Below are 72,089 nucleotides of genomic sequence, written 5' to 3'. Positions count from 1 at the left end.
CATTTTGTGTTTCACGTCAGAATAATGTTTAAAATAAAATATTCAGTACAAGCCAAATCGAGGTCAAAGGTTCAGGTTGCGTGCATTTAATTATAAATAGTTGAAACAAAAAGTATTTGAACTTTTGTCAGCAGTTCAACATCTAGAAAAACCAGACAGACAATTATAAGACAATGTGAACCTCGGAAATGTTTCTGTTACTCCGAATTTTAAATGCGTCCGGTCGAATTCAACAAGCTGTTGCGAAAGCGAGAGGAAATGGTGATTGGAAAGCGGAAGCGGGCGGGAGGTTGTGTGAAATGAGTACTGTAACTTTGCCCAACTTTCTTTTAAATTGTTTTATTTTCCAAGTCAATATTATATTTTACTAATACATTTTTTTCTAACGCAATGGCGAGGAAAAGAAAGAAAGCGTTGACAGACTAGGCAAAGAAAAATCTGCCATTCAGTGTCGCACTCTGACACAGCATTTTTTTTTCAAACATCGGCCATTTTGTTTCACCGTGAAAACCGTTTTAAATTATTAGATTTCTTATCAGAGACACTTGAAGGATTAGCTTTTTTGTAAACTGTCAGCGTGTACAGTGGGGCAGTAATGTTTGTCAGAGGATTATCCCTCGTTGTTCGTTTGCGTAACAATGGAGACCCGAACGTTCCTGGAGTGGGGACTCAAATGCCAGCAGTTTTCTTCATTTTTCACGCTCGAGCTTGAAATTATTCATTATCTGACACTCTTTATGAGTTCTATGATATCCGTGGTTAATATGTTTGGCCATTTTTAGTGTATATATATAATAATGCAGCAAATCTACAATGTTTTATTAACCAAAACTGTTTTTCGCGTTTTTCTCGAGTTGAAGTTTTGACTGAGTACGACTCATTGGGACCGCCGCCAAATCAAGTGCGTTCGGACTAGGACATTCAAACTCGCAGTTATCGTTCAAAAGATAATGATTTTGCGAAATATGTCTGGGTTTTTTAATAAAATGCTTTGTCACAGAATAATAGTCTGTTAAAGGTGCTAAGTATGAAATAATACGGATTCTCATTACGTTGAGACCAGCGATAGTTCCTTTGTAGCTTGGCGCTGAGCATTGTTAAAGCAAGCAGGCACTGTTAACACAACACTAAGGACGGTTTCACCCAGATATCCCTCCGCTATCTCTTTCATTTTGCCAAGCACCATAGCGATGATTTCTTCTGCTGTCAATATTTTTGACACGTTGCCAATTGACACCTCGATTTGAGGTTTGTCGTTTTATTATCACCTATGGCAGACGTGTGACAACACAATATAAACGCATGATATACAAGTTGTTTCAGTAAATAGCATAATTAATAAATCCAGATCGCATGAGGTCATACAACCAACCAAAAAACATGTTGAACAGCCAATGAGTTGTGGTCCGTCACTTATAAACTATCTTGAAGTGATTTGTGTTGCGCAGTTAGTTGTCAATTCTATCACTTTGGTTTCAACAGAACAGATTCCATAACTATAAACAACTATGTGGATAATACATGTACTGCAATAATGCCAAGCTGTTTTCATTGAACAAATTGAAATAACGCGTTCTACGCTAAGTTGTGTTGTGGCTTATTGTTATCGAAGAAACGAAACGAAACGGGATGACACGCATAATACAATTACAAATGTACTCTGAAATCATTCACTAATTAAAATCTCGTTATTTTCATCAAATATTTCATGTAGTTATATACAGGACTGAAAGTTGAATATACTAGCCAAGTTAACCGATACTTGTAAATATTGTACAAGTAAGACCCTTGATTCGCTGATTACAGATTTCTGACTAACTGTAATTAGCGAAACGAACCATTTACTAATTAAAATATTGTTATTTTATAAATTTTGTACGTATAAAACCCGTTTTATCGTATTACAGTTTATTTGTTATTATGTTTGTCACCCCGTCCAATCAATCTCCTCACATCAAATACACTGTTTTCAGATTTTATTTTTTATTATGATTTTATATTTTATAATTTATTATTAAATTTTGGAAGTGAATAGATTTATTATCGTAGATTAGAACTTAATAAACAAACAGTATTAATTAAGATAATTATCATCGTTTAAATCACTTGACTCATTGAGGTAACTATCAGATTCAGCAGCTGATTTTAAATATTAAAAAATAATGTAATGGTAGTCATTCTCTGAATGATGTGGTGGTCCTGAATAGGGCCGTTTGTCTTGTGCTTGTGTGTCTTGTGTTCGCCCAGTTAGTAAAGTGTCGAGCGGGATTGACACAACACGACACTGTACTTTCCTAGTTTGGTTCATTAGTTTTGTATTTTTAAATGATGGCATATATACTTTTTGTTGCAAGTGTATCAGCCAAATGTAGTAAACCTATTGTATTAGTACGTGTAGCCTGTGTTATTGAACAATAGTGTATAGCTACGGATTTAACAGATCATTAAAAAAAATGCCGAAGATTTATCATCACGAGTTGTATAGGTCGAAGAGCTCCTTTCAGCCAACAATTTACCCCACTATGTTGCTTCAGCACTGAAACTATGCGACGAATCATATTTTTCAAACATATTTTTTACACGTTTTTTGTTTTGATGTCTTAGAAAATTTACTATATTTTTAGTGTGTTCATAAAAAGGAGATGTAGTCATTGAAGTCCATTGAGACTGCTGCTAAACTGCCACTATATGTATATTATTTTACCGCCCTTTAAAAACAGATTTACAATGAACCAAAACATTTACATACTGTAAGAAACATATATGGTATGCCATTGGTGAGTGCATTTAATTTGTTTGATGCAATCATTGTGCCAGCTATTTCTTATGGTAGCGATATGGGGGTACCAAAATTCGGAAATCGAGAGGGTACAGACAACATTTTGCAGATATCTACTTAGCGTGAATAGTTGTACTAACAATGTAGCGATGTTGGATGAATGTGGAAGGCTGCCATTATGCTGTAGTTATTTTAAGCGTTGTATCTCATATTGGTTAAAATTAGTTGAAGTAAAAAATAGCTGGAACCCCAAAACATGTTATATAATGCTTAAACGATTAGACAAAACCGGCAGACTTACTTGGGATACCCATATAAAAATCTCCTGTTCAAATATGGTTTCGGCATTGTCTGGTTTGAAAAACAAGTTGGAGATACTGCACATTTCTTAGAGATATTTACTCAAAAAATAATAACGATTTGTCAGCAAGAATGGCATGCCTCAATTTCACAATCATCAGGCTGTGCACTTTCGGAAAAATCAAAGTAGTATTAAAACCTGGGAGATTTATTGGCAAGCAATTATAGACTAAAATATATACTGACGAGTGGCCATAAACAATGTTGAATTAGGTAGACACACAAAAATATAGTTAGATCAATAAATGTTTAGTTTTTGCAGTGATATGCTTGAATTTAGCATGGTAGAAAATGAAATTCACTTTATTTTTATATGTCAATTTTAAATGATCTAAGGGTTGATCTTTTGTCAAATAATGCAATATGCAATTTTGCAAATACTGACAATCTGGGCTTACTTCGTCACTACACAAACTGCCACACCATTTATCAACAAGCTCTGTGTCTTTTAAAAGTTTTCGAGCGACGAGATGAATATTAATCCAGCTTAACTTAGTACCATATGTTTATATGGATGTTTTATTGTTTTTAAAACGTGCTATGCACTTTTATACTCATTACATTGTCTACGATGGGCTGAGGCCCTGTACAGAAATAAAATTACATAATACAAAATTGACTAATACTAAAATGAATAATTGTAGACAGATTTCGACATGAAATCGTGTCACTTTTATGTGCGCTAACATCTGCGAAGAGCGAAAAAACTCGTGAGTAGCATTCAACCTTAAAATTCTTAGACAATAATGCTAATATACGTATAGTCTTGTCTTTTTAGTGTACAACATTTTGCCGTAGTGGATCTAGGGTGTGGGTGCGTTTGTCTGTGGGTGGGGAATTGCTCAGGTCCCCTTCTCTAAAATCATATGGTAAAATAGTTCAATGATGTTATGTGAAATAACTTACCAACGTAACACAAAGTAAACCAATTGAATTTAAAACCGAGAATATAAAAATGCCTGTAACAGAGCTCAAAGACACTTTTTTAATATTATAAAATTCACACGTTTCACGTCAAATATATTATTTTTGTTTTCGAACCCCTTATTCAAATGTGCTGGCTACGGGCCTGGGTACGTCTACCCCAAGTACGTCCAGTCAATCTCTTCACATCAAACACACTGTTTTGAATATTGGACGTCAGTTCAGTGATTCTTGGCAGCAACGCCGATCAGACGACCTCTATAATGTAAATTGCAGAAAATAGTATTAAGGAACAAGACTGAATTTCCGTAAATGCCACGTATGACGGAGTGACACGGTTACCCTGGTCGTTCGCTATGATTTCTACATGACCGTTCTTGCAAACACCAACACTAAACATGGGTAAAGATCATAATGCATGTTCAGGTCAGACAATACCAACGGTACCGCGGTGGTGATGTTAAAAAAATGTGTCGTGTGTTCAAGCCTATCCCATCGCGGGTCAGTGTTGGCAACAACAAAAACAATTTTAGTAAAAAAAACAAAAGAAAATATTTTCCGGATATGATGTGTGAGGTAATTTTAACTCGCGGGGAAATGAAATATGTACGATAAATGTTAAATCAATCGCACACACAATCCATCCATCTTGTACTCCATACAAAACTTGCAGTTGTAGTATGGACAAAACAGTCTGCTTTCTGTGCACGAAAACAGCCTTATCGAGCAAAAGGCTGTATAGCCGGTTCCCTGATTGTCTTGCCGAATTCTCGAAACAGTCGGATCTACAAATGTCAGCAGTCCTTGAAAATCACCCAAAAGCGTCTTCCAACTTTAAAAAACAATCTTTTATAGTAGGGATACGGCCCGTACAGTGAAAAAAATCAACTAACACAGACATATAGTCTGTGAAGATCCATACTTGTTTTTATAAAAGGAGTTTTAATTTACGCATGCTTGCTGTATCGGCACAGGAATCTGTCTGGAAGTACTATCGGTACATAGGATTCTAGAGGAACGAGCGGTACATTTATTTACCAGCGTATTCCCCATAATTTGATTGCAGCGACTCTCGAAGCAGTTGCCGTTTTTCAAAGGATTAAGGTCTTAGTTCGTGATGATATATCAATACATTCATGACTAATATTCGAAGCAACATACACCCAATTAATGAAGATAAAAATCAGTGTCTCACCATGAATACGTAGTACCAAAGTCAATGCCAATCACCGTTCCTATTTTCTGATCATCGCTCCCATAGCGTCAGTGACAGCTGTTGCCACACAGAATATAACGAACAGTATTTTGGCCAAAAACTTCATTTTTAGATGCGTAAAGTAAATCTATCGCAGCATACGGCATGAACAGTTTATCAACGGAGAGTCCGTCACTGTGTCTTATACGGCGCAGTGCTGAATCAGCATTCTAGTTTATTGTCGTGGGTTATTCTGATTGGTTAGAGGTATCCAAAAATCTACGTCTTATGGGGCGGTTAACATCGCGTGGTTAGAATGAATGACCGAGCCCATGATTTAAAAACCACGCCCACTTTAGGAAAACTATGCCATAACTCAATGTTAAATCAATTGTTCACTGAAATTCGAGTTGACATAACTCGAACTTTATTCAACAGTTAACCAAACATCGAGTTACTAATGTCCGTTGTTTACTACATCGATCATGGAGCTAAAACAGAAGGAACAGTGACGTCTATTGTTTACAATTAAAAAAAAGAAAGAAGGAAGCCCAATAAAATCTTATTTCAATCAGATTGGTGTCACATGGTACTGTAATATACATGTTTTATTGACGTGGCCGGATACGCCATCGTCGGAGGAGCAAACACAATTTTGGAATAGGATAATATGTGTAGTGAACGATAAAGTTAGTATACGCTATGAGGTAATTTTCTTGTTTAATTATTTACTAGTACATACTATTTTATTTTGGTTATTTGTTCGGCAGAAAAAAATAGCAACAGATTGTGTTCTGTGGCTGGTCAGAGAAATGATGATGAAGATTATCTGAACCAGTGGATTTACAATAACTTTATTATTATCAGAGAAAAAAATATCAGATAACTCATACTAAATATTGCAATTCTAATCAAATCTGAACATTGTAATTCAAATAAGTACAATCATCGTGTATTTATGCAATACTAAATAATAAAAATGATTAAAATACAAAATGCACACAAAAAACATCATTTGGCAATCGAAAATTGTCGCTTGTGTTAATTCATATTACGCAAAAATTCATAATGCATAAAAAACACTAGTCTAGGGGTAAGAAAACTAAGACATCTGATATACTAGTATTACAATCAATGCGGCTGTAATCTTTGCAAAGAAACGACTATGACGTAGAATGAGTAAACTATGACGTAGCAATGAGAAAAATATAACGTAGCAACGAGAGAAATATGACGTAGCAAATGGAACACTTAGACATTGGCATTTATTGTCTTGTTATGTATTGACCTACATTCCTCGATAATTGACGTTTACAACAAGTAGACAAAACAATATTGAAATATGTGCCCAGCTATTTAGCAATAACTCTATAGTTCGTCTCTATCCCAGTATTCTTCTTCTTCTCCGGATGGAGGTTCGTATATTCCACTGATAATTGAGCGCACAGTATCTTCTAATTCTTTTTGACGTGCCTTGATACTCTCCGTGTTTGCACCAGGATTATACTCGAGCCATTCAATTACATTATCGCAGGACCGAGTAATAACATTCTTTTGCTCGCCTATCAGCTTGCCGCCAAATTTCTTCTCATCGTTGACTTGTCTCTTCAAAGAATAAGCATATCCTTCGAGCTCATTACTTGCTTCACCTCTTTCTTTGCGTTTGATGTCTTCGTCCGCAAATTGTTTGGCTTCTCCGACCATTCTTTGGATATCTCCAGGTGAAAGTCTATTTTGATCGGTATCGATTGTAAGTTTTTCTTTATGTCCCACGTCCTTGAATTTCGCAGTGACCCTCAGTATACCGTTAGAGTCTACCTTGAACATTACCTTAACTCGTGACGCACCAATTGATGCAATTGGGGTGCCAAACAAAGTTAATGCACCCAATAATTGACTATCTTTCGTCATCGGACGTTCGCCTTCAAATACTCTAATCCTGATATATGGCCGGAACTCACCCAGACGGAAGATTTTTGACCTTCTCCTCGGGATTGGAGTATTTTTGGGAATAAGTTTGGTCAGTTCACCGCCAACAATTTCAATTCCTAGAGCCAATGAAGTGATATCCAAAACTACAATGTCCTCTGAAATCAAAAAAGAAAAACTATGACAATGAATATAAAATCAGTCGATTCTACAATAACTACAACCCCCACTACCATCGATCGCCCCGTAAATTAAACCTATACAATGCAACTATCTATTCACGGTGACGTCACCTCACGTCATCAACTGTAATAACGCAAACAATATTTTATAGTTCGCTTTTCAAAAACGAAAATCTGCAAATAATAATAAGAATATAAAAACTTCTACTATTATAAACTTACTTGTCCACGTTTCCCCAGCTAGTATGCCACCCTGTACCGCAGCCCCATAGGCAACAGCTTCGTCAGGATTAATACCATGAGATGGCTCTTTTCCGCCGAAAAAATCTCTCACCAACTGTTGTATTTTGGGGATACGAGTGGATCCGCCAATGAGAACGATTTCATTGATATCTTGTTTCTGTAAGCCCGAGTCGTCAATGACTGATTGAACAGGTTTCAATGTAGATCTGAACAAATCCTGAATAAGATGCAAGGTCAGATTAAGATTATTATTTTGTTGGAATGAACATGTTCATACCTCTTGAGGTGAGGTCGGTGACATTACGGACATGTATATGGTGTATATTTACGTATTAACCCTTGAAACAGACGATGTTTAAATGTCCAACACAGTTTTTAAACTAGTTGTTGGTTGACGGCAGTGGGTGAGATGAATAATCCGCTATTTCCAGTTGCCACGCTCAATCAATACATTGGTTAAGAACGTCCAAAGAAATGTTGACAATTTAAAATTCGATTTATTGCGAGATAGCTAATACGATCAGCGATACATTATATTAGTCTGATTTTAATATACCCCCAAAAAACAAAAACATGAAATAATGTATGTTAAAAAGCTTACTATATTCAGCTCTTCAAACTTGGCTCTTGTCAGGGTTTCTGAAAAATAATTGCCTTTATAAAATGACTCAATATATAGTCGGGTCTGGTGGTTAGAGCTCAACGCACGCTTGGCCATTTCAACTTCACGGCGGAGTTTCTGCATAGCTCGAGTGTCGTTTCTGACGTCATTTCCTGTCCTTTTCATGTACAGTTCAAGAAAGTATTCCATCACACGATGATCAAAATCTTCGCCACCTGTATTATAACGAAATAAATATTTTATTTCAGGTTCCAACATTCTTAAGTACATTAAAACACAAACATACACTCAATACTAACCTAGTTGGGTGTCGCAGTTGCTTGCCAAGACTTGAAACACACCATTATCAATTGTCAAAAGTGATACATCGAAAGTCCCACCTCCCAAATCAAACACCATAATATTTTTCTGATCTTTTATTTTCTTCATTCCATATGCAATGGCAGCCGCAGTACTGAGATTAAATAAAGAAATAGTGTTAGTATTTATAGTGTTATATTACTGGAATCTGCTTCTCCTCCTTTCAAGTGTTGGTGTGCGTACAAATTACTCACGGACTGTTGATGATTCTCATTACGTTGAGACCAGCGATAGTTCCAGCATCTTTTGTAGCTTGGCGCTGAGCATTGTTAAAGACAACAGGTACAGTTACCACAGCACTATGAACGGTTTCACCCAGATATCCCTCCGCCATCTCTTTCATTTTGCCAAGCACCATAGCGGTGATTTCTTCTGCTGTCAATATTTTTGACACGTTGCCAATTGATACCTCGATTTGAGGTTTGTCGTGTTTGTTTAATACCTAGCCGTGAAGACAACACAATAGAAACACATGACATACGAGTTGTTCAAGTATTTAGCATAATTGATAAATCCAGATTGCATGAGGTCATACAACCAGCCAAAACAAACGTTGAACAGCCAATGAGCTGTGGTGCGTCACTTATAAACTAGCTTGAAGTGATTTGTGTTGCGCAGTTAGATGGCAATTTTATCACTTTTGTTTCAATAGAAAAGTTTCGTTAACTATAAACAACTATGGGGATAATTATGCAATAATTCCAAGCTGTTTTCATTGAACAAATTGAAATAACGTGTTCTACGCTAAGTTGTTTTGGGCTTATTGTAATCGAAGAAACGAAACGAAAATCTTTGTTTTGGATACGGAAGTTGTTTTAGTATATACTAGGACTCGTACTTTGAATGTGAAAAATTTGACATCGTGCTGAACTGACGGGTCATGCCAAGTATGTCCAATCAATCTCTTCACATCAAACATATCGTTTTCAGGGTTTATATTTTATTATGTGTGTCACCCCGTTTCGTTTCTTCGATTACAATAAGCTTTGTTTTAGATACGGATGTTGTTTTGGCATATACTCGTACCTTGAACGGAAAATATTTGATATCGCGCTGAACTGACGGGTCATCCCAAGTACGTCCAATCAATCTCTTCACGTCAAACACAGTGTTTTCAGGGTTAGACGTCAGTTGATTCTTGGCAGCATCGCCGATCAGACGACCTCTATCTGCCGTAAATGCCACGTATGACGGAGTGATACGGTTACCCTGGTCGTTCGCTATGATTTCTACATGACCGTTCTTGTAAACACCAACACTAAACATGGGTAAAGATCATAATGTATGTTCAGGTCACTGACAATACCGACGGTACCGCGTCAGGTGGTGTTAAGAATATGTGTCGTATGTTCAAGCCAACTTGAATGCCAAATGGCAAAATGTCAACTTCACAAACCTATCCTACTGTGGGTCAGTGTTTGCCAAAAAAAAAATTTTAGTAAAAAACAAACAAAATATTTTCTGGATATGATCTGTGAGATAATTTTAGAATTTTAGCACGCGGAAAAAAAAATATATACGATAAATGTTAAATCAATCGCACACATCCACCCATCAATCTTGTACTCCATACAAAACTTGAAGTTGTAGTATGGCCAAAACAGTCTGCTTTCTGTGTACGGAAACAGCTGCATCGAGCAGAAAGCTGTTTAGCCAGGTCCCGGACTATGTCGCCGAATTCTCGAAACAGTCGGATCAACAAATGTCAGCAGTCCTTGAAAATCACGCAAAAGCGTCTTCCAACTTTAAAAAAACAATGTTTTATAGTAGGGATACGGCCCGTACAATGAAAAAAATCAACTAACACAGACATATAGTCTGTGAAGATCTATACATTCTCCATACTTTTTTTTATAAAAGGAGTTTTCATTTACGCATGCTTGCTGTATCGGCACAGGATTCTGTCTGGAAGTACTAGTGGTACATAGGATTCTGGAGGATCGAGCGGTACATTTATTTACCAGGGTATTCCCCATGATTTGATTGCAGCGACTCTCGAAGCAGTTGCCGTTTTTCAAAGGATTAAGGTCTTAGTTCGTGATGATATATCAATACATTCATGACTAATATTCGAAGCAACATACACCCAATTAATGAAGATAAAAATCAGTGTCTCACCATGAATACGTAGTACCAAAGTCAATGCCAATCACCGTTCCTATTTTCTGATCATCGCTCCCCATAGCGTCAGTGACAACTGTTGCCAAACAGAATATAACGAACAGTATTTTGGCCAAAAAGTTCATTTTTAGATGCGTAAAGTAAATCTATCGCAGCATACGGCATGAACAGTTTATCAACGGAGAGTCCGTCACTGTCTTATACGGCGCAGTGCTGAATCAGCATTCTAGTTTATTACCGTGGGTTATTCTGATTGGTTAGAGGTATCCAAACATCTACGTCTTATGGGTTGGTTAACATCACGTGGTTAGAATGAATGACCGAGCCCATGATTTAAAAACCACGCCCACTTTTGCAAAATTATGCCATAACTCAATGTTAAATCAATTGTTCACTGAAATTCGAGTTGATATAACTCGAACTTTATTCAACAGTTAAAGACCGACATGGTATACAAACAGGCGCGGGTGGAGTCTATTATTCAAATTAAGTCGCACTCACCCACAGCAACAACAGTGTATGAAACTCCACAAAAATACGAGAAACAGTGATTCACTGAATTATATTTTTTTTTATTTTTCGGACGGGAGTTGCACCATGAATGTCCAGGGAAGGTATAGATAAAAATAGGGGTCAATTTGACAGAGAGGCCATTTACTTTTGTCGATAAAATGCGTTACAAAATCGTTGAGATTCGAATTTGCCGGCACTGTAAGCTCCTCCCACGTCATTTTGAAAATGCCTACATTGCCCACTGGTGCGTTGTTTATGTTTCTAATTACAAATGAAATGCATTACAAAAGGTAAACACAGATTAGCCTCTTTGCAACCGTGACGGGAGGGGCTGAGGTTGTCAAAACCAGGCAGAATTTATTAGTTAATGCATGTAATGTGTCTGATTTTTTTTTACTTTTATGTGCGTATGTTGATTTGTATGGTATATTTCATTTTGGAGGATTTAGTGGCCCTAAACGAGGCCGATTGCTTTGGTCATGGGCACCCACGGTTTGGTTGAAATCAACGATAAACGGTATTCATAAGCCGATCCCAACAATGTTGCCTGTAGCTATAAGTGCTCTCGATGTACCTTTTTTTGGACAGCCTTCGCCCACTTCCGTCATCGGGTGAATTCCATACGCTGGTGTATGATTGATTGACATTCTCATTCCAATGTAGAATCGCAAAATAAGTGCGCATTTCATACTGCTTGGATAGCCTGACAAGTTGGCGTAGGTGGCGCCCTGAACTGCTGCGACCCCCCCCCCCCACACACACACACACACCAACACCCCTCCTCCTTTATTTTTTCATTATTACTCCACTTTAGTGCAGTTAATTTTCTTTTTTATATCATTTTGACATGTACGTTTTTTATTATTATTTATTATTATTATGTATTTTTTTTATATTATATGAATAAAAACAATTATAGAAGAACAAAAAAAGGTGTATTCATCATAATTTCCATCTGGCTGAAAAAAAGCGCAACATTTCAAGATAAAAATGTTCCTTTTAAAAATGCTTCAAGAACTTGAGACAATTATGAGGGTTTTTTTTCTTTGTTTTGAATATCATATAGAGTTTCAGGCTAGATTAGTTTATTGCAGTACGTTTTCCTTCCGATTGTCAATATCTTGCACAACTTTTGTTATAACATAATGTGTTAAGATTTTAATTTCCGACTTATTTATTTTAATGTTTGTACATATATAATGGTTAATATGTTTTAATACCCAATACCCTTCCGTTTGGCATAACCGTTTGTAATATTTCAGTTTCATAATTTTAATCTGTTTTGCATTGTTATAAGTTCAAGATCACTAAGTACTACTTCATTCGCTGTATGGCTACTTGCACCATAAATAAATTATTGTGCGTTGTGAAACTTCAATCTTCTCCATATCAGTGATGCTTGGTGTTAACATTTCCCGCAGTACTAGTATATTCAATCGATGGCCTTACAACAACTGCAAAGCATTAAATGAATGTTTTAGCTAAGTAAAGTTGGCCATTGAGGGCGCTATTTAATCTGTAATATTTTTTGATTATTTCTACTGACTTTTTTTCGATAATGTAGACATGTATTTAAATCATTTATTTAGGATATATGATTTGTGTATTTTCAGTAATTTAAATTATTAGTTATCGTCGAATTTGCCAAAAAAGGCACACATGAGTGACTAGAAGTAATGTGCATATTTCCCATGAAACTTAGCACTGAGAAGTCAGTTTGGGTCAGTAACATTATTGGACTCGTCTGAGGAGCATCTCGTCCTTTCACCTCTCTGACCGCTGAACCATTCAGTCCGGAGTTGGTTTGCGATTGTTCGGAGTCCAGCTCATTTGAACTGTGTAGAAAGTTTTAACTCCTACAAGCCAAACTTAGTGGAATTTGTTAGATTTGACCAACTGACGGGGTATCATGTAGATTGTTTTAGTGTGAAATGTATTTTTTTATTTGAATTATCGTTAATTTTCTCAATATAATTTATTGTATTTTCATATCTTTTAGGTTTTTAGTTCCTGTAATTTACAATTCGTTTAAGTCAATCGACGTTCACCCACCAGATCACAAGAACTCAAATCTCACACGAGATACAAGCCGGTACCACCCGTGTACATACGGGTTAGGCTTCATGGAAGACAAGGCTGTACATTTTGATTTTCCACACTAGTGTCGTAAACAGGTTACAAGATAAGCCCGTGATGTCGCGGCGACTTTTCTTTACTAATGATTTTGATATTTCCGTGTAATAACCTGTACTTATAATATACAGTACACTTTTTTATTGTAGCCTTTACCAATTAGTCAATATTACATGTATATGGAAATTTGAGGGTAATAGTAAATACACGTTCTGTTTACCGATTTGTGACGGAAATATGAAAACCGAAATCCTTGACTTCGTGTTTTCACACTTGTTATATTAGCAGTCTGTAGAAGTAGTATGTATACAGAATGTGCATAGGAAGTTTCGTTCTCAGGTTTACTGTATACGAGATCAGTACCGTCAATAGACCGACGCAACGAAAACAGACAATTTTTTTTTGAGACCGTTTAGCAACAATCTGGTTGTGTGTATCCGGTTGACTGTTGCCTTTTCTTGTTGGCCATTATCAACTTGAATTAGTTCCGCGTCATATTTTTCCGACGATGTATAAATTAAGGAGCGCTACAATTTGAGATATGGCAATATATTTCCATAGGAAACGATGGTAAAAACACTATAATACTACCAAAATGACTACTATCCACTAAAATACAACCATCATTTTCTCGTAAATTAAACTGGTGACCCCATTTTTTAGGTCAATGTTCTTCTACTCCCCCTAAGTACAATTTATACATTCTGGGTTTTTCAATTCATGAGCACGCTTCTACCTTAACTGTGAGTTCGACAAGTTCACGATTTATACCGTCAGAGTGTTCCTAAAAGATGTATAACACCAACTTGAAGGTTATTACCGGAATACTAGACAGTATATACCCACTGTACCCTGCACGATCATATCGAATGACACTCCCAGTCCTTGTACATGTAATACAAGTAATACTTTTATGATATCAGGTGCAGCCAACGAGCAATAAATTGAAATAGTCAATTCACTGGGACAACATTTATTTTATGTGCCTTTTGAAGTATGCTAATTAATATAAAGGAAAGAGGGGAAATTAAAAGCTGTTCATAAGCTACCCTCCACCTGAAAAACAATTGTCTTGCCCTCCTGCTGACAAAATTAATTTTTCCCTCCCCTCATTAAAACACACTTTTATGCCTACTCCCCTTCCGCCGACATGCCCTCCTGCTGACCAAATTCATTTCCCCCTCCCCCTCATTAAAAAGCGGTTTTGCCTACTCTTCTCTCGTTGTGTTGCCTTCCACTGGGGAGGATGTTGCCCTTTCCCCACTGCCCTAACATCATTCAATGAACACTTTCAGTACACTGTTTGAAAGATAATCCAAATTTACTATAAACAATATGCAAATTATCCCCAATGGTAATATGTCATGCAGATTACCTCAATGTACTGTATATGCCTAACAAATATGATTGAACTCCATTGCTTTAATCACGAGATTATCCCATTTTAGTAAAAGCAATATGCTAATTTGCATATGAAAATTATCCCGAAGAGATATGGCATGCAGATTACACCAATGTACCAATGTGGAGGTCCCAATGGCACACCCCAACCACATTTCTAGGTGAGTACGTCCCGTAGGACATCTTATCAAATAGATAATCTCAATTGAAGCATTAGTTAAATAGATAATTCACATGTGCAGATTATCCCCAATAGTAATATGTCATGCAGATTACATCAATGTATATGCCTACCAAATTTTATCCTAACCTGTTGAGTTGTCCACGAGATAATCCGAATTCAGTAAAAACCATATGCAAATTACCAAATTTGGCCCCAAAACTAAATGTACCAAATTTTATCGAAATATCAAGAACGGTTCTTGAGATTTTCGTGGAACAGGTTCAAGCATAGAGGTAGAAAAGAGAAGGAGTGTGGACGCTATTTAAGCCCATGTTAATCCTATAAACATCCTTTGTCTTTGCCCTGGTTAAACCACTTATCGTATTTATTTAGAAGTCGTTTCATCTGCATGATGATAGCCGCTTATTTACACAAGAAAACGAGAGTAGAACTGAAAAATAAAAATTCCGTCTAAAAAATCGAATGCGCAAACCATAAATAAAAGAATTGTGCATACGCAGTGACCTTTATCGGATCACAAAGGTCATTTCACACTTGTAGGTACCGGAAATTTTGCAGCCGAACGCTTCTAGTGCGAGTGATTACATCTTTCCTGGCATTCTCCATCGCAGAAGTCGACCAACTTTGAGCTGTGATATAAAAAAATCCGCAAATTTCCGCAGTGAAATTTAAACATACATGGTAAGTTTATAACAAGATGTTTTGACATGGAAGTTTTCACGGGTGTGCAGAACTGTGCAGATGTTGAAAATCGCGCATTTTGTTGCAATGGTTTGGGACATTACGAACACTCATCGTACGTGTTTATTTATCTTTCGTTGTATTCTGGGGCAAACTTTCAAAACAGAATAAATCTCTTTAAGCTACAATTTGTATGTACGTGTACTGTGTGATTTTGAACATTCCTCTTATAGTGCATGTTTTGGGTACACATTTTGAGCGTGTTTTCGTAGTTAGAGATCACTGAGTCAAGGTAGTTTGCTGTCATTTTTACCATTTAAGTTAGCGTCTGATTCCCATGATATTTTACGCTGTAGTTATTTTTACTATGTTTTTTGCGAATCCATAACAAAATATATGGTCACTGTATTTTGCCAAAAAACTGGGACTTTTAAATCCTGTGTAAAACAATATAATATGGGCCTTCTTTTCTTTAAAGACAATAGAGTTAATCTAAATCTGAAATGAAACTATGATATGTGAAAATATTCCTTCTTTTGCTTGACAAGGCATTGGAATTTATACGGTTAAATTTATAGATTTTATTTTTTTGTCTGGATTTTTAGGTTATGGAGTACCATAAAGAAAGGCTGAGGACGCACTGGAAAATATGCAATGGTAACAATGCTATTCCATGCGATAAATATAGGTCACCGATAAAGAAAGATAATGTATCAAAAAGTATTTCTCAATTACTTCACATTGATGTTGCCACAGAAGACCCGTATATATATATATCCTCCATTTATATGCAGAGCATGTCATGTAAAATTAAATCGCTGGAAGGAAAAAATCCGTAGAAGAAAGAAGACTGATATGAAAATTGTACCTCATAATTTTATTCCACATTCAATAGAATGCACATTATTCAGTACACATGATGTGACCAATGCTGATACAAACCGCAAAGGTCACACTATTCTAGCCATTGCATCAAAGCTCGGGAAATAATATGGTTACAATATCACAACAGAATATGATCGGGTACGGTGCTGGAAAACCTGTAATGAAGACAGACTGACTTCAATACGCTTAGACATTTTAAATACTGGTGATTGGTCGGTAGAAGTACAGGGAAAATTGGTTAAAAATGCTCAAGTATTGAAAGACATACCAAGTTTCCTTAGTGAGGAGTCCTGCCACAGACTTTTTGTTGTTCTGATGGGCTCAGTAACTTGTGTAGGAAACAATGGATATAATGAATTGTGTCGGATGGCATCCTCAGAACAGTTGGCCGTATTTCGAAACAATCATGATGACATTCTGCCTTTCGAACAGGATGTAGGTTCATTGAAGACTATTCGTCATTTGAATTGTGACATCGAGATGTCCAGTTTGTACATTGTATCATGGCACGTTACATGCACTGTATTCTCAAAAAAAGCAAAGTGAAGGTGAAGATGCCAAGGAAAAACATGTGACTAAAACCAGAAATGATAGAATGGGTAAGAAGCAGCTTGAAGAAAAGGCGAAAAATCTGAAAAAAGAAAAAAACCTAAATGAAGAGAAAACTGTATAGGTTAGAGGACAAGCTGAGAAGTCTCATCGTAGAAACTGGGGAGAAATTAGATGAGGACACTGCCAAGTCTTTCTCTTCAATAATGGAAGATAAAGATGATGAAGTTCATTCTAACTTTTCTCCAGGTAGTCCGCAATATATTTTCTAGGAGCAACAAAAAGAAGTCACAGCAAAACAAAGAAATCAACGAAGATGGCATCCTCTGGTCATTAAGTGGTGCATTGCACTACATTCCAAATCTGCTTCAGCATATCGTTTGCTGCGAGAGTCCAAGATACTCGTACTGCTACACCAGAACACTTTGCGGGATTACACCCAATTTACAACAACCACTGATGGAGTCAATGTAGATGTGATAGAACGTTTACAAAATGACATAAAGTTTGACACCATGCCAGAATTTAAAAATAATGTTTCATTGGTGTTTTATGAGGTGAAGATTAAAAGTGGTCTTGTTTATAACAAATCGGCCGGGGAAACTCGTAGGCTTTTGCAACCTTGGAGGTATCAATGAAGAAATCTCAACTTACGTCGAAAATCTAAAAAAAATGATACTGGTGATGATGAAACTGAAGATCCCCCATTGGCAACACATGTATTGGCTGTTATGGTGAGAGGTCTTTTTTCCCCATTGCGTGAAGTATTTGCCTGGCTTACCTGCTGTGGGTTTTCAAGCCAACAACTCTACTATGCTGTGTGGGAAGGAGTCGACATGTTATAATTTGCAGTTTTTTTTGTCAGAGCATTTGTTGCTGATGGGGCTAGTCCCAACAGAAGATTTTACAAGCTTCATGGGAATGATGAAGATGACAATCTAATGCACTACACCGTCAATCCATTCGACAAAACCAGGAATATTTATTTTATCTGCGATGTACCTCATCTCATAAAAACACTCGCAACAACTGGGAGAACTCTGGATGGCACAGTAAAACCATAAATTTGCATGCAAGTTTCATAATTGCAATTCATAAATATATTTTTTCAAGTGTATAAATTTCTGTGATGCTTGAGATGATTATTATATTTTATTCTTCTGCTCATGATAGACAATGAAGAATTGCTAATTAAATAATGAGCCTTTGTGTTTTTAGTGTATCTTATCGTCGATTGGGACTCAATTCCCACATGTGCGTAGGTGACAACCCTCCCGCTTTAAGCTTTTATGTGCACTGTTTTATAATATTTATTGATGTTGCTTAGCAACATAAATGTAACCTTAAAATACATTGTATCTATCTTTTACAGTATCAGAAGCAAGCTATTACATGGCCGCAGTTAATAAGACTTGTTGAAAATGATGTTGGAATTGGCAGAGAAGCAGTACTTCGCAAACTTCCAAAAATTACTCATGAACACCTATACTTGACACCTTCGCTACGCATGCGTGTGAAACCAGCAGCACAGGTATAATGTTATTTAAATTAATTTCTCACTAGCATGTCAACTACCAGAACTGAGATGGCTGTCTAATACTTAAATTGCAGCATTTTTAAATAGCCTACCAGTATTACAATTACAGTATTACATTCAGGTTACAACATTCTGGCTAGAATGGTCCATGTTAACTGTTTCTACTTAGATAATTAAATGTTTAAATGTGATATTCAACTTTAATATTAATAATCAGTTGATTAGCTATTAAGGTGTTAGGAGTTTTGACTCAGCTATATGAAAATGTACCACTAATACAGATTATTGTAATTTTAATCACAGGTGTTGAGTGGAAGTGTGGCACATGCATTTGAACTTGTTGGACGACATGGTACCAAGTCCACGGAAAAATTTATAACACTAATGGATACTTTTTTTGATGCAATGAATGTGACAGAGTTGGGACAAGGTCAGAGTTCAAGAAAGCCAGCATTATATCCATACCGCAGTCCGGACGATTGGCGTTTTGAGGTATGTTTCAAATGACTAAATACCAACTTTTATTTTTATGTAATTGGGTTATACATAGGACACATGGTTATACTTGTTTTGTTTTGTTTTGAATAGCCTTTCAGAACATTTTAATTGCGTACATTCTTTTATTAAATACTTAATACTGTGGAAAAATTTATTTTATTTCTTCTGTTTTTGCTGAAGGCATAATGTCTTAATGCAATATAATGTAAACTAGATCCATATATGATGCATGAAAACTGTTTTCAGCAAAAAATAAATTCCAGTGAAAATAAAGTATTTTTACAATAGGTTTAAATATGATACTGTTGAGCCATGGTTTTGTTGTTTTAAAATTTAGGGGTAACAATTAACAATATTATTTTTCCATTTTTCATTGGTTGGAGAAAGAGTTTTTGGCATTTCTTGATCAATGGGAAGCAGAGTGCCTTGCCACCCCTAACTTGACATTAACTGAGAAAAGAAAGATGTGCCTAAGCATTCAAACATTAGAAGGATACAGAATAACTGGTATGTATTATGTGTCTTGTCTCTGAGTATTCCCCTATCCTAATGAATAAACATTGCCATGCAACTATGTATCATATCATTTCATCGGGTCTTACTAATTTGCCTTCTTATTTTTCAGTTAACTCCTTTCTCAAACTTGGTAAAGAGTTATTAAACATTGATGGTGTGAAGTACTTCTTGACAGAGAAACTTTTCTACCTCCATGAACGTTCAAGGTATAAGGTATAAGAAGAGAAATTTTCACTTTTTTCTTGATTTTTCAAAAATTGATAAAACGGTTACTTTAGACCTTGAAACATCGTCCCAGGTTTACGGAAGATCGGAATTGTGAAATAACGTTGCTCAAATTAGTGTTTTAAAACGCTAGCAGAAACAACTGCCGTTTCGTGGATATTTGCATAATGTTTATCTTTGAACGGGTTTAAATGATAACATCTAATCTGTATACTCTGATGTTGACGACTCTGATATAATGGGTGATAAGCTTCCAGTTACAAACAATGCGTGTTTGTCTAACGTCCATTGTCAGCATTATTGTCAGTCGAGACTACGTCGGAGAAACTTGGTCATACAGTACTCATTTCGCAAAACCTTCCGCTTTTACATCGACCGCTTATCGCTTAATTTCCGACCACGTGGTCTTGTCCGACCGGAAACCGACCGCATTTTAATCGCGTTCAATGAGTTCAGTCTATACCGTATACGTCCGTAAAAGTGTGTTCTCACAAAAAATGTTTTCGACTAAAAACGGCCACATGTCCTGAAAAAATCGAACAGAGCTTGATCGACGCCCTTCCTAAACTCAGTATGGAGAAACCAACGGAGATCAACATTCCAAACAAATTATTGGACACGGTCGACAGACATTCCAAACAATCCAAATTATCAACGAAAGACGAGATGTTTACATACTGTCATGACAAACGTATGTAAAATTAACAAATACACAAAAAGGTCTAATATTAAGTTTTATTTTAGGCTTAGAAATATTTTCTTTCACTCAGCCCATGCATGGAACTGCCATTTAGCTTCATGGTCTTTCAGCTTGTCTTCGCATCAGAGGAAAACAACAATAGTTATACATAACCCATTGCAAAAACTCAACAATCAGGAAAGAAAACCCAGACAACCATGTCGGACTGATACATTTTGTGTTTCACGTCAGAATATTGTTTAAAATAAAATATTCAGTACAAGCCAAATCGAGGTCAAATGTTCAGGTTGCGTGCATATAATTATAAATAGTTAAAACAAAAAGTATTTGAACTTTTGTCAGCAGTTCAACATCTAGAAACAATTATAAGACAATGTGAACCTCGGAAATTTTTCTGTTACTCCGAATTTTAAATGCGTCCGGTCGAATTCAACAAGCGGTTGCAAAAGCGAGAGGAAATTTTAATTGGAAAGCGGAAGCGGGCGGGAGGTTGTGTGAAATGAGTACTGTAACTTTGCCCAACTTTCTTTTAAATTGTTTTATTTTCCAAGTCAATATTATATTTTACTAATACATTTTTTTCTAACGCAATGGCGAGGAAAAGAAAGAAAGCGTTGACAGACTAGGCAAAGAAAAATCTGCCATTCAGTGTCGCACTCTGGCACAGATTTTTTTTTTCAAACATCGGCCATTTTGTTTCACCGTGAAAACCGTTTTAAATTATTAGATTTCTTATCAGAGACACTTAAAGGATTAGCTTTTTTGTAAACTGTCAGCGTGTACAGTGGGGCAGTAATGTTTGTCAGAGGATTATCCCTCGTTGTTCGTTTGCATAACAATGGAAACCCAAACGTTCCTGGAATGGGGACTCAAATGCCAGCAGTTTTCTTCATTTTTCACGCTCGAGCTTGAAATTATTCATTATCTGACACTCATTATGAGTTCTATGATATCCGTGGTTAATATGTTTGGCCATTTTTAGTGTATATATATAATAATGCAGCAAATCTACAATGTTTTATTAACCAAAACTGTTTTTCGTGTTTTTCTGAGTACGACTCATTGGGACCGCCGCCAAATCAAGTGCGTTCGGACTAGGACATTCAAACTCGCAGTTATCGTTCAAAAGATAATGATTGTGCGAAATATGTCTGTGTTTTTAAAAAAAAATGCTTTGTCACAGAATAATAGTCTGTTAAAGGTGCTAAGTATGAAATAATATGGATTCTCATTACGTTGAGACCAGCGATAATCCCTTTGTAGCTTGGCGCTGAGCATTGTTAAAGCAAGCAGGCACAGTTACCACAACACTAAGGACGGTTTCACCCAGATATCCCTCCGCTATCTCTTTCATTTTGCCAAGCACCATAGCGATGATTTCTTCTGCTGTCAATATTTTTGACACGTTGCCAATTGACACCTCGATTTGAGGTTTGTCGTTTTTTTTATCATCTGTAGCAGACGTGTGACAACACAATATAAACGCATGATATACAATTTGTTTCAGTATTTAGCATAATTAATAAATCCAGATCGCATGAGGTCATACAACCAACCAAAAAACATGTTGAACAGCCAATGAGTTGTGGTCCGTCACTTATAAACTATCTTGAAGTGATTTGTGTTGCGCAGTTAGTTGGCAATTCTATCACTTTGGTTTCAACAGAACATATTCCATAACTATAAACAACTATGTGGATAATACATGTACTGCAATAATGCCAAGCTGTTTTCATTGGACAAATTGAAATTACGCGTTCTACGCTAAGTTGTGTTGTGGCTTATTGTTATCGAAGAAACGAAATGAAACGGGATGACACACATAATACAAATACAAATGTACTCTGTAACCATTCACTAATTAAAATCTCGTTATTTTCATCAAATATTTCATGTAGTTATATACAGGACTGAAAGTTGAATATACTAGCCAAGTTAACCGATAATTGTAAATATTGTACAAGTAAGACCCTTGATTCGCTGATTACAGATTTCTGACTTAACTGTAATTAGCGAAACGAACCATTTACTAATTAAAATATTGTTATTTTATAAATTTTGTACGTATAAAACCCGTTTTCTCGTATTACAGTTTATTTGTTATTATGTTTGTCACCCCGTCCAATCAATCTCCTCACATCAAATACACTGTTTTCAGATTTTATTTTTTATTATGTGTGTCATCCCGTTTCGTTTCTTTTCGTTTCTTCGATTACAATAAGCTTTGTTTTCGATACGGAAGTCGTTTTGGTAATTGCTCGTACCTTGAACGGGAAAAATTGACATCGTGTTGAACTTCTACCCCAAGTACGTCCAATCAATCTCTTCACATCAAACATACTGTTTTGAGGATTGGACGTCAGTTCAGTGATTCTTGGCAGTGTCATGAATATGTTTTTGCGTATCTGTTGACCGACTTAATTAGTTGATTATTAGCTGAATTGCTGTGTTATGTCTGTCATCGTTTAGGCCTATTTGAAGTTTTGGACGGAACTTGGCTCAGTGATTTGGAACTAATTACCAGATAACCGTCGCGATTCTGACAGTTGGTATCCATAGTTATTAATGTAGTGAACGATTAATCAAAAGATATGACGTATTCAGTACTTAGTGTGATTGGCTATATGATTGAAGGTTACGCCCTAGAGTCTTTTTACTGTTTTGTAATTGGTTAGAGTTTTGAAAATGAATAAAGAGAGTTTGAGTTGGTCTTAGGGAGCACAGCACGATAGACGAGTCGAGAGTCCAGTCCAGGGGCGAGCCTTGAGGCAGTCCAGTCTTGGGCGAGTCTTGGTTCAGCCTTGGATAGTCTTGGGGACTTTTCCCCAGGGCGCTATGTCTGGTAGAGTGCTCGATTGACCGACTAAGACGAGAGCTGAAACGTATTTCGTTGTGTGTGTCTTATTTGACTGTAAAGTATAAGTGACTTTCCCGATCCCGTACCTCAAGGGGACGAGATATAGAGATGAGACAAGATTCCCCCCTGACACGTGTGGAGAACCCAGAGAGAGAAAGAAATTTACCCTTTGATACATGAGTGGAGATCCCGGGCAGGTGTTTAACACACATTGACATCCTGTGAAGAAAAGTGAAATGGCGAATATGTGTCTTTCTTGTAAACCGAACTAACTGGCTCGATGGCAGAGACGAAACCGCGCTCGACGACTAACACCGATGAACGACGCTGAAGAGATGAAGACTTCTGAACCCCTTACGAAGGATGAGTACCAGATAGGACAGTATAATTAAGAATTGAGCGACATTAAAGACAAGAAGAAGATGAAGAACGACCCGGACTAACGCGACGAAAGAAGAAGACGCTTTATAGACTTTGACTAGAACTTTAGCTATCTGTGTATTGCTTAGAGAACTGCTCGCTGGACACTGTAACTGACACTGTGTAACTCAGGACGTTGAACGCTTTTCCAGAACCCCAACACTATTGCTCAGTAATGTAATGTATTGCTGTTTTTTTCTATTGTTTTTACCGTTTTTTTGTGATGTCGAATTGTATGTTATGTAAGCGCCCAGATCTTTGTTTTAAACTGATATTTAGTGACGTGCGAGGTCCTTTATAACGATTTAAGCGCGCCTCAGTGAACAAGTATTTGCAACACAGTGTTATGAATTTTGTGAGTTTTATGGAGTTTTAATGAGTTTATGAGTACGGAATATGATGGGAGGAATGATGCCTCCACGTGTTTTTCAGAGTTTTGAGATTTGTCGAGTACAGAGATATCGACGTTTTAAGACCTGTTTTTGTTTATGTATTGTTTCCGGAATACATCTGACGCTTTTTGAGTGGAGAGCACCTTTGTAACGTTTGTTAATATCTTTTGGGGATGGGAGTTTGGTGCGCTTATATACGTATTATTTGATATCGCAAGCTTTTGTTTAGATTAACGACTTGTGAGTTCAGTTGAAGTTTATAAGCGTATATGACAGGAGTTTGATTAGTAGCTTTTTATTCATTGTTTATTAGTTACCGCTTTGCAATGCTTTAACCGAGAGACGCATCCCTGGTAATCATGTGATCCTGCTGTCGACTGCGATTGGCTGATCGCCTTGTTACACCGCCATGCCTTAGTTTTTTGACCTTTTGATATAGAGTTTGTAACCTTAGTAACGGAGAAAGTGAAGCAACGGGTTATCTCAGCGAACCGTTTTGAGAAAAGTGAGTCGATTGGTAGCCTTTCCCTTGTTTTTGATTTATAACCGTTGATATTTGAGACTTTATAACCATTGTATTTAGTCTTTATAATCATTGTACTTAATTAGTGTGTTTTACTCTTTTGATTTATTCCTTTTATTAGTATTGTATTTAATCCTATGACGATGAGTGGCTGACGGTATCTTTGATTTGTGAACGTGTTATGCCAGGAGGCACAATCTCAGTTTGGGTGATGGGATGTGTCATGAATTTGTTTTTGCGTATCTGTTGACCGACTTAATTAGTTGATTATTAGCTGAATTGCTGTGTTATGTCTGTCATCGTTTAGGCCTATTTAAAGTTTTGGACGGAACTTGGCTCAGTGATTTGGAACTAATTACCAGATAACCGTCGCGATTCTGACAGTTGGTAACCATAGTTATTAATGTAGTGAACGATTAATCAAAAGATATGACGTATTCAGTACTCAGTGTGATTGGCTTTATGATTGAAGGTTACGCCCTAGAGTCTTTTTACTGTTTTGTAATTGGTTAGAGTTTTGAAAATGAATAAAGAGAGTTTGAGTTGGTCTTGGGGAGCACAGCACGATAGACGAGTCGAGAGTCCAGTCCAGGGGCGAGCCTTGAGGCAGTCCAGTCTTGGGCGAGTCTTGGTTCAGCCTTGGATAGTCTTGGGGACTTTTCCCCAGGGCGCTGTGTCTGGTAGAGTGCTCGATTGACCGACTAAGACGAGAGCTGAAACGTATTTCGTTGTGTGTGTCTTATTTGACTGTAAAGTATAAGTGACTTTCCCGATCCCGTACCTCAAGGGGACGAGATATAGAGACAAGACGAGATTCCCCCTGACAAGTGTGGAGACCCCCATGGAGAAGATATTCCCCCTGATAGCAGCAACGCCGATTAGACGACCTCTATCTTCCGTAAATGCCACGTATGACGGAGTGACACGGTTACCCTGGTCGTTCGCTATGATTTCTACATGACCGTTCTTGTAAACACCAACACTAAACATGGGTAAAGATCATAATGCATGTTCAGGTCAGACAATACCAACGGTACCGCGTTGGTGATGTTAAAAAAATGTGTCGTGTGTTCAAGCCTATCCCATCGCGTGTCAGTGTTGGCAACAACAAAAACAATTTTAGTAAAAAACAAAAAAAAATATTTTCCGGATATGATGTGTGAGGTAATTTTAACTCGCGGGGAAATGAAATATGTACGATAAATGTTAAATCAATCGCACACATCATCCATCCATCTTGTACTCCATACAAAACTTGAAGTTGTAATATGGGCAAAACAGTCTGCTTTCTGTGCACGAAAACAGCCGTATCGAGCAAAAGGCTGTAGCCGGTTCCCGGATTGTGTTGCCGAATTCTCGAAACAGTCGGATCTACAAATGAAACAATCTTTGAAAATCAACCAAAAGCGTCTACCACCTTAAAACAATGTTTTATAGTAGGGATACGGCCCGTAAATGAAAAAAATCAACTAACACAGACATATAGTCTGTGAAGATCTATACATTTTCATAAAAAGAGTTTTCATTTACGCATTCTTGCTGTATCGGCACAGGATGCTGTCTGGAAGTACTAGCGGTACATAGGATTCTGGAGGAACGAGCGGTACATTTATTTACCAGGGTATTCCCCATGATTTGATTGCAGCGACCCTCGAGGCAGTTGCCGTTTTTCAAAGGATTAAGGTCTTAGTTTGTGATGATATATCAATACATTCATGACAAATATTCGAAACAACATACACCCAATTAATGGAGATAGAAATCAGTGTCTCACCATGAATACGTAGTACCAAAGTCAATGCCAATCACCGTTCCTATTTTCTGATCATCGCTCCCCATGGCGTCAGTGACAGCTGTTGCCACACAGAATATAACGAACAGTATTTTGGCCAAAAACTTCATTTTTAGATGCGTAAAGTAAATCTATCGCAGCGTACGGCATGAACAGTTTATCAACGGAGAGTCCGTCACCGTGTCTTTTACGGCGCAGTGCTGAATCAGCATTCTAGTTTATTGTGGGTCATATTGATTGGTTAGAGGCATCCAAACATCTACGTCTTATGGGTCGGTTAACATCACGTGGTTAGAATGAATGACCGAGCCCATGATTTAAAAACCACGCCCACTTTTGCAAATCTGTGCCATAACTCAATGTTAAATCAATTGTTCACTGAAATTCGAGTTGACATAACTCGAACTTTATTAAACAGTTAACCAAACATCGAGTTACTAATGTCCGTTATTTACTACATCGATCATGGAGCTAAAACAGTAGGGACAGTGACGTCTATTGTTTACAATTAAAATTAAAAAAAGAAAGAAGGAAGCCCAATAAAATCTTATTTCAATCAGATTGGTGTCGCATGGTACTGTAAAATACATGTTTTTATTGACGTGGTCGGATACACCATCGTCGGAGGAGAAAACACAATTTTGGAATAGTATAATATGTGTAGTGAACGATAAAGTTAGTATACACTATGAGGTAATTCTCTTGTTTAATTATTTACTAGTACATACTATTTTATTTTGGTTATTTGTTCGGCAGAATAAAATAGCAACAGATTGTGTTCTGTGGCTGGTCAGAGAAATGATGATGAAGATTATCTGAACCAGTGGATTTACAATAACTTTATTATTATCAGAGAAAAAAATATCAGATAACTCATACTAAATATTGCAATTCTAATCAAATCTGAACATTGTAATTCAAAGAAGTACAATCATCATGTATTTATGCAATACTAAATAATAAAAAAGTTCAAAATACAAAATACACACAAAAAACATCATTTGGCAATCGAAAATTGTCGCTTGTGTTAATTTATATTACCCAGAAATTCATAATGCATAAAATACACAAGTCAAGGGGTAAGAAACTAAGACATCTCATATATTACAATCAATGCGGCTGTAATTTTTGCAAAGAAACGACTATGACGTAGAATGAGTAAACTATGACGTAGCAATGAGAAAAATATGACGTACAATGAGATAACTATGACGTAGCAATGAGAAAACTATGACGTAAGAAATGGAAGACTTAGACGTTGGCATTTATTGTCTTGTTATGTTTAGACCTACATTCCTCGATAATTGACGTTTACGACAAGTAGACAAAACAATATTGAAATATGTGCCCAGCTATTTAGCAATAACTCTATAGTTCGTCTCTATCCCAGCATTCTTCCTCTTCTTCGGATGGAGGTTCGTATATTCCACTGGTAATTGAGCGCACAGTATTTTCTAATTCTTTTTGACGTGCCTTGATACTCTCCGTGTTTGCACCAGGATTATACTCGAGCCATTCAATTAGATTATCGCAGGACTGAGTAATAACATTTTTTTGCTCGCCTATCAGCTTGGCGCCAAATTTCTTCTCATCGTTGACTTTTTTCTTCAAAGAATAAGCGTATCCTTCGAGCTCATTACTTGCTTCACCTCTTTCTTTGCGTTTGATGTCTTCGTCCGCAAATTGTTTGGCTTCTCCGACCATTCTTTGGATATCTCCAGGTGAAAGTTTATTTTGGTCGTTGTCGAATGTAATTTGTTCTTCATATCCCGTGCCCCTGCCTTCCGCAGTCACCCTCACTATACCGTTAACGTCTACCTCGAACATTACCCTAATTTGTGGCGCACCAAGTGGTGCAGGTGGGATGCCATTCTAAACAAATGTACCCAATAAGTGATTATCTTTCGTCATCGGATGGTTGCCTTCAAATACTCTAATCGTAAATGATAGCAGGTTGTCTTCAGTCGGAGAAAAGATTCGTGACTTTTTCGTCGGGATTACAGTATTTTTGGGAATAAGTTTGGTCAGTTCACCGCTAACAGTTTCAATTCCAAGAGCCAATGAAGTGATATCCAAAACTACAATGTCCTCTGAAATCAAAAAAGAAAAACGATGACAATGAATATAAAATCAGTCGATTTTACAATAACTACAAACTCCACTACCACGTGATCGCCCCGTAAATCAAAACTATACAATGCAACTATCTATTCACGGTGACGTCACCCCACGTCATCAACTTCTCCTTTGTAATAACACAAACAATATTTTAAAGTTCGCTGTTCTAAAAAGAAAATCTGCAAATAATAATAATAATATAAAAACTTCTACTATTATAAACTTACTTGTCCACTTGTCCCCACCGAGTATGTCACCTTGTACCGCAGCCCCATAGGCAACAGCTTCGTCAGGATTTATACCACGAGATGGCGCTTTTCCGTCGAAATATTCTCTCACCAACTGTTGTATTTTGGGGATACGAGTGGATCCACCAATGAGAACGATTTCATTGATATCTTGTTTCTGTAAGCCCGAGTCGTCAATGACTGATTGAACAGGTTTCAATGTAGATCTGAACAAATCCTGAATAAGATGCAAGGTCAGATTAAGATTATTATTTTGTTGGAATGAACATGTTCATACCTCTTGAGGTGAGGTCGGTGACATTACGGACATGTATATGGTGTATATTTACGCATTAACTCTTGAAACAGACGATGTTTAAATGTCCAACGCAGTTTTTAAACTAGTTGTTGGTTGACGGCAGTGGGTGAGATGAATAATCCGCTATTTCCAGTTGCAACGGTCAATCAATACATTGGTTAAGAACGTCCAGTGAAATGTTGTCAATTCAAAATTCGATTTATTGCGAGATAGCTAATGCGATCAGCGGTACATTACATTAGTCTGATTTTAATATACCCCCTCCCCAAAACAAAAACAAAAACATGAAATAGTGCGTGTTTAAACGCTTACTAAATTCAGCTCTTCAAACTTTGCTCTTGTCAGGGTTTCTGAAAAATAATTGCCTTTATAAAATGGCTCAATATATAGTCGGGTTTGATGATTAGAGCTCAACGCACGCTTGGCCATTTCAACTTCACGACGGAGTTTCTGCATAGCTCGAGTGTCTTTTTTAACGTCATTTCCTGTTTTTTTTCTTGTACAGTTTAAGAAAGTGTTCCATCGCACGATGATCAAAATCTTCACCACCTGTATTATAACGAAATAAATATTTTATTCCAGGTTCCAACATTCTTAAGTAAATTAAAACACAAACATACACTCAATACTCACCTAGGTGGGTGTCGCAGTTGGTTGCCAAGACCTTTAACACACCATTATCAATTGTCAAAAGTGATACATCGAAAGTCCCACCTCCCAAATCAAACACCATAATATTGTTCTCATCTTCCATTTTATACATTCCATATGCAATGCCAGCCGCAGTCCTGAGATTAAATAAAGAAATAGTGTTAGTATTTTAGTGTTACATTACTGGAATCTGCCTCTCTTCCTTTCAAGTGTTGGTGTGCGTACATATTACTCACGGACCGTTGATGATTCTCATTACATAGAGACCAGCGATAGTTCCAGCATCCCTTTTCGCTAGGCGCTGAGCATTGTTAAAGTCAACAGGTACAGTTACCACAGCACTATGAACGGTTTCACCCAGGTATCCCTCCGCCATCTCTTTCATTTTGCCAAGCAGCATAGCGCTGATTTCTTCTACTGTCAAGATTTTGACTCGTTGCCAATTGATACCTCGATTTGAGGTTTGTCGTGTTTGTTTAATACCTAAACGTGAAGACAACACAATAGAAACACATGACATACGAGTTGTTCAAGCATTTAGCATACTTGATAAATCCAGATCGCATGAGGTCATACAACCAACCAAAACAAACGTTGAACAGCCAATGAGCTGTGGTGCGTCACTTATAAACTAGCTTGAAGTGATTTGTGTTGCGCAGTTAGTTGGCAATTTTATCACTTTTGTTTCAACAGAAAAGTTTCGTTAACTATAAACAACTATGGAGATAATTATGCAATAATGCCTAGCTGTTTTCATTGAACAAATTGAAATAACGTGTTCTACGCTAAGTTGTTTTGGGCTTATTGTAATCGAAGAAACGAAACGAAAATCTTTGTTTTGGATACGGAAGTTGTTTTAGTATATACTAGGACTCGTACTTTGAATGTGAAAAATTTGACATCGTGCTGAACTGACGGGTCATGCCAAGTATGTCCAATCAATCTCTTCACATCAAACACATCGTTTTCAGGGTTTATATTTTATTATGTGTGTCACCCCGTTTCGTTTCTTCGATGGCAATAAGCTTTGTTTTGGATACGGAAGTTGTGTTGGCATATACTCGTACCTTGAACGGGAAATATTTGATATCGCGCTGAACTGACGGGTCATCCCAAGTACGTCCAATCAATCTCTTCATGTCAAAAACAGTGTTTTCAGGGTTAGACGTCAGTTGATTATTGGCAGCATCGCCGATCAGACGACCTCTATCTGCCGTAAATGCCACATATGACGGAGTGATAAGGTTACCCTGGTCGTTCGCTATGATTTCTACATGACCGTTATTGTAAACACCAACACTAAACATGGGTAAAGATCATAATGTATGTTCAGGTCACTGACAATACCGACGGTACCGCGTCAGGTGGTGTTAAGAATATGTGTCGTATGTCCAAGCCAACTTGAATGCCAAATGGCAAAATGTCACCTTCACAAACCTATCCTATTGTGGGTCAGTGTTTGCCAAAAAAAAATTTAGTAAAAAACAAACAAAATATTTTCTGGATATGATCTGTGAGATAATTTTAGAATTTTAGCACGCGGAAAAAAAATATCTACGATAAATGTTAAATCAATCGCACACATCCACCCATCAATCTTGTACTCATTACAAAACTTGAAGTTGTAGTATGGCCAAAACAGTCTGCTTTTTGTGTACGGAAACAGCCGCATCGAGCAGAAATTAAAGCTGTTTAGCCAAGTCCCGGACTATGTCGCCGAATTCTCGAAACAGTCGGATCAACAAATGTCAGCAGTCCTTGAAAATCACCCAAAAGCGTCTTCCAACTTTAAAAAACAATGTTTTATAGTAGGGATACGGCCCGATACCTACAATGAAAAAAATCAACTAACACAGACATATAGTCTGTGAAGATCTATACATTTTCCGTACTTTTTGTTATAAAAGGAGTTTTCATTTAAACATGCTTGCTGTATCGGCACAGGATTCTGTCTGGAAGTACTAGCGGTACATAGAATTCTGGAGGAACGAGCGGTACATTTATTTACCAGGGTATTCCCCATTATTTGATTGCAGCGACTCTCGAGGCAGTTGACGTTTTTCAAAGAATTAAGGTCTTAGTTCGTGATGATATATCAATACATTCATGACTAATATTCGAAGCAACATACACCCAATTAATGGAGATAGAAATCAGTGTGTCACCATGAATACGTAGTACCAAAGTCAATGCCAGTCACCGTTTCTATTTTCTGATCATCACTCTCCAAAGCGTCAGTGACAACTGTTGCCACACAGAATATAACGAACAGTATTTTGGCCAAAAACTTCATTTTTAGATGCGTAAAGTAAATCTATCGCAGCGTACGGCATGAACAGTTTATCAACGGAGAGTCCGTCACTGTATTTTGGCCAGCACGTCAGCACGACGAAGCACGCTGTATTTAGTTGCTATGTTACTTCCACTATAGCTATGTGGATACGATTTGCATAAATAATGTGCCTGCTACCTAGTAGCCGAACAGATGTTCGTAGTTGTCATAAGCACACGCACCGATATCCAGAAACACAGTATTTGAAATGTAACAGACTTTCAGTACTAGCTTCGAAAATGTTTTCCGACAAATGTCATTGCCATTACTATACAGATGTGTATATTATGCTTGGATCTGTAATTAACAGTATCTCTATTTACGCGGATTTTATTCAAAATTTTAATTATATTTAAACTCAGCACTGAGCTCGACATCCAACACAGTTTAGATTCGCCTCAATCTGGGCAAATCCTATTTTATGCCAAGTCGCGCCAAGTATGTGTTTCTCTACCTTATTAAAAATCCAAAATAAGGATGCATGAAGTTTCATTTCGAACGTTATGTTCTCAAAATACGTCATTTAAGGTAGAAGCCTACTCATAATTTTTGAGAAAGTTGGCCATAAATCGCATGTCAATATTCACTGGTTTATTAAAATCACAAAGCTATTGTCCCATGACACCATAAAATAACACTCGTTTGTGTGTTACAAGTGACGTATTTTGAGAAACGTGACCTACAACCTGTGTCACCAGACTACAATTTGAGATATGGCGTTATATCTGTGCCATAGGAAACGATGGTAAAAGCACTATAATACTACCAAAATGACTACTATCCACTAAAATACAACCATCATTTTCTCGTAAATTAAACTGGTGACCCCATTTTTTAGGTCAATATTCTTCTACTCCCCCTAAATTATCCCGAAAAAAGATAAGAAAGACAATTATAAGACAATGTGAACCTCGGAAATTTTTCTGTTAGTCCGAATTTTAAATGCGTCCAGTCGAATTCAACAAACGGTCGCAAAAGCGAGAAAAAATGGTGATTGGAAAGCGGAAGCAGGCGGGAGGTTGTGCGAAATGAGTACTGTAACTTTGCGCAACTTTCTTTTAAATCGTTTTATTTTCCAAGTCAATATTATATTTTACTAATACCATATTTTCTAACGCAATGGCGATGAAAAAAAAGAAAGCGTTGACAGACGAGGCAAAGAAAAATCTGCCATTCAGTGTCGCATTCTGACAAAGCATTTTTTTCAAACATCGGCCATTTTGTTTCACCGTGAAAAGCCGTTTGATCAGATCTCTTATCAAAGACACTTGAAATATTAGCTTGTTTGTAAACTGTCAGCGCGTACTGTGGGACAGTAATGTTTGTCAGAGGATTATCCTTCGTTGTCGTTTGCATAACAATGGAAACCCGAACGTTCCTGGAGTGGGGACTCAAACTTGAATGCCAGCAGTTTTCTTCATTTTTCACGCTAGAGCTTGAAATTATTCATTATCTGACACTCTTTATGAGTTCTATGATATCAGTGGTTAATATGTTTTGCGGCACGGATCTAGAAGCCGTACCTACACACGAATTGGTGACGTCACAAAATACATGACCTTCAATCGGGATCGTTTCCTCGGTATATACGAATTGGTATATACAAATTACAATAAAGATACTTAAGACATTGCACATAAGGTAAAACAAATCAAGTGACAATATAATGATAATAACGGTAATAAATCCTAGCTTAACAGTTGAACAGAACGATCATATAGTCAGTCGGGTGACGCCGAACGGAGGGTCACGCACTTGTTGCAAAATGGCCGTGTGGTTGAAACTGGGTCATGGCGTGACGGGCGAGGAAGACATAATTAAACACTCTCAAAATCACAATAAAACGAGGAAGTGGTTGCATATTACGGCGTAGCCAACATGGGAAATAAAAAAACGCTCAATACAAACGACATGGGTTCGAATCACACTAGATACACACTCACCAGAACCGAAGCAATCAGAAACGAGCAATCGTTTTGGCTTTTCCGTTCAACTCATCGGAACACTGGAGTAGTTAGAAAAATGAACACCACTTAACGACCAACTTCGTGGCGTGGTACACAAGCGTGCCATCAAAATAAAACAAAATTAGCTTGAAAAGACAGTGGGTTCGAGTCCCGCTCAGAGCTACCGTAAAAGCGTAAATCAAATAAACTGTGTGACGAAATTAAGGTAGTTATTATATGACAACGTGAGAAGGGTACATAGAGGGAGGGATAATGTAATAGGTTGTACACATCAAGATGATATTTCTAATGAAAAATACGAGTACGAGTTTTGACTTGTGCGTGATTAATTACTGCACTAATTACACCGACGACTCATTCGATACTTTCCGATCACCAAAGAAATCTAATTAAAGCTTACCAGCGTCTGAGATTGTGTTTCTTTGTCTGTGCAATAGTCAAAGTCGTCATCTTAACATAATCATTAATATCTACCTTTTAGTTGTTATCTTTGTCTTAAATCATCGTTGGTGGCGCTTGGCATGAATGCTATGGAATTAACACGAGTATGAAAACAACAAGTGTGTTTATTTTGTTTCAGTGCCAAGCTTAGTCTGAAAGACAGTGTTATTGGGCAGTTTGATGTAAGTATGTTACAAAATAAATATACATACTCTTATAGTACGTACAATAAATTCACGTATTCAGATCGTCTGTCATACTGGGCCATTTAAAAGTCAAGTTGTGATATTAGACAATTTGACACATATTACGCAAAGTTAGTTACTAGTAGTTAATTTAGTTAGCGCCTTTGAATTTCGTGAAAGTATAGATCGCATACTATAAAATGTCACAGCTATCACCACGTGTTCAATGTGGGCCCCATAAGACGCGTATACAATGCATTTTTTGATTACAGGAAATTCGAACGCGTGACGTGTATGGACTCGCATGGCAGATAAAGATAGAGATACTGGGTTCGACCCAAAGGAATACACATTAGTTCCGTGCAATCAGTCCAGCTTAATTGCTCGTCAGTCGGACACCAAAGTGCCAGGCTTCCAACCTCCAACCTCCAGTCTCCAATCCCCAACTCTCCGATTACGAATGCTTTCACTTCTGTTAAATATCCATGCATATATTACTAGTATATGTTATCTACCAATAGCTGCAAGACATTGACGTAATACGTAGTTTCTAGTTTTCGACTTTCAAGGGTGAATAACTTTCAAATACTTACTGCAGTAAATTTATGAACACATCTGTAACCATCCAGTAGGACATACGCCCATAATATAATTCAGTATCAAATCTCTCAGGAAATCGCAATGTATGCGATTCTATATCAATACGGTGACAACTGTTGCGTTTTACGTCCCATCATATCAGATAGTCCGAGTAAACACTATTAATCATTGTCCGTGTTTCAGGTCGACAGGTTGCAGGGTCCTCTACAGTTATTGATCACATTTGGCGCAATACCTTATCTGAACAGTGAGTAATTTAATTATTGATGGCATGTCATGTAATGTTATGACTTATGTGGTCAATGCGTGACAAGACTCGCCCCAATCATGGAAGGTCCGTTGGTACCTCCCATGCTCCAATAAGCTACACGTGACGTCGATGCTGAATTTGCTCCGCGCGACGTTACTATACGCAAATGAAACCAGTTATATATATTGCTGCATGTATCGCAATTAAAGGACAAGCACAATTGCCTAATAATGAAAATGGTCCCAAATACACGGTACCAGAAGTGTTTGGCAAAATATTGCACCCAACGTGCATTACTCGGATTATTTTAAATGAAACCCGTTTACTTCCCATTACAGCTAAAGGGGCTGAAGGGTTTCCAATTCCAGACCTTGACGGAGTGGACTTCATAGATCCAGAGATTACAGTAGAAAAGGTACTTCTTACCATATAGAACTGATATTAATTTATACATACAATATATGCTGGAATTCACAATTACATGTGTATCTACACACAAGTAACGATCTTCGCAAGCCATTCTTATATTATTAAAACTTTGTCGATTATTTTTGTATTTTTCTTATAGGACGTCATCAAGATTGGTACAAATCTAAACTACAATCTAACGTCACCGTAACCATGGTTACTATTCTGTAGACTGGTTCAACCTTCGTCACTATTACAGTTATTTTCTTTAAAGTCAGCACGACGTAGCATGCTATATTTAGTTGCTATGTTACTTCCACTCTAGCTACGTGGATTTGCGTAAATATTACCAAATAGTCAAACAGATGTTCGTAGTTGTCTTTAGCACACACACCGATGTCCAGAAACACAGTCTTTGAAATGAAACAGACTTGTTGTACTAGCTTCGAAAGTGTATTCCGACAAATGTCATTGTCTTTACTATTCAGATGTGTATATTATGCTTGGATCTGTAATTAACATCATCTCTATATGTAGCCGCCAATTTAAAGGACTATGACAGTTGTCTGGTTTTGCGTTATACGTTTCTTGAATTGTATTTTTTTACTATACCTAAGTGTTCCAAATATAGCGTAGTTAGTGTGAAATCACATTTAGTTAAGGGGTGCTCCTATTGGCAGCTGTTCTAGAACTCGACAGTTTGTTTACAAGACTGGACGGCTACATAGTAGTTTTATGGTTTCTCTTCGATTTAGACGGTTTATCACTTTGCTTATACAGCAAACGTGGAGATTTGAATCTTGTATTTACCTAGCTGTAAGTGAACTGTTGGAAGGAATCGTTACGCAATAAACGTATAAAGTTGCACTGTTATCGCGGTCTGCTAGTTTGTTATTGTCGGCACTTCGTCGTCTGCACGCGATCTGACGAGAACTTGTATGTACAAATAGGACGATTTATTCCGGCAGGTTACATTTTTAGTGTCGATTGGGAACTTATAAAACTCATGTGGAATTACTATAGGAAGCTAGTGTTTTCGTTTATCCTAGTACGATTTGCGACTACATTAAGATATAACTACTATGTACAGATATTCTGAACAATAACCGGACAAGACGAGTACAGATATTCTGAACGATAACGGGACAACGAAATATATTCATTGTTTATTTTTTATGAACTCATTGTTGTATGTATAAGTGAAGTGAATACTGGTATACGGCACCTTCACGCGTCAATAATTTGCATCCAGTGAACCTTCCCTACGTCCGTAGTTGAAAAGTAGGGTTAGGGCTTTCTACACCGATAATCGCTGAAGAAAGTATAGTTGCAAGCAGCGGGCAGTGGAGCTTTTGTACTAACCAGGATATGCTGTAGTATATTTTAACAATCTTGTGAGTTCAACTAAGAATCGGATTATGATAACTTTGAATTCTTATTCCGTATTCCATTGTAAAAAAAAAAGTTAAACCAACAAAATGAGTTTAGACGGGGCCTCACTCAATCAACCTTATGAAAAACGTATATCAATCAAGACAGAACGGTACACATAAGAAGAGAAAAGGCGACTAAGGGCTTCTGGTCAGCTTTCTGTGGTAAGATAACCGAAAAGATAAATCAAATTAAAGTTTTAATCAAGAAAAGAACTAATGCACTTGAAGTGAGAAAGAGATTACAGGAATGGGAATTGGCTTATGAAAATCTCAGGCAAGCTGGCGACAAGTACCAAGATATATTGGAACGTCACAAGGACTGAGTGGATGTTACCACGATTGGATGAATTTGACCGCTTCAGACAACACATTGGCACATGGCTGCAAGAAAATGAGGCTCATGGAATTTTCGCAGATGAGGTAGATGTTAAACCCTCTGATAGTGTTTCACAGGTGAGCAGCAGTGGCTACAAGAAAACACAAAAAACAATTTCTGGTAGTGAGATCTCATCCCATATTTGTACAAGCGGTGTTAAGAGTAACGCATCTATAGATAGTGCTATGCCTAAAAAGCTGAACTCATGGCTCGTGCTGCTGTACTGAAAGAACGTCAGTTATTGGAAGAGCAGGAAATGCAGTTACGAAAGAAAAGAGATATGTTGGAGCTTCAAACAGAGATTGCTGCACAAAATGCAAACATTGAAGTGTACCAACAGTATGAAGATGGTGGTGAAGACGATGGTGGTCATCCATTACTGCAACCACACAACAATCAGACTCAACAAAATCGCAAATCAGAGCTAACCAACATTGGTAGTAATATAGGATCCAGTAGCAGTGTTAGTCATGGTTCATCTGAGCAAGACTTCTCAGCCATAATACAACAACAAAACAAGATGACTAAGTTGCTTATAGATCACAACAAACGTGCTAGTCTTCCACCACAACAAATACCGACATTCCGCGGTGATTCATTGAAATTCAAGCAATTTTTACGCGCATTTAAGCATGGAATAGAAGCAAAAACAGATGACCCTGAAGATAGACTTTATTGTTTAGTACAACATACTGAAAATGAGCCAAAGGAAATTGTAAGTAGCTGTATCCACATGGACCCTGCAGAAGGTTATATCAAGGCCAGAAAACTGCTTGATGAGAAGTATGGCAATCCACATGTAGTAGCCAGAGCATATACTACACAAGCGGAGCAATGGCCTGATGTGAAGTCAGAAGACAAGACTGGTCTTAATAACTTTGCACTTTTCTTAACAAAATGCGACAATGCTATGAAGGGTGAAGCACACTTGAAAGAACTCGACCATCACAGAAACCTGCAGATGTTGGTCAGCAAATTACCATACAAAATGCGAGAGGGCTGGCGAAGAAAATCATATGATATTCTGCAACATGGACCAATTCAGTTCAGAGATTTGGTGGAGTATGTCAACCGAGAAGCTAGAATCATGACGAATGTCATATTTGGTGAGCTAAATAGTACACAGACAAAGGAGAAGGATAAGAAGTATAATTGAAGATCTAATGATCACAGAAAGAAACATTCAGCATTTGCAGTAAGTACTGAACAGAAAGTCAATGACACATGCCTGTGCTGTGCGGAGAAGACACACAACATACTAGAATGCAAGGTATTTGTAAATAAAGCCTACAAAGACAAAATGCAGTTGGTTAAGGCTAAAGGGTTGTGTTTTGGATGTCTGAAGAACTCCAAACATCTTGTGAAGGACTGCACTAGAAAGTTGACATGTGAAATATGCAAGTTGAAGCATCCCACAGTATTGCACTACGAGAAAAGAAACAAACCTGAAGAAAAGAGCTTATCTACCTCAGTTGGATGTATTGATGTTGATTGTCAAGCAGTGAAGTCTAAAAAATATATGGGAAAACCAGTGATCATACCAGTAGGCCTGAGGTGTAAATCCACAGGAACATACATACAGACGTATGCTTTTATGCACAATGGTAGTGATGCTGTGTTTTGTACTAATGCGATTAGACGACAACTGAATGTTGGTGGACCAAACTTACTTTGCGAACCATATCTGGAAACAAAGTGTCGGAAAGTTACATAGTTAAAGGCCTTGAAGTCATGGACTTGAAAGGAAAACATATCATCCAACTCCCTGCTACTTACACACAGGACGAAATACCAGTGTCAAAGGACGACATCCTGAAGCAAGGGAACATTTCAGGTTGGTCTCACCTGAAGGACGTACACCTTGACAGTATTGATGCAGACATAGACCTCTTAATTGGTAATAATGTACCAGAGGCTTTTGAGCCATGGGATGTGATCAATAGCAAAGGCGATGGACCCTATGCCATTCGTACCTTGCTGGGATGGGCTGTAAATGGTTCCCTTATGGGGGCTGGAGAAGAAATAGATGGTTATGTCTCAGAAGCGTCAGTTGGTCGAATTCAAATAGGGCCACCAATGGAACAACAATTAGCGGATTTCTTCAATCAAGAATTTAGTGAAAGAACAGTTGACGACAAACCTGAGAATTCTGTTGAAGACAAGAAGTTTATAGCCATTATGGAAGCAGAAACGAAACTTGTCAATTGTCACTATCAAGTGCCATTACCATTTCGTGACCATCATGTGGTTATGCCAAATAATAGATCTGTAGCTGAGCAGCGATTAAAAGAACTCAAAAGAAGATTCGAAAATGATACCAAATATCGCAGTGAATATTCACAGTTCATGGAGGGTGTTATCGCTAAAGGGTTTGCTGAGAAGATACCGGACCATGAATTATGGGGTGAAGAAGGAAGATTGTGGTATCTTCCACATCATGCTGTCTGTCATCTTCAGAAACAGAAATTAAGAGTTGTATTTGATTGTGGAGCAGAGTTTCGGGGAACATCATTAAATAAGATGCTGTTGCAAGGACCTGACCTAACAAATTCTCTGCTGGGAGTACTTTCAAGGTTACGACTAGAGCCCATAGCATTGATGCCAGACATAGAGATCATGTTTTCCCAAGTTGCAGTACCTAAAGAAAACATGGATTATCAACATTACCTATCGTGGCCAGAGGGTGACACTACTAAACCAATGGCTGAATATAGAATGAACGTCCACATATTTGGTGCAACATCTTCACCGAGCTGTGCTAATCATGCATTGAAGAGAACAGCAGCAGATAACACAGATACTGACAGCAATATAGTCACTACGACGATAAACAACAACTTCTATGTTGATGATTTACTCAAATCAGTTGCAACCATAAATGAAGGAAAGATACTAGCTGCTAAACTGATAGACACCTGTAATAAAGGAGGGTTTAGGCTAACTAAATGGATTAGTAATCAGCGACAGTTGTTGGAATCAATACCTGAAAGTGAAAGAGCACTGGAAGTGAAAGATATAGATTTAGAAAGTGACAACTTGCCGACTGAAAGAGCATTAGGCATGAAATGGAATGTTGAAGCTGATACCTTTGGTTTCCAGAATAAATACAAGGAAAAACCTGCAACAAGGCGAGGGATATTAAGTCTTGTAAGCTCGATTTATGATCCCTGCACCTGCTGTTTTGAGACCCAAAATAATACTGCAAGATTTGTGTAGACAGAAGCTTGGATGGGATGAAGAGATTCCTGATAAACACCAAAAGCGTTGGCAAGAATGGCTGTACAACTTGCCCAAATTAGGAGAACATTTTGAAGTCAGGAGATGTATTAAGCCAAATGACTTTGGCACACCAGTAGAAACGCAATTGCATCATTTTTCCAATGCAAGTAATTTAGGCTATAGTGCTGTTTCCTATATGAGGATGATAAATGAAAAAGGCCAAATACATTGTTCTTTCATCATGGGTAAATCAAGAGTGACACTCCTCAAGCAAGTCACTATACCACGTTTGGAGTTGTCAGCCGCCACAGTTGCTGTTCGTATGGATAAGCTGATCAAGAAGGAATTGGACATCCAATTTGACTCTACACACTATTGGACTGATAGCATGACTGTGTTGAGGTATATCAAGAATGAGACTGCAAGGTTCCATACCTTCATAGCCAATAGAGTAGCTGTGATTCATGAAGCATCCAATCCAGACCAATGGTCGTATGTCAACACTAGTCATAATCCAGCAGATGATGGTTCCAGGGGGCAGTCAATTCAGGTGTTTCTGAAAAGCCAGAGACGGATTACCGGACCTGAATTCCGTTGGGAAACACAAGACCAGTGGCCTGTTAGATCTTGCGATATGCAACTGAATGATGGAGATCCGGAGGTCAAAAAATATGTGATTGTGAATGCAGTATCTACCAATGACTCAGAGAAGCTAATTAATGAGTTGTTTGAGCGGTACTCAAGTTGGTATAAACTAAAGCGAGCAGTATCATGGATCTTGAAGATAAAGAAGGCGTTGTTGAAACGTTGCAGGAACGAGCAAGATAACTTCTCGACGGGTATCACTGTTCAAGATCTTCAAGAAGCTGAACATGCGATTATTAAGTGTGTTCAACAAGAAGCATTTGATGAAGAAATACATAGTGTGAGAAGTGCAAAGAAATGGTAAAGCGAAGTAGCCACATATACAAGCTAGATCCAGTGTTTGGAGAGGATGGTTTGTTGCGGGTCGAGGGAAGACTCAAAGCATCAACTAATTCTGCCGAAGGGAGTACATGTGTCGATGCTTATACTTTTTGAAATTTATGAATCAGGTGGACACTTCGGAAGAGGATATATATTGTCCAAGTTGAGAGAGAAATATTGGATTCCAAATGCCAATTCAGCAACAAGGAAGTTGATTTATAATTGTGTGACATGTAGACGGTATAGAGCCAGAATTGGTGAACAAAAAATGGCTGACTTGCCATCAGACAGACCAGAGGCGTATGACCCACCATTTACCCGTGTAGGTTTGGACTACTTTGGGCCAATTGAAGTGAAACAGAAACGTAGTATCATGAAAAGATATGGAGCTGTTTTCACCTGTTTAGCAGTGAGGGCAGTACATATAGAGAAAGCAGAATCGTTGAGCACCGACTCATTCATCAATGCATTACGAAGATTTATTGCAAGGCGAGGTGCTGTGAAACTAATTAGGTCAGATAATGGTAGCAACTTTGTGGGAGCACAACGAGAGCTGAAAGACGAATTGCAGAATTGGAACCAGTTGAAAATTAATGGGTTCTTACTACAGAAGGGAATAGACTGGAGATTCAATCCTCCCTCCGGTTCTCACTTTGATGGGGTTTGGGAGAGACAGATTCGCACAATCAGACAAATCCTGCAAGCAATTACAAAACAGCAACAATTAGACGACGATGGTCTGCAGACATTCTTCTGTGAAGTTGAGCAGATAATAAACAGTAGGCCAATCACAAAGCCTTCTGAAGATGCTGGAGATTTGGAGGCGTTAACACCTAACATGCTGTTCACAATGAAGTCCACGGCTTTAGCTCCTTGCCTGGCTGGAAAGCATGATATGTATGCTAGACGTAGATGGCGACAAATCCAATACATGTCAGACTTGTTTTGGCATCGCTGGGTAAGGGAGTATTTGCCTTTCTTACAAGAACGACAGAAGTGGCTGAAAACCCATCCGAACTTGAAGGTAGGGGATGTGGTGCTAATCAAAGATATGAACACTCCAAGATGTGTGTGGCCTATGGCCAGAATTGTATAAGTATGTACAAATTGTTATATGCATTATACATATTACCAATTTAGGGGCTGGTGTGTAGCCACCAATTTAAAGGATTATGACAGTTGTCTGGTTTTGCATTATACGTTTCTTGAATTGTATTTTTTACTATACCTAAGTGTTCCAAATATAGCGTAGTTAGTGTGAAATCACATTTAGTTAGGGGGTGCTCCTATTGGCAGCTGTTCTAGAACTCGACAGTTTGTTTACAAGACTGGACGGCTGCATAGTAGTTTTATGGTTTCTCTTCGATTTAGACGGTTTATCACTTTGCTTATACAGCAAACGTGGAGATTTGAATCTTGTATTTACCTACCTGTTAGTGAACTGTTGGAAGGAATCGTTACGCAATAAACATATAAAGTTGCACTGTTATCGCAGTCTGCTAGTTTGTTATTGTCGGCACTTCGTCGTCTGCATGCGATCTGACGAGAACTTGTACGTACAAATAGGACGATTTATTCTGGTAGGTTACATTTTTAGTATCGATTGGGAACTTATAAAACTCATGTGGAATTACTATAGGAAGCGAGTGTTTTTGTTTATCCTAGTACGATTTGTGATTACACTATAAAACTCCAAGACAACTTGGATTCACCCAATCTGGTCAAATCCTATTTTACCCAAAGTCGCGCCAAGTATGCGTTCCTCTACCTTATTAAAAATTCCAAATAAGGGTGCATGAAGTTTCATTTTGAACGTTATGTTCTCAAAATATGTCACTTAAGGTAGAAGACTACTCCTAATTTTTGAGAAAGTTGGCCATCAATCGCATGTCAATGTTCACTGGTTTATTAAAACCACAAAGCTATTGTCCCATGGCACCATAAAATAACACTCGTTTGTGTGTTACAAGTGACGTATTTTGAGAAACTTGACCTACAGCCTGTGTCACCAGACTACAATTTGAGATATGGCAATATATTTCCATAGGAAACGATGGTAAAAGCACAATAATACTACCAAAATGACTACTATCCACTAAAATACAACCATCATTTTCTCGTAAATTAAACTGGTGACCCCATTTTTTAGGTCAATGTTCTTCTACTCCCCCTAAGTACAATTTATACATTCTGGGTTTTTCAATTCATGAGCACGCTTCTACCTTAACTGGGAGTTTGACAAGTTCACGATTTATACCGTCAGAGTGTTCCTAAAAGATGTATAACACCAACTTGAAGGTTATTACCGGAATACTAGACAGTATATACCCACTGTAACCTGAAGGATCATATCGAATGACACTCCCAGTCCTTGTACATGTAATACAAGTAATACTTTTATGATATCAGGTGCAGCCAACGAGCAATAAATTGAAATAGTCAATTCACTGGGACAACATTTATTTTATGTGCCTTATGAAGTATGCTAATTAATATAAAAGAAAGAGGGGAAATTAAAAGCTGTTCATAAGCTACCCTCCACCTGAAAAACAATTGTCTTGCTTTCCTGCTGACAAAATTAGTTTTTCCCTCCCCTCATTAAAACACACTTTTATGCCTACTCCCCTTCCGCCGACATGCCCTCCTGCTGACCAAATTCATTTCCCCCTCCCCCTCATTAAAAAGCGGTTTTCCCTACTCTTCTCTCGTTGTGTTGCCTTCCACTGGGGAGGATGTTGCACTTTCCCCACTGCCCTAACATCATTCAATGAACACTTTAAGTACACTGTTTGAAAGATAATCCAAATTTACTATAAACAATATGCAAATTATCCCCAATGGTAATATGTCATGCAGATTACATCAATGCACTGTATATGCCTACCAAATATGATTGAACTCCATTGATTTAATCACGAGATTATCCCATTTTAGTAAAAGCAATATGCTAATCTGCATATGAAAATTATCCCAAAAAGAGATATGGCATGCAGATTACACCAATGTACATTGATTTGGAGGTCCCGATGGCACACCCCAACCACATTTCTAGGTGTGTACGTCCTCTAGGACATCTTATCAAAAAGATAATCTCAATTGAAGCATTAGCTAAATAGATAATTCACATGTGCAAATTATCCCCAATAGTAATATGTCATGCAGATTACATCAATGTATATGTCTACCAAATTTTATCCTAATCTGTTGAGTTGTCCACGAGATAATTCCAATTCAGTAAAAACCATATGCAAATTAACTAGATTACCCTAAACAAATTTGGCCCAAAAACTAATCAGGTCTGAGGAATACCCCAAACATGTACCAAATTTCATCGAAATATCAAGAACGGTTCTTGAGATTTTCGTGGAACACGTTCAAGCATGGAGGTAGAAAAGAGAAGGAGTGTGGACGCTATTTAAGCCCATGTTAATCCTATAAACATTCTTTGTCTTTGCCCTGGTTAAACCACTTATCGTATTTATTTAGAAGTCGTTTCATCTGCATGATGATAGCCGCTTATTTACACAAGAAACTGAAAAATAAAAATTCCGTCTAAAAAATCGAATGCGCAAACCATAAATAAAAGAATTGTGCATGCGCATTGACCTTTATCGGATCACAAAGGTCATTTCACATTTGTAGGTACCGGAAATTTTGGAGCCGGACGCTCCTAGTGCGAGTGATTACATCTTTCCTGGCATTCTCCATCGCAGAAGTCGACCAACTTTGAGCTGTGATATAAAACAATTCCGCAAATTTCCGCAGTGAAATTTAAACATACATGGTAAGTTTATAACAAGATGTTTTGACATGGAAGTTTTCACGGGTGTGCAGAACTGTGCAGATGTTGAAAATCGCGCATTTTGTTGCAATGGTTTGGGACATTACGAACACTCGTACGTGTTTATTTATCTTTCGTTGTATTCTGGGGTAAACTTTCAAAACAGAATAAACCTCTTTAAGCTACAATTTGTATGTACGTGTACTGTGTGATTTTGAATATTCTTCTTATAGTGCATGTTTTGGGTACACATTTTGAGCGTGTTTTCGTAGTAAGAGATCACTGAGTCAAGGTAGTTTGCTGTCATTTTTATCATTTAAGTTAACGTCTGATTTCCATGATATTTTACGCTGTAGTTATTTTTACTATGTTTTTTACGAATCCATAACAAAATATATGGTCACTGTATTTTGCCAAAAAACTGGGACTTTTAAAGCCTGTGTAAAACAATATAATATGGGCCTTCTTTTCTTTAAAGACAATAGAGTTAGTCTAAATCTGAAATGAAACTATGATATGTGGAAATATTCCTTCTTTTGCTTGACAAGGCATTGGAATTTATACTGTTAAATTTATAGATTTTATTTTTTTGTCTGGATTTTAAGGTTATGGAATACCATAAAGAAAGGCTGAGGACGCACTGCAGAATATGCAATGGTAACAATGCTATTCCATGCGATAAATATAGGTCACCGATAAAGAAAGATAGTGTATCAAAAAGTATTTCTCAATTACTTCACATTGATGTTGCCACAGAAGACCCGTATATCTATCCGCCATTTATATGCAGAGCATGTCATGTAAAATTAAATCGCTGGAAGGAAAAAATCCGTAGAAGAAAGAAGACTGATATGAAAATTGTACCTCATAATTTTATTCCACATTCAATAGAATGCACATTATGCAGTACACATGATGTGACCAATGCTGATACAAACCACAAAGGTCATACTATTCTAGCCATTGCATCAAAGCTCGGGAAAGAATATGGTTTTAATATCACAACAGAATATGATCGGGTACGGTGCTGGAAAACATGTAATGAAGACAGACTGATTTCAATACGCTTAGACATTTTAAATACTGGTAATTGGTCGGTACAGGGAAAATTGGTTACAAATGCTCAAGTATTGAAAGACATACCAAGTTTCCTTAGTGAGGAGTTCTGCCACAGACTTTTTGTTGCTCTGATGGGCTCAGTAACTTGTGTAGGAAACATTGGATTTAATGAATTGTGTCGGATGGCATCCTCAGAACAGTTGGCCGTATTTCGAAACAATCACGATGACATTCTGCCTTTCGAACAGGATGTAGGTTCATTCAAGACTATTCGTCATCTGAATTGTGACATCGAGATGTCCAGTTTGTACATTGTATCGTAGCACGTTACATGCACTGTATTCTCAAAAAAAGCAGGTGGTGGTGAAGATGCCAAGGAAAGACATGTGACTAAAACCAGAAATGATAGAATGGGTAAGAAGCAGCTTGAAGAAAAGGCGAGAAATCTGCAAAAAGAAAAAACCCAAATGAAGAGAAAACTGTTTAGGTTAGAGGACAAGCTGAGAAGTCTCATCGTAGAAACTGGGGAGAAATTAGATGAGGACACTGCCAAGTCTTTCTCTTCAATAATGGAAGATAAAGATGATGAAGTTCATTCTAACTTTTCTCCAGGTAGTCCGCAATATATTTTCTGGGAGCAACAAAAAGAAGTCACAGCAAAACAAAGAAATCAACGAAGATGGCATCCTCTGGTCATTAAGTGGTGCATTGCACTACATTCCAAATCTGCTTCAGCATATCGTTTGCTGCGAGAGTCCAAGATACTTGTACTGCCACACCAGAACACTTTGCGGGATAACACCCAATTTACAACAACCACTGATGGAGTCAATGTAGATGTGATAGAACGTTTACAAAATGACATAAAGTTTGACACCATGCCAGAATTTAAAAATAATGTTTCATTGGTGTTTTATGAGGTTAAGATTAAAAGTGGTCTTGTTTCTAACAAATCGTCCGGGGAAACTCGTAGGCTTTTGCAACCTTGGAGGTATCAATGAAGAAATCTCAACTTACGTCGAAAATCTAAAAAAAATGATACTGGTGATGATGAAACTGAAGATCCCCCATTGGCAACACATGTATTGGCTGTTATGGTGAGAGGTCTTTTTTCTCCATTGCGTGAAGTATTTGCCTGGCTTCCATGCTGTGGGTTTTCAAGCCAACAACTCTACTATGCTGTGTGGGAAGGAGTCGACATGTTATAATTTGCAGTTTTTTTTTGTCAGAGCATTTGTTGCTGATGGGGCTAGTCCCAACAAAAGATTTTACAAGCTTCATGGGAATGATGAAGATGACAATCTAACGCACTACACCGTCATTCCATTCGACAAAACCAGGAATATTTATTTTATCTGCGATGTACCTCATCTCATAAAAACCACTCGCAACAACTGGGAGAACTCTGGATGGCGCAGTAAAACCATAAATTTGCATGCAAGTTTCATAATTGCAATTCATAAATATATTTTTTCAAGTGTATCAATTTCTGTGATGCTTGAGATGATTATTATATTTTATTCTTCTACTCATGATAGACAATGAAGAATTGCTAATTAAATAATGAGTCTTTGTGTTTTAGTGTATCTTATCGTCGATTGGGACTCAATTCCCACATGTTCGTAGGTGACAACCCTCCCGCTTTAAGCTTTTATGTGCACTGTTTTATAATATTTATTGATGTTGCTTAGTAACATAAATGTAACCTTAAAATACATTGTATCTATCTTTTACAGTATCAGAAGCAAGCTATTACATGGCCGCAGTTAATAAGACTTGTTGAAAATGATGTTGGAATTGGCAGAGAAGCAGTACTTCGCAAACTTCCAAAAATTACTCATGAACACCTATACTTGACACCTTCGCTACGCATGCGTGTGAAACCAGCAGCACAGGTATAATGTTATTTAAATTAATTTCTCACTAGCATGTCAACTACCAGAACTGAGATGGCTGTCTAATACTTAAATTGCAGCATTTTTAAATAGCCTACCAGTATTACAATCAGATCAGGTTACAACATTCTGGCTGGAATGGTCCATGTTAACTGTTTCTACTTTGATAATTAAATGTTTAAATGTGATATTCAACTTTAATATTAATAATCAGTTGATTAGCTATTAAGGTGTTAGGAGTTTTGACTCAGCTATATGAAAATGTACCACTAATACAGATTATTGTAATTTTAATCACAGGTGTTGAGTGGAAGTGTGGCACATGCATTTGAACTTGTTGGACGACATGATACCAAGTCCACGGAAAAATTTATAACACTAATGGATACGTTTTTTGATGCAATGAATGTGACAGAGTTGGGACAAGGTCAGAGTTCAAGAAAGCCAGCATTATATCCATACCGCAGTCCGGACGATTGGCGTTTTGAGGTATGTTTCCAATGACTAAATACCAACTTTTATTTTTATGTAATTGGATTATACATAGGGCACATGGTTGTACTTGTTTTGTTTTGTTTTGAATAGCCTTTCAGAACATTTTAATTGCATACATTCTTTTATTAAATACTTAATACTGTGGAAAAAATTATTTTATTTCTTCTGTTTTTGCTGAAGGCATAATGTCTTAATGCAATATAATGTAAATTAGATCCACATATGATGCATGAAAACTGTTTTCAGCAAAAAATAAATTCCAGTGAAAATAAAGTATTTTACAATAGGTTTAAATATGATACTGTTGAGCCATGGTTTTGTTGTTGTAAAATTTAGGGGTAACAATTAACAATATTTTTTTTCCATTTTTCAGTGGTTGGAGAAAGAGTTTTTGGCATTTCTTGATCAATGGGAAGCAGAGTGCCTTGCCACCCCTAACTTGACATTAACTGAGAAAAGAAAGATGTGCCTAAGCATTCAAACTTTAGAAGGATACAGAATAACTGGTATGTATTATGTGTCTTGTCTCTGAGTATTCCCCTATCCTAATGAATAAACATTGCCATGCAACTATGTATCATATCATTTCATCGGGTCTTACTAATTTGCCTTCTTATTTTTCAGTTAACTCCTTTCTCAAACTTGGCAAAGAGTTATTAAACATTGATGGTGTGAAGTACTTCTTGACAGAGAAACTTTTCTACCTCCATGAACGTTCAAGGTATAGAAGAAGAGAAATTTTCACTTTTTTCTTGATTTTTCAAAAATTGATAAAACGGTTACTTTAGACCTTGATACATCGTCCCAGGTTTACGGAAGATCGGAATTGTGAAATAACGTTGCTCAAATTAGTGTTTTAAAACGCTAGCAGAAACAACTGCCGTTTGGTGGATATTTGCATAATGTTTATCTTTGAACGGGTTTAAATGATAACATCTAATCTGTATACTCTTATGTTGACGACTCTGATATAATGGGTGATAAGCTTCCAGTTACAAACAATGCGTGTTTGTCTAACGTCCATTGTCAGCATTATTGTCAGTCGAGACTACGTCGGAGAAACTTGGTCATACAGTACTCATTTCGCCAAACCTTCCGCTTTTACATCGACCGCTTATCGCTTAATTTCCCACCACGCGGTCTTGTCCGACCGGAAACCGACCGCATTTTAATCGCGTTCAATGAGTTCAGTCTATACCGTATACGTCCGTAAAAGTGTGTTCTCACAAAAAATGTTTTCGACTAAAAACGGCCACATGTCCTGAAAAAATCGAACAGAGCTTGATCGACGCCCTTCCTAAACTCAGTATGGAGAAACCAACGGAGATCAACATTCCAAACAAATTATTGGGACACGGTCGACAGACATTCCAAACAATCCAAATTATCAACGAAAGACGAGATGTTTACATACTGTCATGACAAACGTATGTAAAATTAACAAATACACAAAAAGGTCTAATATTAAGTTTTATTTTAGGCTTAGAAATATTTTCTTTCACTCAGCCCATGCATGGAACTGCCATTTAGCTTCATGGTCTTTCAGCTTGTCTTCGCATCGGAGGAAAACAACAATAATTATACATAACCCATTGCAAAAACGCAACAATCAGGAAAGAAAATCCAGACAACCATGTCGGACTGATGTTGAAATACATTTTGTGTTTCACGTCAGAATATTGTTTAAAATAAAATATTCAGTACAAGCCAAATCGAGGTCAAATGTTCAGGTTGCGTGCATATAATTATAAATAGTTAAAACAAAAAGTATTTGAACTTTTGTCAGCAGTTCAACATCTAGAAACAATTATAAGACAATGTGAACCTCGGAAATTTTTCTGTTACTCCGAATTTTAAATGCGTCCGGTCGAATTCAACAAGCGGTTGCAAAAGCGAGAGGAAATGGTGATTGGAAAGCGGAAGCAGGCGGGAGGTTGTGTGAAATGAGTACTATAACTTTGCCCAACTTTCTTTTAAATTGTTTTATTTTCCAAGTCAATATTATATTTTACTAATACATTTTTTTCTAACGCAATGGCGAGGAAAAGAAAGAAAGCGTTGACAGACTAGGCAAAGAAAAATCTGCCATTCAGTGTCGCACTCTGGCACAGATTTTTTTTTTCAAACATCGGCCATTTTGTTTCACCGTGAAAACCGTTTTAAATTATTAGATTTCTTATCAGAGACACTTGAAGGATTAGCTTTTTTGTAAACTGTCAGCGTGTACAGTGGGGCAGTAATGTTTGTCAGAGGATTATCCCTCGTTGTTCGTTTGCATAACAATGGAAACCCGAACGTTCCTGGAATGGGGACTCAAATGCCAGCAGTTTTCTTCATTTTTCACGCTCGAGCTTGAAATTATTCATTATCTGACACTCTTTATGAGTTCTATGATATCCGTGGTTAATATGTTTGGCCATTTTTAGTGTATATATATAATAATGCAGCAAATCTACAATGTTTTATTAACCAAAACTGTTTTTCGTGTTTTTCTCGAGTTGAAGTTTTGACTGAGTACGACTCATTGGGACCGCCGCCAAATCAAGTGCGTTCGGACTAGGACATTCAAACTAGCAGTTATCGTTCAAAAGATAATGATTGTGCGAAATATGTCTGGGTTTTTTAAAAAAAATGCTTTGTCACAGAATAATAGTCTGTTAAAGGTGCTAAGTATGAAATAATATGGATTCTCATTACGTTGAGACCAGCGATAATCCCTTTGTAGCTTGGCGCTGAGCATTGTTAAAGCAAGCAGGCACGGTTACCACAACACTAAGGACGGTTTCACCCAGATATCCCTCCGCTATCTCTTTCATTTTGCCAAGCACCATAGCGATGATTTCTTCTGCTGTCAATATTTTTGACACGTTGCCAATTGACACCTCGATTTGAGGTTTGTCGTTTTTTTATCACCTATAGCAGACGTGTGACAACACAATATAAACGCATGATATACAAGTTGTTTCAGTATTTAGCATAATTAATAAATCCAGATCGCATGAGGTCATACAACCAACCAAAAAACATGTTGAACAGCCAATGAGTTGTGGTCCGTCACTTATAAACTATCTTGAAGTGATTTGTGTTGCGCAGTTAGTTGGCAATTCTATCACTTTGGTTTCAACAGAACAGATTACATAACTATAAACAACTATGTGGATAATACATGTACTGCAATAATGCCAAGCTGTTTTCATTGGACAAATTGAAATTACGCGTTCTACGCTAAGTTGTGTTGTGGCTTATTGTTATCGAAGAAACGAAACGAAACGGGATGACACACATAATACAAATACAAATGTACTCTGTAACCATTCACTAATTAAAATCTCGTTATTTTCATCAAATATTTCATGTAGTTATATACAGGACTGAAAGCTGAATATACTAGCCAAGTTAACCGATAATTGTAAATATTGTACAAGTAAGACCCTTGATTCGCTGATTACAGATTTCTGACTAACTGTAATTAGCGAAACGAACCATTTACTAATTAAAATATTGTTATTTTATAAATTTTGTACGTATAAAACCCGTTTTCTCGTATTACAGTTTATTTGTTATTATGTTTGTCACCCCGTCCAATCAATCTCCTCACATCAAATACACTGTTTTCAGATTTTATTATTTTATTATGTGTGTCATCCCGTTTCGTTTCTTTTCGTTTCTTCGATTACAATAAGCTTTGTTTTCGATACGGAAGTTGTTTTGGTAAATGCTCGTACCTTGAACGGAAAAAAATGACATCGTGTTGAACTTAGGGGTACGTCTACCCCAAGTACGTCCAATCAATCTCTTCACAACAAACACACTGTTTTGGGGATTGGACGTCAGTTCAGTGATTCTTGGCAGCAACGCCGATCAGACGACCTCTATCTTCCGTAAATGCCACGTATGACGGAGTGACACGGTTACCCTGGTCGTTCGCTATGATTTCTACATGACCGTTCTTGTAAACACCAACACTAAACATGGGTAAAGATCATAATGCATGTTCAGGTCAGACAATATCAACGGTACCGCGTTGGTGATGTTAAAAAAAATGTGTCGTGTGTTCAAGCCTATCCCATCATGGGTCAGTGTTTGCAACAACAAAAACAATTTTAGTAAAAAAACAAAAGAATATATTTTCCGGATATGTTGTGTGAGGTAATTTTAACTCGCGGGGAAATGAAATATGTACGATAAATGTTAAATCAATCGCACACACCATCCATCCATCTTGTACTCCATACAAAACTTGAAGTTGTAGTATGGACAAAACAGTCTGCTTTCTGTGCACGAAAACAGCCGTATCGAGCAAAAGGCTGTATAGCCGGTTCCCGGATTGTGTTGCCGAATTCTCGAAACAGTCGGATCTACAAAAGAAACAATCTTTGAAAATCAGCCAAAAGCGTCTACCATCTTAAAACAATGTTTTATAGTAGGGATACGGCCCGTAAATGAAAAAAATCAACTAAAACAGACATATAGTCTGTGAAGATCTATACATTCTCCATACTTTTTTTTATAAAAGGAGTTTTCATTTACGCACGTTTGCTGTATCGGCACAGGATTCTGTCTGGAAGTACTAGCGGTACATAGGATTCTGGAGGAACGAGCGGTACATTTATTTACCAGGGTATATCCCATGATTTGATTGCAGTGACTCTCGAAGCAGTTGCCGTTTTTCAAAGGATTAAGGTCTTAGTTCGTGATGATATATCAATACATTCATGACTAATATTCGAAGCAACATACACCCAATTAATGAAGATAAAAATCAGTGTCTCACCGTGAATACCAAAGTCAATGCCAATCACCGTTCCTATTTTCTGATCATCGCTCCCCATAGCGTCAGTGACAGCTGTTGCCACACAGAATATAACGAACAGTATTTTGGTCAAAAAGTTCATTTTTAGATGCGTAAAGTAAATGTATCGCAGCGTACGGCATGAACAGTTTATCAACGGAGAGTCTGTCACTGTGTCTTATACGGCGCAGTGCTGAATCAGCATTTTAGTTTATTGTCGTGGGTCATTCTGATTGGTTAGAGGTATCCAAACATCTACGTCTTATGGGTCGGTTAACATCACGTGGTTAGAATGAATGACCGAGCCCATGATTTAAAAACCACGCCCACTTTTGGAAAACTATGCCATAACTCAATATTAAATCAATTGTTCACTGAAATTCGAGTTGATATAACTCGAACTTTGTTCAACAGTTAACCAAATTTCGAGTTACTAATGTCCGTTGTTTACTACATCGATCATGGAGCTAAAACAGACGGAACAGTGACGTCTATTGTTTACAATTAAGAAAAAAAGAAAGAAGGAAGCCCAATAAAATCTTATTTCAATCATACTGGTGTCGCATGGTACTGTAATATACATGTTTTATTGACGTGGTCGAATACGCCATCGTCGGAGGAGCAAACACAATTTTGGAATAGGATAATATGTGTAGTGAACGATAAAGTTAGTATACGCTATGAGGTAATTTTCTTGTTTAATTATTTACTAGTACATACTATTTTATTTTGGTTATTTGTTCGGCAGAAAAAAATAGCAACAGATTGTGTTCTGTGGCTGGTCAGAGAAATGATGATGAAGATTATCTGAACCAGTGGATTTACAATAACTTTATTATTATCAGAGAAAAAAATATCAGATAACTCATACTAAATATTGCAATTCTAATCAAATCTGAACATTGTAATTCAAAGAAGTACAATCATCATGTATTTATGCAATACTAAATAATAAAAAAGTTCAAAATACAAAATACACACAAAAAACATCATTTGGCAATCGAAAATTGTCGCTTGTGTTAATTTATATTACCCAGAAATTCATAATGCATAAAATACACAAGTCAAGGGGTAAGAAACTAAGACATCTCATATATTACAATCAATGCGGCTGTAATTTTTGCAAAGAAACGACTATGACGTAGAATGAGTAAACTATGACGTAGCAATGAGAAAAATATGACGTACAATGAGATAACTATGACGTAGCAATGAGAAAACTATGACGTAAGAAATGGAAGACTTAGACGTTGGCATTTATTGTCTTGTTATGTTTAGACCTACATTCCTCGATAATTGACGTTTACGACAAGTAGACAAAACAATATTGAAATATGTGCCCAGCTATTTAGCAATAACTCTATAGTTCGTCTCTATCCCAGCATTCTTCCTCTTCTTCGGATGGAGGTTCGTATATTCCACTGGTAATTGAGCGCACAGTATCTTCTAATTCTTTTTGACGTGCCTTGATACTCTCCGTGTTTGCACCAGGATTATACTCGAGCCATTCAATTAGATTATCGCAGGACTGAGTAATAACATTTTTTTGCTCGCCTATCAGCTTGGCGCCAAATTTCTTCTCATCGTTGACTTTTTTCTTCAAAGAATAAGCGTATCCTTCGAGCTCATTACTTGCTTCACCTCTTTCTTTGCGTTTGATGTCTTCGTCCGCAAATTGTTTGGCTTCTCCGACCATTCTTTGGATATCTCCAGGTGAAAGTTTATTTTGGTCGTTGTCGAATGTAATTTGTTCTTCATATCCCGTGCCCCTACCTTCCGCAGTCACCCTCACTATACCGTTAACGTCTACCTCGAACATTACCCTAATTTGTGGCGCACCAAGTGGTGCAGGTGGGATGCCATTCAAAACAAATGTACCCAATAAGTGATTATCTTTCGTCATCGGATGGTTGCCTTCAAATACTCTAATCGTAAATGATAGCAGGTTGTCTTCAGTCGGAGAAAAGATTCGTGACTTTTTCGTCGGGATTACAGTATTTTTGGGAATAAGTTTGGTCAGTTCACCGCTAACAGTTTCAATTCCAAGAGCCAATGAAGTGATATCCAAAACTACAATGTCCTCTGAAATCAAAAAAGAAAAACGATGACAATGAATATAAAATCAGTCGATTTTACAATAACTACAAACTCCACTACCACGTGATCGCCCCGTAAATCAAAACTATACAATGCAACTATCTATTCACGGTGACGTCACCCCACGTCATCAACGTCTTCTTTGTAATAACACAAACAATATTTTAAAGTTCGCTGTTCTAAAAAGAAAATCTGCAAATAATAATAATAATATAAAAACTTCTACTATTATAAACTTACTTATCCACTTGTCCCCACCGAGTATGTCACCTAGTACCGCAGCCCCATAGGCAACAGCTTCGTCAGGATTTATACCACGAGATGGCGCTTTTCCGTCGAAATATTCTCTCACCAACTGTTGTATTTTGGGGATACGAGTGGAACCACCGATGAGAACGATTTCATTGATATCTTGTTTCTGTAAGCCCGAGTCGTCAATGACTGATTGAACAGGTTTCAATGTAGATCTGAACAAATCCTGAATAAGATGCAAGGTCAGATTAAGATTATTATTGTGTTGGAATGAACATGTTCATACCTCTTGAGGTGAGGTCGGTGACATTACGGACATGTATATGGTGTATATTTACGCATTAACCCTTGAAACAGACGATGTTTAAATGTCCAACACAGTTTTTAAACTAGTTTTGGGTTGACGGCAGTGGGTGAGATGAATAATCCGCTATTTCCAGTTGCAACGGTCAATCAATACATTGGTTAAGAACGTCCAGTGAAATGTTGACAATTCAAAATTCGATTTATTGCGAGATAGCTAATACGATCAGCGATACATTATATTAGTCTGATTTTAATATACCCCAAAAAACATGAAATAGTGTATGTTAAGACGCTTACCATATTCAGCTCTTCAAACTTGGCTCTTGTCAGGGTTTCTGAAAAACGATTGCCTTTATAAAATGACTCAATATATAGTCGGGTCTGATGATTAGAGCTCAACGCACGCTTGGCTATTTCAACTTCACGACGGAGTTTCTGCATAGCTCGAGTGTCTTTTCTGACGTCATTTCCTGTTGTTTTCTTGTACAGTTTAAGAAAGTGTTCCATCACGCGATGATCAAAATCTTCACCACCTGTATTATAACGAAATAAATATTTTATTCCAGGTTCCAACATTCTTAAGTACATTAAAACACAAACATACACTCAATACTAACCTAGGTGGGTGTCGCAGTTGCTTGCCAAGACTTCAAACACACCATCATCAATTGTCAAAAGTGATACATCGAAAGTCCCACCTCCCAGATCAAACACCATAATATTTGTCTCAACATTCATTTTATCAATTCCATATGCAATGGCAGCCGCAGTACTGAGATTAAATAAAGAAATAGTGTTAGTATTTATAGTGTTACATTACTGGAATCTGCTTCTCTTCATTTCAAGTGTTGGTGTGCGTACATATTACTCACGGACTGTTGATGATTCTCATTACGTTGAGACCAGCGATAGTTCCAGCATCCTTTATAGCTAGGCGCTGAGCATTGTTAAAGTCAACAGGTACAGTTACCACAGCACTATGAACGGTTTCACCCAGATATCCCTCCGCCATCTCTTTCATTTTGCCAAGCAGCATAGCGCTGATTTCTTCTGCTGTCAATATTTTTGACACGTTGCCAATTGATACCTCGATTTGAGGTTTGTTGTGTTTGTTTAATACCTAGACATGAAGACAACACAATAGAAACACATGACATACGAGTTGTTCAAGTATTTAGCATAATTGATAAATCCAGATCGCATGAGGTCATACAACCAACCCAAACAAACGTTAAACAGCCAATGAGCTGTGGTCCGTCACTTATAAACTAGCTTGAAGTGATTTGTGTTGCGCAGTTAGATGGCAATTTTATCACTTTTGTTTCAACAGAAAAGTTTCCTTAACTATAAACAACTATGAGGATAATAATGCCAAGCTGTTTTCATTGAACAAATTGAAATAACGTATTCTACGCTAAGTTGTTTGGGATTATTGTAAACGAAGAAACGAAACTAAAATCTTTGTTTTGGATACGTAAGTTGTTTTGGTATATACTCGTACCTTGAACGGGAAATATTTGATAGCACGCTGAACTGACGGGTCATCCCAAGTACGTCCAATCAATCTCTTCACATCAAACACAGTGTTTTCTAGGTTAGACGTCAGTTGATTCTTGGCAGCATCGCCGATCAGACGACCTCTATCTGCCGTAAATGCCACGTATGACGGAGTGATAAGGTTACCCTGGTCGTTCGCTATGATTTCTACATGACCGTTCTTGTAAACACCAACACTAAACATGGGTAAAGATCATAATGTATGTTCAGGTCACTGACAATACCGACGGTACCGCGTCAGGTGGTGTTAAGAATATGTGTCGTATGTTCAAGCCAACTTGAATGCCAAATGGCAAAATGTCAACTTCACAAACCTATCCTATTGTGGGTCAGTGTTTGCCAAAAAAAAAAATTTTAGTAAAAAACAAACAAAATATTTTCTGGATATGATCTGTGAGATAATTTTAGAATTTTAGCACGCGGAAAAAAAATATCTACGATAAATGTTAAATCAATCGCACACATCCACCCATCAATCTTGTACTCCATACAAAACTTGAAGTTGTAGTATGGCCAAAACAGTCTGCTTTCTGTGTACGGAAACAGCTGCATCGAGCAGAAAGCTGTCTAGCCAGGTCCCGGACTATGTCGCCGAATTCTCGAAACAGTCGGATCAACAAATGTCAGCAGTCCTTGAAAATCACCCCAAAGCGTCTTCCAACTTTAAAAAACAATGTTTTATAGTAGGGATACGGCCCGATACGTACAATGAAAATAATCAACTAACACAGACATATAGTCTGTGAAGATCTGTACATTTTCCGTACTTTTTGTTATAAAAGGAGTTTTCATTTAAGCATGCTTGCTGTATCGGCACAGGATTCTGTCTGGAAGTACTAGCGGTACATAGTATTCTGGAGGAACGAGCGGTACATTTATTTATCAGGGTATTCCCCATGATTTGATTGCAGCGTCTCTCGAGGCAGTTGCCGTTTTTCAAAGGATTAAGGTCTTAGTTCTTGATGATATATCAATACATTCATGACTAATATTCAAAGCAACATACACCCAATTAATGGAGATAGAAATCAGTGTCTCACCATGAATACGTAGTACCAAAGTCAATGCCAATCACCGTTCCTATTTGCTGATCATCGCTCCCCATAGCGTCAGTGACAACTGTTGCCACACAGAATATAACGAACAGTATTTTGGCCAAAAAGTTCATTTTTAGATGCGTAAAGTAAATGTATCGCAGCGTACGGCATGAACAGTTTATCAACGGAGAGTCCGTCACTGTCTTATACGGCGCAGTGCTGAATCAGCATTCTAGTTTATTACCGTGGGTTATTCTGATTGGTTAAAGGTATCCAAACATCTACGTCTTATGGGTCGGTTAACATCACGTGGTTAGAATGAATGACCGAGCCCATGTTTTAAAAACCACGCCCACTTTTGCAAAATTATGCCATAACTCAATGTTAAATCAATTGTTCACTGAAATTCGAGTTGATATAACTCGAACTTTATTCAGCAGTTAAAGATCGACATGGTATACAAACAGGCGCGGGTGTGAGTCTATTATTCAAATTAAGTCGCACTCACCCACAGCAACAACAGTGTATGAAACTCCACAAAAATACGAGAAACAGTGATTCACTGAATTATATATTTTTTTATTTTTCGGACGGGAGTTGCACCATGAATGTCCAGGGAAGGTATAGATAAAAGTAGGGGTCAATTTGACAGAGAGGCCATTTACTTTTGTCGATAAAATGCGTTACAAAATCGTTGGGATTCGAATTTGCCGGCACTGTAAGCTCCTCCCACGTCATTTTGAAAATGCCTACATTGCCCACTGGTGCGTTGTTTATGTTTCTAATTACAATTAGCCTCTTTGCAACCGTGAAGGGAGGGGGCTGAGGTTGTCAAAACCAGGCAGAATTTATTAGATAATGCATGTAATGTGTCTGATTTTTTTTTACTTTTATGTGCGTATGTTGATTTGTATGGTATATTTCATTTTGGAGGATTTAGTGGCCCTGAACGAGGCCGTTTGCTCTCGATGTACCTTTTTTTGGACAGCCTTCGCCCACTGCCGTCATCGGGTGAAGTCCACACGCTGGTGTATGATTGATTGACATTCTCATTCCAATGTAGAATCGCAAAATAAGTGCGCATTTCATACTGCTTAGATAGCCTGACAAGTTGGCGTAGGTGGCGCCCTGTACTGCTGCGATCCCCACACACACACACCAACACCCCTCCTCCTTTATTTTTTTCATTATTACTCCACTTTAGTGCAGTTAATTTTCTTTTTTATATCATTTTGACATGTAAGTTTTTTATTATTATTTATTATTATTATGTATTTTTTTAATATTATATGAATAAAAACAATTATAGAAGAACAAAAAAAGGTGTATTCATCATAATTTCCATCTGGCTGAAAAAAAGCGTCACATTTCAAGATAAAAATGTTCCTTTTAAAAATGCTTCAAGAATTTGAGACAATTTTGAGGGTTTTTTTTCTTTGTTTTCAATATCATATAGAGTTTCAGGCTAGATTAGTTTATTGCAGTACGTTTTCCTTCCGATTATCTTGCACAACTTTTGTTATAATATAATGTGTTAAGATTTTAATTTCCGACTTGTTTATTTTAATGTTTGTACATATATAATGGTTAATATGTTTTTATACCCAATACCCTTTCATTTGGCATAACCGTTTGTAATATTTCAGTTTCATAATTTTAATCTGTTTTCCATTGTTATAAGTTCAAGATCACTAAGTACTGCTTCATTCGCTGTATAGCTACTTGCACCATAAATAAATTATTGTGCGTTGTGAAACTTCAATCTTCTCCATATCAGTGATGCTTGGTGTTAAAATTTCCCCCAGTACTAGTATATTCAATCGATGGCCTTACAACAACTGCAAAGCATTGAATGAATGTTTTAGCTAAGTAAAGTTGGCCATTGAGGGCGCTATTTAATCTGTAATATTTTTTGATTATTTCTACTGACTTTTTTTCGATAATGTAGACATGTATTTAAATCATTTATTTAGGATATATGATTTGTGTATTTTCAGTAATTTAAATTATTAGTTATCGTGGAATTTGCCAAAAAAGGCACACATGAGTGACTAGAAGTAATTTGCATATTTCCCATGAAACTTAGCACTGAGAAGTCAGTTTGGGTCAGTAACATTATTGGACTCGTCTGAGGAGCATCTCGTCCTTTCACCTCTCTGACCGCTGAACCATTCAGCCCGGAGTTGGTTTGCGAATGTTCGGAGTCCAGCTCATTTCAACTGTGTAGAAAGTTTTAACTCCTACAAGCCAAACTGAGTGGAATTTGTTAGATTTGACCAACTGACGGGGTATCATGTAGATTGTTTCTATTTTTCTGGCCATGTGCTTCAATAACCATGCAACCTTTTGTTCCTGAAATGTGCTTTAACTAATCTTTTGTTCGCTTTCATTGAATGGTAACTCCAGTATTAGTGTGAAATGTATTTTTTTATTTGAATTATCGTTAATTTTCTCAATATAATTTATTGTATTTTCATATCGTTTTAGTTTTTTTGTTCCTGTAATTTACAGTGTCGCTCTCCTGTGTATTCTTGGTAAATAAACTCAGTACGGGAATTCGTTGCAGGCCCGTAGCCAAAACTTTTGAATAGGGGGTTCGAAACAACAATAATATATTTGATGTGAAACGTGTGAATTTTATAATATTCAAAAAGTGAGCTCTGTTACAGACATTTTTATATTCTCGGTTTTAAATTCAATTGGTTTACTTTGTGTTACGTTGGCAAGTTATTTCACATAACATTTTTGAACTATTTTACCATTTTGAGAAGGGGTCCTGAGCCATTCCCCACCCACAGACAAACACACCCACACCCATGATCCACCACGGCAAAATGTTGTACACAAAAAAGACAAGACTGTACGTATCTTGGCATTATTGTCTAAGCATTTTAAGGTAGAATGCTACTTGCTACTCAAGAGGTTTTTCGTTCTTCGCAGATGTTAGCGCACATAAAAGTGACACGATTTCATGTCGAAATCTGTCTACAATTATTCATTTTAATATTAGTAAATTTTGTATTATGTAATTTTATTTCTGTGCAGGGCCTCAGCCCATCGTACAAAATGTAATGGGTAGAAAAGTGCATAGCACGTTTTAAAAACAATACAAAATCCATGTAAACATGGTACTAAGTTAAGCTAGATTCATATTCATCTCGTCGCTTGCAAACTGTTAAAAGATACAGAGCTAATATATGGTGTGGCACTTTGTGTAGCGACGAAGTAAGCCTAGATTGTCAGTATTTGCATAATTGCATAGGGTTATTGACAAAAGATCAGACCTTAGATCATTATATAATGGACATATAAAAACAAATTGAATTTCATTCTCTACCAATGCTAAATTCAAACGTATCACTGCAAAAACTACAAATTTATTGATCAAACTGTATTTTTGTATGTCTGCCTAATTCAACATTATGTCATTATGTCAAAACTCGTCATAAATATTTTAGTCTATAATTGCTTGCCAATAAATCTCCCAGGTTATAATACTATTTTGATTTTTTTTCGAAAGTACACAGCATGGATGATTGTGAAATTGAGGCATGCCATTCTTGCTAGCAATTTTTTATTCTTTGAGTAAATATCTCTAAGAATTTTGCAGTATCTCTAACTTGTTTTTCAAACCAGACAATGCGGAAACCATATTTGAACACGAGATTTTTATATGGGTTTTCCAAGTAAGTCCGCTGGTCTTGTCTAATCGTTTTAGCATGATATAACATGTTTTGGGGTTCCAGCTATTTTTTACTTCAAGTAAGTTTAACCAATATGAGATACAGCGCTTGAAATAACCACAGCATAATGGCAGCCTTCCACATTCGTCCAACATCGCTACATTGTTTGCACAACTATTAAGGCTAGGTAGATGTCTGCAAAATATTGTCTGTACCCTTTCGATTTCCGAATTTTCGTACACCCATATCGCTACCATAAGAAATAGCTGGCACAATGATTGCATCAAACAAATTAAATGCACCAACCAATGGCATACTACCAAGTTTCTTACAGTATGTAAATTTGTTGGTTCACTGTAAATCTGTTTTCAGAGGGCGGTAAAATAATATGCATATAGTGGTAGTTTAGCAGCGGTCTCAGTAGACTTCAATGACTACATCTGTTTTGTATGAACCCACTAAAAATATATTAAATTTTCTAAGACATCACAAAAAAAACGTATAAAAAGTATGTTTGAAAAATATGATTCATCGCACAGTTTCAGTGCTGAAGCAACACAGTGGGATAAATTGTTGGTTGCAAGAAGTTCTACAACTTATACAATTCGTGATGATAAATCTTTCTCAAATCATTTTTTTATTGATCTGTTTAACCCGTAGCTGTACACTATTGTCCAATAACACAGGCTACACGTACTAATAGAATAAGTTGACTACATTTGGCTGATACACATAACAAAACAGTATATATGCCATCATTAACTTGAAGAATACAAAACTAATGAACCAAATTAGGAAAGTACTGTGTCGTGTTGTCGTGTCAATCCCCACACTTTAGTAATTGAGCGAACACTAGCATAAAACAAACGGCCAAATTCAGGACCACCACATCCTTCAAAAAGTGACTACCATTACATTATTGTTTCAATGCTGTTTTAATATTTAACATTAGCTGCTTGAACGCGATCTTCATTACACCATAGCGGAATCACCGAATAACAGCTTGCCCATTTAAAACAACCTTTTTTTTTTATTTGCTGCTGTTAAGCTGAAACGGCGTAAGTTCACCATTGACATTTAAATTACGTGATTACTGTTATGTTTAGTAATTGACAAAGACACTGTCTCTAGCTACTACTACTAAGAACTGATTTATTCCACTCCAAACAAATATAAGTAAACAAGGTTACATAATTTGCATAATGAGGACTTCCTGTGTGTACAGGGTCAATTGCCATATGTTGATAATTAACATGCTTTGTTGATTACATATCATGACAACTCCCTTTTTTAGATTGTTAAAATATGAGTGCGACAAATATTTAAAAAATCGAAACGATGCTAGTGCATGTTATAGTTCAGTTCTTCGCATTATAAAGTTCCTTGTATTCCATACAGTGAGAGTTAATTACTCTATTGTTCTAATTGAATGCATATCAGTTCACACTTATTGTTTTGTTCACAGTTATCATCAATTTAAACTTCATCTAACTAATTAATACTACTTGTTTATAACTATATTGAAATAGGGTAGACTATTCAATAGATATGAGAGAATTAAAAACAGGGAATATTCTGCCCTGTTATCTTGTTTGTATTTATTCCATCTCACACAGAAGATTGGTATCTGTCTGGTTTTCTGACAACTCTTCCACTTCTAGTTGTTTTCACTTTAGGTACAGGGGCATTATTAGGCACTGTTGCTGCTGTCACTGTTCTTTCATTAATTGGTCGAGTTGGTATGACTTCTGTTTCTTCTTCTGTGTCACTATCATCTACAAGATAATGTTGTTCATTTGTTTTCATTAGATGTCTTCTGTTGCGACGATAGTGCTTTCCTTCTGCAGTTTCAATGTTGTATGATCTAGGTGTTTTGGCATGTCCAGATACCTTTGCTGTCACCCATCTTCCTCCCTGTTGAACGTGAATGGTTTCTCCTTTGCTTAAGCTGGGTAGGGGTTTAGCATGGCGATCATAACACATTTTCTGACGATCTCGTCTGACTTTCAGTTTCTCTTTGAGGGTGGATGGTTCTATTACGTTTGGTTTTAGGTGCATCTGTGTCGTTGGTAATGTTGATCTCAGCCTCCGACTCATAGAATTTGTGCTGGTGATCCAATGTCATTAATTGGTGCATTTCTATACTCCAGTATACTGAGGTAAGGGTCTTTCTCATCATCTCGTGCTTTCTTGAGTATATTTTTTATGGTTTGTACTGTTCTTTCTGCAAAACCGTTTGATTGGCTCATGTATGGGCTAGTTGTTACAAGTTTGAAGCCCCATTGTTTAGCAAACTGCTGATATTAAGTTGCAGTGTATTGTGGTCCATTGTCACTTCTGACTTCAAATGGTATTCCATATCTTGCGAAGATGGACTTGGTGTAGTTTACAACTGTGCTACTGCGAGTATTCTCAAGTTTCATAACTTAAACAAACTTGGAATAGTAGTCTGCCACAACCAAATAGTTAGTGTTGTCTAGCATAAACAGGTCAGTTGCTACAGTTTGCCATAGACCATCTGGAATTGATGTTGGTATCATTGGTTCTTTCTGGTTTGATTTGCGATATTCCAGACAAATACTACATTTTGATACCATGTCCACAATTTGTGTGTTCATATTAGGCCAGAACAGAATGTCTCTTGCTCGTTGCTTTGACTTCTTTATCTCCATATGACCTATATGTACTAATTTCAACATTTCTTGTCTTAAAGAATGTGAAATCAGCATTCTTTCTCCTTTGAATATTACTCCATCCATGATGGTTAGTTCATCTTGGTGCTTCCAGTATTCTTTAATACTGACATGGAGTTGTGACTTGTTCTTTGGCCAACCATTCATTAGTACAGATGTAAGATGTTTGAGAGAGACATCTTTTGTTGTTTCGTCTCTAATTATCTGCAACTTTTCATCTGATACTGGCAGATTTGACATGACATGATGCAAGACGTAGGACAATTCTTCATCCATGATGCTGTCGTCATTACTTCCCGGTGACTGAGATGATAAGGGAACCCTTGACAACGTATCAGCTGTGACTAGTTCTTTCCCTGGTTTGTATCTCAGTGATATGTCATATTTCTGCAGTCTGAGAAGCATTCGCTGCGGTCTTGCTGGTGCTGCTGCAAGTGGATTCTTCATGATGGATTCCAAGGGTTTGTGATCAGACTCAACATGGATTGTCTTACCATAAGTGTACTGGTTAAATCTCTCCAGACCAAACATTACGGCCAATAGCTCCTTTTCAATTTGAGCATATCTGGTCTCAGCGTCAGTCATTGATCGAGATGCATAAGCTACTGGTCTGTTTTCCTGCAGCAATACAGCTCCTAGGCCAAATTTGGATGCATCACAACTAACAGTTACTGGTTTAGTCACATTATAATATTTTAACACAGGGCTTGGTTGTTGGTTGTTGGGCTCTGTTATAGTTGCAAGGTTAGGCACAAATTTACCAAGGTCATTTACTGTACCCAGTAATCGCATGATTCATTGCTTGTCTGTTGGTGGCAGCATCTCTGTTATAGCTCAAATCTTTTCTGATTCCGGTTGTACTCCTTCTGGTGTGAGAATATTTCCCAGGTACCCGATTTTTGTGACACCAAACTCACATTTTTCCTTGTTGAGTGTGAGATTTATTTCTTCACATTTTTTGAGTGTAGCCTTGAACCTTTCATCATGATTGGCAGTTGTTGTATCCCATACCAAAATGTCATCTATGTCTGTTTCAACACCAGGTAGGTTCTCAATATGTTGGGAGATTCTCTTCTGAAATACCTCTTGTGCTGAATTGATTCCAAAAGGCATTCGCAGATAGCAATATCTACCAAAGGGTGTATTAAACGTAGTGAGTAGTTGACTGGACTCATCAAGTGGTATTTGCCAGTATCCATGGTTGGCATCTCGTTTTGAGAACTTTAGCTCCAGACATACGTGTTGTTATGTCTTCAAGTGTAGGCAATTGATAATGCTCTCGTTTGATTGCTTTATTTAAGTCTCTTGGGTCTAGACATATGCGTAGTTTACCCGTCTTTGGTATCTCTACAACAACCATGGAGTTCACCCAGTCTGTTGTCTCATCTACCTTATGAAGTACTTTCTGTTTTTCCATCTCGTCCAGTGTTTTTCTCAGTTTATCACGAAGTGATGCTGGTATCTTCCTTGGTGGATGTACTACTGGTACAGCTGATGTGTCTAACCTGATATGATATGGTTCAGTTAGACAGCCTAATCCTCCATCGAACACTTGTGGAAATTTCTCCATTATCATGGTTTTCTTCTCTTCTTTTTGAATATTCATGACTACCTTGATTAAGCCCAAGTCTTGTGAAGCTTTAAATCCCAGTAAAGGTGGTTGGTCAGTCTCTGTGACGTAGAAATCCAGATCTTTGTCCATGCAGTTTAACTTGCATTTCCCATGTACCTTTAACTTTTCATTACTATAACTTGTCAGTGTAATGCGAGTCTTCTGAATTTGAATGCTAGAGTCCTTGATTTTCTTGAATATCTTCACTGGTATGATGTTTGCTTGAGATCCTGTATTTATTTTGAATCTCACATTTGTACCATGAATGTCAGTTGTCACATAGCACTCGTCTTCTGTGACCTTAGTATTGCATTTCTTTTTGATGGCCCCAACATAGAGTGTGCTGGATTCAGTATCTGATTCTTCTTCATTTAATCCGTGGACGCTGATTTTGGATCTACAGTACTTTTGGTAGTGATTCATTTTGTGGCATTTCAGACATCTCCTGCCATATGCTGGACATTGGTTTCTTGCATGTACTGCCCCACATTTGCCACACCTCTCTTTCTTAGGATAATCATGGCTTTGTTTTTGCTTTGTGCCACTGTAGTTAGATTTATTGATTTGTTTTTGTTGCGCATAAGTTTTCTTTGATCTTACACTATGTACACTGGTTTCTTCAGCCAGATCTTGCCTATTTTACTTTGATTCTTCATGAGCTCTGCATATGGTTAGTGTTTTCTCTAGGTTTGCATCTTGTTTCTGCAGTAGTTTGTCTTTAACCTGCTCACAGTAAATACCACATATTATTCTGTCACGAATCAGTTCATCACGCATTGTGCAAAATGCACAATCCTTTGCTAATATTTTTAGTGCTGTGACGAAATCATCAATGGATTCATTTCTTTCTTGATTTCTAGTGTTGAACTTGTGACGAGAAACTACAAGGCTTTTCTTTAAGGCGAAATGTTTTTTCAAACTTGTCTAGGATGTCTTTTGGTACAGTGCTTTTATCATCATCTTCTTCAGTGAACTCAAAAGTTTCAAAGATTTCCCTACCTTCAGGGCCTATTATGTACTGAATAACTTTGCTTTTCTCAGCATCGGTTTTGTCTGCCATACCAACATCTAAATACAACTCTACTGTTTTCCTCCATTGTTTCCATCTTTCAGCCTTATTGCCTTCAGTGGTAAAATCCATTTCTGGTGGTTGTCTAAAATTATTGTGTGCCATAATTTACAATAACTTCTAGGAACACTAACTTCTCAGTCGTCTTTGTTCTTGTCAAAAGGTCACAGTATCTTGTTGTGAGTTCCTTTGTTCTCTTTGTTCTCTGCACTGTTGTACCTTGATTTTGGGTGACTCTGGAAATCTCGCTTTTTAAATGATTTTCTCAGAAGTTCTTTCTCTTCAGCTCAATCTGTTGTCACTTCACTTCTATATGGTGAGTTTCAAACAATTGTCATGCAGGAATCAGCACTTCTGACACCATGTTATGTTTAGTAATTGACAAAGACACTGTCTCTAGCTACTACTACTAAGAACTGATTTACTCAACTCAAAACAAGGTTACACAGTTTGCATAATGAACACTTCCTGTGTGTACAGCGTCAATTGCCATATGTTGATAATTAACATGCTTTGTTGATTACATATCATGACAATTACTATACAATTTCGGCTGAGTCTGATAGTTACCTCACTGAGTCAAGTGATTCAAACGATGATAAATATTTTAATTAATACTGTTTGTTTTATTATGTTCTAATCTACGATCATAAATCTATTCACTTCCAATATTTAGGGGGTTCGTCCGACCCCCCCCCCCCTTCCACCCCAAAAAAAAAAACTACGGGCCTGCGTTGTACCAGATAATTATACATCTGTCGTCCATACTTATTTATCCCTTGGTCACAAATGTACAACAAATTATTGCGTTATATTGGTGGAAAAGTACGATATGGTTTGTAAAAGTATAGACCATTAATATATAACAAATACTAGCAAAGAGCAAAATATAAGCATGTTCTCGGATAATTCGCCATAAAAAATAATCTGTGGTTCCAAATACATATCCACAGAAGCATGAATATGTACACTAGCGATTACAATCATCTGGTTGGGCTTTTGATTTATAAATGTTGTTATTTTCGGTTGAAACGTGCCGCGACCAGTCACGTGTTGGCTAATGTATGCAAAATGCCTGTCAATCACGGTTTGAGTAAACGAAAATGTAGATCCCCTAGATGTTTATTCAATCAACAAAGCTTGTTGGTTTACAAACAGCATTATCGTTACGTAGTTTGTCTATGTCTAACCATGGAAGGTACTAACGGATCTAACCATCGGTAACACTGGGACATGACGATGTAAGACAGTAAACAATGTCATTAACATTAGGTTACGGGCTTTCAATTAAAACCACGCAAAAATTTCCTGTTGGAATGTAAAACACAATACCCAAGTCAAAACAACACTCACTCCTGACCCACAATCTTACGAATTTTACCGTAGTCATTGACGCCTATACAAGAGTACGATGTTTATTGTGGTTAGCGTGAATAGGTAAAGCTTCGCTTCGACAATGAGCTGTTTTCACCGTAAAAATGTTAAATTAGTCTTCAAATGGTCAGTTTATCATCGAAAACAACTATTTTTTTGATTTAAAAAAGTGCCGTCTTCCCATCAAAACCAGAGGTAAAAGATCGTGCTGGAACATCGGCAAATCTCCTCCGTGTTGGTATTTGAACACGTTGGCATCACCGAGTATTCTGATTGACTGATTAGCGATTTGACCTTTCAGGTGTCGAGCATTTGCATGCGACCGGAGTCATTCGCGTACGCTGAAACTAAATTGAAATTTACCTGCATTTCCGAACAATTCAACGAATTTACTTTTTTTTACTTTATTAATAATCACTACCAAGTAATAATGATAATTGTGAAACGCAGCATGATCGGATTGCGTTACCGTGATTATTTGCTACTAAGCAATACAGTGTTCGTTTTTTTTTTTTAAATTTATTTTTAGGAACGCCAGAACGATGTTGGTTACTACTATGTGGACGTTTTTCCTTTGATCGTACGGCAAAGACTTGTGTTTTCTGAGGGATGACTATTTGTATAACTTTCTAGACAGTCTGGAAAAAGGAAGGGGTACAGTGAATAAGTGTCAGACTGCAATGAGCTGCAAATGTAATACTGGTAGACGTGCAGGAAATAACCGTTCTGTTGGAGGTTCCAAGTTTCGGATATTGACAAGACATTGACCTGACTGCTTCGTATGGTGTTACCCTTTGTTTTATTTTTCGCTCAACAGCTCAAAACCGCGAAATCAGATGTTTCCACAGCACACATTACAGAGTACAAGAAGTAAATACGCCATGCTTGAAATGCATGAACAACCAGGTCTTGGCATAAGAAAATAAATCAGTTTTTGTTTCTGTATTTAACTGTAGGACGAAACGGTGCCCAGACAACACGTCACAGGCAGTTTCAATTCATAATTTTTACAATAGATCGTTTTCGTTCATGCCTTCAACAAGCATCAGGTTTTGTTTACGCTGGAGGTATCACCCATCTTTCCATGCATTGCGTCTATTACATATTGTCCAGTGTTTACTATACAATCCACGTCTGACAGCGGCGTTGTTGTTGCACAGACTTTGACCGTCATCCAGCCAGCTTTGCCTGTTAGTTGTAACGCAGGGTTGTAACAACGTCGATTTTAAAATAAAGACAACGCTGCAGATTGGTCGTTAAAATTGAGTCTACGGTAAAATTGTTTTGACAGAACGCTCTTCTCCCCCTCACCGCTCATTTGATTTTGACTGTAAAGTCAATCGACGTTCACCCACCAGATCACAAGAACTCAAATCTCACACGAGATACAAGCCGGTACCATCCGTGTACATACGGGTTAGGCTTCGTGGAAGACAAGGCTGTACATTTTGATTTTCCACACGAGTGTCGTAAACAGGTTACAAGATAAGCCCGTGATGTCGCGGCGACTTTTCTTTACTAATGATTTTGATATTTCCGTGTAATAACCTGTACTTATAATATACAGTACACTTTTTTATTGTCGCCTTTACCAGTTAGTCAATATTATATGGAAATGTGAGGGTAATAGTAAATACACGTTCTGTTTACCGATTTGTGGCGAAAATATGAAAACCGAAGTCCTTGACTTCGTGTTTTGGCAAAGTTAATATGTTAACGAGTTTTAAATACAGGGGAGCTAGTGGGCCCTTTGGGAGGTCAGTGATTTAAAGGTCAAATCTGCATATTTCAATTGTGACCAATCATATGGACTTTGCTGCCCTATTAGCATAAATAAATAAACTATCTGTTTGCAAATCTGGTAATACTACTCACTCCCACTCGGCAAATCGTACACCAGCTCCGATTGACAGTCAATCAGGTAGACCGATATGCCTGGGATTTAATAGAGGTAATTGCAAATTTGGTACTTCATGCACCAATGCACATGTGTGCCTAGAGCCTACTTGTCGCAAGACACATCCTAAAACTACCCATGCCACACCTTCCCTGGTTTCAAAAAACTAATTACGGAGTCGCCACCCACCCCTAAACCAGCCCCACAGATTACGCTCTCAATTACAAAATATGGCAAAATGAACTGCAAAATGACCCTGACGCTGAATTTCTCCTCGCAGGCATCAAAAATGGGTTTCACATAACCACTGAGGGTGTTGCATATCGCCCTGCACATACAAAAAATTATCGCTCTGCCACAGGAGTGGCACGTCAGAAAGTAGAGTCCCAACTACTTTCAGAAATTGCGGAGGGTTACTACTTACCAACCCCATATAGACCTACCATAGTTAGCGCACTAGGTGCTATCCCTAAACCT

The 72,089-nt window shown here is 37.4% G+C and overlaps 6 protein-coding genes and 1 pseudogene across 6 annotated transcripts; 4 read left to right on the top strand and 3 right to left on the bottom strand.

Moving 5' to 3' along the window:
* Positions 1–5,954: 5,954 nt before the first annotated feature.
* LOC100375261 (endoplasmic reticulum chaperone BiP-like) lies at positions 5,955–10,895 on the bottom strand. Its single transcript, XM_085500105.1, has 7 exons — positions 10,713–10,895; positions 9,621–9,852; positions 8,789–9,036; positions 8,534–8,688; positions 8,214–8,449; positions 7,592–7,829; positions 5,955–7,345 (listed from the first exon to the last, which is right to left on the bottom strand). Exons 1-7 carry the CDS (start codon positions 10,838–10,840, stop codon positions 6,627–6,629), a joined length of 1,956 nt encoding a protein of 651 aa, XP_085356231.1. The 5' UTR covers positions 10,841–10,895; the 3' UTR covers positions 5,955–6,626.
* An 8,850-nt stretch (positions 10,896–19,745) lies between these two features.
* On the top strand, positions 19,746–36,666 carry LOC146741814 (lipopolysaccharide-binding protein-like). Its single transcript, XM_085500108.1, has 5 exons — positions 19,746–19,825; positions 34,716–34,758; positions 35,545–35,608; positions 35,950–36,026; positions 36,180–36,666. Exons 1-5 carry the CDS (start codon positions 19,806–19,808, stop codon positions 36,228–36,230), a joined length of 255 nt encoding a protein of 84 aa, XP_085356234.1. The 5' UTR covers positions 19,746–19,805; the 3' UTR covers positions 36,231–36,666.
* LOC102806151 (endoplasmic reticulum chaperone BiP-like) lies at positions 27,890–32,129 on the bottom strand (annotated as a pseudogene).
* Positions 36,667–39,559: 2,893 nt separating the features above from the next.
* LOC102803326 (uncharacterized) lies at positions 39,560–41,044 on the top strand. Its single transcript, XM_006824362.2, has one exon. It carries the CDS (start codon positions 39,560–39,562, stop codon positions 41,042–41,044), a length of 1,485 nt encoding a protein of 494 aa, XP_006824425.2.
* Positions 41,045–41,288: 244 nt separating this feature from the next.
* Positions 41,289–41,996, top strand: LOC102809321 (uncharacterized). The gene has a single exon (XM_006822787.2). It carries the CDS (start codon positions 41,289–41,291, stop codon positions 41,994–41,996), a length of 708 nt encoding a protein of 235 aa, XP_006822850.2.
* Positions 41,997–42,041: 45 nt separating this feature from the next.
* LOC144342976 (uncharacterized) lies at positions 42,042–43,109 on the top strand. Its single transcript, XM_078005819.2, has one exon. It carries the CDS (start codon positions 42,042–42,044, stop codon positions 43,107–43,109), a length of 1,068 nt encoding a protein of 355 aa, XP_077861945.2.
* A 12,286-nt stretch (positions 43,110–55,395) lies between these two features.
* On the bottom strand, positions 55,396–63,251 carry LOC102807072 (endoplasmic reticulum chaperone BiP-like). The gene is made up of 8 exons (XM_085500753.1): positions 63,183–63,251; positions 59,288–59,334; positions 58,192–58,423; positions 57,563–57,810; positions 57,308–57,462; positions 56,988–57,223; positions 56,373–56,610; positions 55,396–56,117 (listed from the first exon to the last, which is right to left on the bottom strand). Exons 1-8 carry the CDS (start codon positions 63,249–63,251, stop codon positions 55,396–55,398), a joined length of 1,947 nt encoding a protein of 648 aa, XP_085356879.1.
* Between the last annotated feature and the right edge of the window lie 8,838 nt (positions 63,252–72,089).

This window comes from Saccoglossus kowalevskii, chromosome 6 (genome assembly GCF_978046115.1).
Source record: "Saccoglossus kowalevskii chromosome 6, keSacKowa6.1, whole genome shotgun sequence".
NCBI lineage: Eukaryota > Metazoa > Hemichordata > Enteropneusta > Harrimaniidae > Saccoglossus > Saccoglossus kowalevskii.
The sequence above is the reverse complement of the archived record's forward strand: the minus strand, read 5'-3'. Positions and strand labels throughout refer to the sequence as shown.

What these genes read in the sequence shown, in the direction of transcription:
- LOC100375261 (XM_085500105.1), bottom strand. Translation starts at nt 10,840, where the DNA reads ATGAACTTTTTGGCCAAAATACTGTTCGTTATATTCTGTTTGGCAACA. An exon ending in CAACTGCGACACCCAACTAG is followed by an intron (nt 8,450 to 8,533) that starts GTTAGTATTGAG and finishes GTTATAATACAG; the next exon opens with GTGGCGAAGATTTTGATCAT. An exon ending in AGCTGGGGAAACGTGGACAA is followed by an intron (nt 7,346 to 7,591) that starts GTAAGTTTATAA and finishes TTTTGATTTCAG; the next exon opens with AGGACATTGTAGTTTTGGAT.
- LOC146741814 (XM_085500108.1), top strand. Translation starts at nt 19,806, where the DNA reads ATGAACGTTCAAGGTATAAG. An exon ending in GTGTTATTGGGCAGTTTGAT is followed by an intron (nt 34,759 to 35,544) that starts GTAAGTATGTTA and finishes TCCGTGTTTCAG; the next exon opens with GTCGACAGGTTGCAGGGTCC. An exon ending in CAGAGATTACAGTAGAAAAG is followed by an intron (nt 36,027 to 36,179) that starts GTACTTCTTACC and finishes TTTTTCTTATAG; the next exon opens with GACGTCATCAAGATTGGTAC.
- LOC102803326 (XM_006824362.2), top strand. Translation starts at nt 39,560, where the DNA reads ATGGACTTGAAAGGAAAACATATCATCCAACTCCCTGCTACTTACACA.
- LOC102809321 (XM_006822787.2), top strand. Translation starts at nt 41,289, where the DNA reads ATGGGTAAATCAAGAGTGACACTCCTCAAGCAAGTCACTATACCACGT.
- LOC144342976 (XM_078005819.2), top strand. Translation starts at nt 42,042, where the DNA reads ATGGTTTGTTGCGGGTCGAGGGAAGACTCAAAGCATCAACTAATTCTG.
- LOC102807072 (XM_085500753.1), bottom strand. Translation starts at nt 63,251, where the DNA reads ATGCAATCATTGTGCCAGCTATTTCTTATGGTAGCGATATGGGTGTAC. An exon ending in AAAATTCGGAAATCGAAAGG is followed by an intron (nt 59,335 to 63,182) that starts GTACAGACAATA and finishes AGCGATGATCAG; the next exon opens with CAAATAGGAACGGTGATTGG. An exon ending in CAACTGCGACACCCACCTAG is followed by an intron (nt 57,224 to 57,307) that starts GTTAGTATTGAG and finishes GTTATAATACAG; the next exon opens with GTGGTGAAGATTTTGATCAT.